Source organism: Cynocephalus volans, chromosome 6 (assembly GCF_027409185.1).
Source record: "Cynocephalus volans isolate mCynVol1 chromosome 6, mCynVol1.pri, whole genome shotgun sequence".
In the NCBI taxonomy this organism is placed as follows: Eukaryota; Metazoa; Chordata; class Mammalia; order Dermoptera; family Cynocephalidae; genus Cynocephalus; species Cynocephalus volans.
In genome coordinates this window covers 157,500,748-157,572,836 of record NC_084465.1, presented here as the reverse complement: position 1 = coordinate 157,572,836, position 72,089 = coordinate 157,500,748, and the positions used below count along the sequence as shown (strand labels likewise).

The 72,089-nt window shown below is 41.4% G+C and overlaps 2 protein-coding genes and 1 pseudogene across 4 annotated transcripts in view; 1 reads left to right on the top strand and 2 right to left on the bottom strand.

Moving 5' to 3' along the window:
• The first annotated feature begins 23,523 nt into the window (after positions 1-23,523).
• Positions 23,524-24,522, top strand: LOC134381103 (large ribosomal subunit protein eL30-like; annotated as a pseudogene).
• A 7,374-nt stretch (positions 24,523-31,896) lies between these two features.
• On the bottom strand, positions 31,897-60,642 carry LOC134381102 (F-box/WD repeat-containing protein 12-like). The gene is made up of 6 exons (XM_063101156.1): positions 60,538-60,642; positions 59,505-59,804; positions 57,087-57,124; positions 49,150-49,313; positions 48,556-48,674; positions 31,897-32,753 (listed from the first exon to the last, which is right to left on the bottom strand). Exons 1-6 carry the CDS (start codon positions 60,640-60,642, stop codon positions 32,541-32,543), a joined length of 939 nt encoding a protein of 312 aa, XP_062957226.1. The 3' UTR covers positions 31,897-32,540.
• Positions 60,643-69,374: 8,732 nt separating this feature from the next.
• Positions 69,375-72,089, bottom strand: part of LOC134379905 (cyclin-dependent kinase 20) — a 6,789-nt gene continuing 4,074 nt past the window's right edge. For all 3 annotated transcript variants that reach the window (XM_063099256.1, XM_063099257.1, XM_063099259.1), the window contains 2 exons: positions 71,734-71,889; positions 69,375-70,094 (listed from right to left, as the gene is read on the bottom strand). In XM_063099256.1, coding sequence (XP_062955326.1) covers positions 69,903-70,094; positions 71,734-71,889 — 348 coding nt within the window. In that variant the 3' untranslated portion in view covers positions 69,375-69,902. The remainder of the gene's footprint in view (positions 70,095-71,733; positions 71,890-72,089) is intronic.

Below are 72,089 nucleotides of genomic sequence, written 5' to 3'. Positions count from 1 at the left end.
GTGGGATCTCTCATTTCTGTTTCTCTACTGCCACTGCATGTGGACAATATAGTATTGGTGAAACTGCCCGAGGTGCCATGACTGATACTCCTCAAGGTTCAATCTATCTTTGGTCCCCCCAGTGACTGTCTTCTGTTGACAAAGTCTCCACCCCAGTTCTACTTGCTCCAGACAGAGGAAAGGGCTTAAAATAAGTCCATAATGATCTTAGACCCTTCTTGTCTGTTACAACATTTAAAATACTATTTAAATTGGTGTTATTGTTCAATATGTAACCTTGTATGTCAGCTAGACTATCTCTGCCCAATAAGAACTAGAAAAGATTGTGTTAGACCTCCAGGTTCATGCTCTGTGGAAGTCCAGTGCCATCCTCAAAATTTTTTGTGAAGCCCTGATGAAGTTAATGGTCTCATGGTCACCTTCAGTTCCAAATCTCACAACATACACACCCCTGACCAAGAGAGTTTTCTTCTCCTACCCAGCTGTTTCCCTGTACTCTGTTGGAAAAGAGCCGGCACAAAAACCCTGAGGTCCTGGCAATGTGGTCTGACTAACCCAGCTGTAACCATGTGGAGGGTTTTTAACCAGGTCAAAGCCTGGGCCCACACCACATGGACTAGCCTGAAGCTAAAGGAGATCGCGGGTCCAGGCTGTGGCTCTGCTCAGCTCAGATCCCAGCCCCTCCCAGTGTCACAAAATAGAGCAATCCTGTAGCTGAGCTGGGTTTGGGCAGGGAAAGGGTGAGGAACCCCAAGGTCTGGACAGACCCCTTCTAGGACAAGCGGATTCTGCTACACACCCAAAAGTTGCTTCACTGATGGAATGTGGGATCTAAAGAATCCTGTCTTTTTAGGTGAGGCAGGATAGTGACTGCAGGAGCCATGTAGGGTTAAATGGTGGAGAAACAAGGCTTCAATTATACCTGTCAAGGACAAACACAGAGGACATTAGTCAAGGAGGTGAAAACAGATTTTATTCAGTAACCACTGACAGTAGGGAGGGATGAGGCATTTCAAAGGGAGGATGAGGGAGTCAGGAGGGGGTGAGTGGAGCTCAGTCAAGTCAGGGAAGCGAAAAATTACAAAGGGTCATCAGGACAGCCGTGTCTGCCAGCTGTCAGTTATTGGAGTTGGGAGCCTGTCCTTCCATAGAGACTGGGAGACAGAGGCTTTGTTACTCCTAATGATTACGCTTCAAAGGAATGGCTCTCAGATCCTTAAGAAAGACACCCCTGAGGTGTGGGAGATACATGTTCACAATTGTAAATATGTACCTTTACTTTTTAGCCTTTTTAGTAAATGCTCTGAGGAAGAGGTCAGGGGCCTATATCAGGTTTTGGCTAGAACAGCCAATTCTCCTGGCAGCCTTGAGCTTTCTCAGCAGGTATTTTAATGGGGATGCGGGTGTGCTGGGGTCATCCTAGGACACGGCCTCAGGCTACTGTAAGTCGTCTCTCAGTGTAGAGGTTTGGAGAGAGTCATAAGGTGCTGTGGGCTTGGCAGCCCTCATATCAACACTTCCTAGCTCAGTTTTGGATGGAGTTGTCCCATTCTCTGAGCCTCAATTTCCTCACATGTAAAATGTGAAAAGAAATCCTTTCCTGCCACTGGGTTGTTGTAAATGATGAAGTAGTGATCTTCATCATCATTTCTGATCTAGAAGAGACCTTAGTGATGACATATTGCAGAATGCCATGGATTTCTTGCTTTGCACACACTTTCTGAAGACCCTTCTGTTTCAGCTTGACACCTCGAGTGACAAGGATGTTATTTTATTAGTGGACACCTCTAGAGGCTGGGAACATCCCTCATCCCCTGAGCTATGATCTGCAGTTTCCACTCACTGATCCTGGCTCTGCTGTCAGGATACACTGTCGGCTCCCTTTCCCACAGGACAGCACTTGAGTGATTTAAGACATTATCTTGTCTTACCCAGATCTTCTCTGCCCAAACATTTATTTCCATACTTCCTGCTAACCTGATCATCTCTGCCAGTGTGTCCTGTCTGTAAAGGCCCCTTTGGACCTCACTTCCAGGTGTGTGGGCCAGAGTCATCTCCTGAGCATGGTCTGACAGGGCCATCAGCTATTATATTCATGAGTAGTTAGTAACAATATGAATAAGTCGTCGCTAAATCTTTTGATGGTTTCCAAAGGCCAAAGTTCAAAGCTGAAAATCAGTAAATTTCTCCTGTCAGAAGAAAAATGTGCCTTCCTATATATTAGGAACATTCCACGTTGCTCAAGTTTTCTGCTCCTGGTTATAGAGGACTGGAAGAATTATACCTGTGTCTGCCCATAATGAGCTTAAAAGAGATAAAATAGTAGAATCTAGGCTTAAGTGAAAATCATAGATAAAACTCAGAGAGCAGGACATGAAACCTGTCTCCTGCATTTTCCAGAAAGAATTTTGAAGCCGGGAATAAACGAGACTCAGTCCACGTTGGGGAGAGTCAGTGTCCCAAGTCTCTACGGCATCTTTGAAGGCCAGAGTTTCCAGTGAGCCATTTCTTCACAAGAATTCATGCTGATTCATAGAACCACAGATTCATAGAGTCATAGAAACATAAATTCAGAGCGGTATCTACCAGTCCAACCCAGCACCACATTATAGCCTCCTCCTTTCTTTATGTGTAGCTCTTTCTCCAACAAAGAGAACCTGGCTCTCATTATCCACAATATTTACTTCTTTGCTTGATTCTAGAATACACATAAAGTAGTTTAGGTGCCACTTCCCCCAACCCTTGTTGAATTTAATTATTTTTGAGCACATGAAAAATGAGCATATTTCTATATGTAAGAACAATTAAAAGGTATACTCAAAGAAGCATCCCATCCCACCACCTTGTCTCTTTTCATCTCTCATAATCTCATCAGTTTTTAGTTTATAGTTCTTGTTTCATTTTTGTGCAAATTAATAGATACATGTTTATTTTCCTGTTTCCTGAGCTTTCTTATATGAATACCAGATACTTCAAGAAAAAGTTCTCATCTAATTTTAGTCTAACCCTAAACCTACACAAATGACACATTTGCAATTATTTAGCAACTTCAAGTGAATACATAAAGGGATGAATGGTTTTTTATTTTATTTTTTATTGATTATTTATATTTGTAGAGTACAGAATCAACTATCAATACATGTGCACACTATGTGGTGATCAAATTAGGATAATTAGTATGCTCATGTTTACAAAACATCGTCAATCATTGTGACCCTTAACTAGCTTCCTGCCAGCCCCCTCTCTCTTCCCCTCCCCCATCTTACCTCTAAAAACCGCAGTTCTGTTCTCTCTTTAATTTTGGGGGGGGGGGAATAGCTTCTAAAACTAAGCCAAATGATTGAATCAACTTTCTAATTTTTTCTCTCCATAAGCATTCTGGTCCTGCTTATGAGCATCCAAAAGCACTTACCATTCAACCTGAGGTGAAGCACGAGATGGCAGTGGACATCCTGACAGCCGTTCTGATTTATCAATACACTCATCTCTATTCCTACACTAAAAATATCTGCAAGTTTGCAACCTTCTTCTGATCAGTAAATATAAGGATTTGGGCTAATTGGATATCTGATGACATTCAACTCCAAGATTCTGTGAGACTCTGTTCCCATGGTGCTGTGGTTCTAATATTCCATAGCACAAGAAAATCAATTTTCAGAGACATTTACAGGCAGTCCCACTGTCCTGTCTTGAACCTCCTCAGCCAAAGACTGAACATGGCTGGAATGGGCTATGTAATGAAGAAGGGCACCTTCAGAGCAGACCCCATGTACCTGCGGAAGGCCCTTGTGTATAACCTCGGAGAGGAAAAGAGGACCAGGCTTCACATTCAAAAACTCCAGAAGGTTTTAAATATCCAGCTCAGGGAGATCGATAGAGAAAACGCAGCCCTGAAGAAATTTTTGGTAAAGCTTCACAAGACAACGGGTTGTTTTCCTCGAGTGCAGTTCTGGTGACCGATGCCTCTGTGGGTGAAGAGTTCATCTAAAAGTTTCATTACAGAACACATCTAAGTCTCCTGTTATCTCTATGTGACCCAAGAAAGCAATATAAGCAACTTCTAGGACAAGCCAAAAAAGAAAAAAGACTGTACAATTGAAGACACAAAGGGAATGTGGAATGTCTACAATAGAATCAACAATTTCCTACAATAGAGAGAATAAGACATGGATTTTTTCCAAATGATCCATTTCTTTACAACTCGAGGTGGTAAAATACAGTGTATACATTGTTTTCTTACAAACTTTCCTTGAGACAAGAACAAGCTTAGCTATTTTAGAGATTTCTGATATTGATCATGAAATACATATTGTACTTGCTTTAATCCTGTTTTTTCTCATCAATAGAAATTTCAATTATTTTTGTATAGTTTTGATAGCACGAATAAATAAAAGTTGATGCTAAATTTAAGATGAAAGTAACACAATAGTGGCAAATGCATAGAATATTGACTCTATAAGAGAACTCAATTCAAATCTAGGTTTTGTCATGTATTACCTGTGTGATCCTGGGATTAGAAACTCTTTTCTTTTACTCAAGATGGAGATAATAATATCTATATTAAAAAATTATTTTAAGGATTAAGTAAGATAATATATATACAGGGCATATTGCAGATACCCCCCAAATGGTAGTAGCTCTTATTGTAATTATTTTTGTTTTCATTACTATTTTTACCACTGTGTAATAAAGCCCAGGTTGTATTCCTAATTCTTCTACGAATATCCTACGATCTCTAGGCAAATCCATTTCCATTCATGGACATCAGTTTTTTCCAAAGCTATAATGTGAGAGCTGGACTAGATAATCTCCAATGGCCCTTCTGACTTTAAGTTCTTCAATGCTAAAACTCCATGCTTCTACTTTGAAATGTGTTTGAAGCACCCTAGAGAAAAGACCTAGCAATTAGCATGCATACCAGCGTGACTTTAGGGGATTGGATGTATGTTCCTACTTAGCCATGACTTATCTCCCACCCTCACATTTAAAGATACTTGACATTCAAATATGATATATTCTTAGCAGCCTCTCATGATAGATATGCTGGCTGACTTACAGAGCAAAGGGAACACACTTCTTGAAAGGCCTTGGAATTAAGTTGCATGTCTTTATGACTTGTTTAGGCTCTGCAGGCAAATAGATCTAGATTCCAAATCAAATCCTGCCAGGTACTGTTGTTTCATATTAGGCAAGTTGCCTAACATTTATATACCTTAAGTTGCTTAGATTTTCCAGCTATAAAATGGGAATATATTAACTCAAAAGACTGTTGTGATGTCTTCCTGTCGTATCACACATAGATCTGTTAGCACAACATCTAACATATCATAGGCACTCATTATACAGTTGCTGTGGTGGTTGTTATTTCCAGAAACAGGCAACAATTGGAGCTTCTGGGCTAATAAATGGCCTTGTGGACACTCAACACTCCTAGTGTGAGTCGTTACTTTTGCATCTCAGATATGAGATCCTGCTTCACTAGATCCCAATCATCCGCAACAGAAACACGTATGTGCAAGAAGGATGGTATAGACACATACAGTCATGTGTCACTTAACAACAGAGACACATTCTAAGAAATGAGTTGTTAGACACTGTTGTCATTGTGTGAACATCGCAGAGTGTTCGTATATAAACCTAGATGGTCCAACCTACTACCAGGCTACATGGCACAGCCTATGGCTTCTGAGCTACAAACCTGCACAGGATGTTACTGTACTGAATACTGTAGGCAATTTTAATACAATGGTAAGTATTTGTGTGTATAAACATAGCTAAACATAGAAAAGGAACAGTAAAAATATGGTATTACCATCTTATGGGAACACTGTCATATATGCAGTCCGCTGTTGGCCAAAACGTTGTTATGCAGTGCATGACTGCACATAAGATATACATATAATGTGATGAGTGTGAGGATTTCAGGCTCCTCGGACTTGATCATTTCATTTGTCCTCTCTTCAAGTTCACTGATTCTTCTGTTTAAATCTGCTGTTGGAACCCTCTAGTGAATTTACTTCAGTTTTGTACCTTACAGTTTTGGAATTTCTTTTTGATCCCTTTACATAATTTGTGTTTATTGATCTTCTCTATTTATTGAGACATTTCTCTCTTGGTTTCCTTTTGCTCTTGAGTACACATATGTCATACATTTAAGAGAGTTGACTTAAAGTCTTTGTCTAGTAAGTCCAATGTCTGTGCTTCCTCAGGAACAATTTCTGCTAATTTCTCCTGTGAATGGGTCATACTTTCTTGTTCTTTGAATGCTTTGTAACTTTTTGTTGAAAACTGAATATTTTAAATACCATAATGTGATAATGCTGGAAAACAGCTTCTTCCCTCTCCCCAGGGTTTGTGGTTTTTATTTCCTGTGGATTGTAGGAGTTTGTTTGTTTAGTGACTTTTTAAAACTCTATTTGCAAAGTGTCTGTTATTTGTTGTATGTGGTTTCTGTAGTCTTTGTTTCGTTAATTTGTAGTCAGCTAGAGTTTTGATAGGGATTTCCTTGAATGTCTGTAAAAGAAAAAAAAAAGGAAAAAGAAAGAAGGGAGGGAGGAAGAAAGAAAGAAAAAAGAAAACAAAAAAGATTAAAAGAGAAAAGAAAAAAAACTTTCCCAGTCTTTGCAGATTAGGTCTGTGTTTGGTCACTTATCACTTATGCCTTTTATGACATGGAAAGAGAAACCAAGAGAATAATGTCTCAACAAATAGAGAGTGTCAGTAGATGAAAATTATTAAAAAGAACAAAATATAAATTCTGGATTTGAAAGGTATCATTACTGAATAAAAAATTCACTAACAGCCAAGGACATTATTGGATCAATAAAAGCTGAGGGAGTATGTCACTGCTAGACATACTCTACAAGAAATGTTAAAAGGAGTCCTTTAGGTTAACATGAAAGGATACTAGACAGTAACTCAAAGCCTATAGAGTAACCAAAAGAGGACTAGGCTGGCTATACTAATCATAAAGGAAATGATAAAATACTTTGAGGCAAATGAAAAGGAAAAACAACATACTAAAACTTATAGGATGCAGCAGAAACAGTGATCAGAGGAAATTTAAACCTGCAAATGCCTACATTGAAAAAGAAGATCTCAAAAGAGTAATTAAATTTTATACCTTAAAGAACTAGAAAAAGAAGAGCATACTAAGCCAAAAGCCAGCAGAAAGAAAGAATAGAGATTAAAGTAGAGATACACGGAATAGGAATAGAAAAATAGAAAAAATCCACGAAACTAAAGGTTGGTTCTCTGAGCAGATGAACAAAATTGGTAAACCTTTCGCTAGATTGACTAAGAAAAAGAGAAACTCAAATTATTAAAATCAGAAATGAAAGTGGGGTCATGATCCTACATTACAGAAATAGAAAGGATTATACAAGAACACTATGAATAACTGTACAGCAATAAATTAGATAACTCAAATGAAATGTACAAATTCCTAGAAACACATAAACTACAAAAACTAACTAAGGAACGCAACACAAAATCAATCAGTATAATACAAGGGTGCTTCAAAACGTTCATGGAAAAATAGAATTAAAAGATAATATGAATCTTCCCATGACCTTTCGGAAGTACCCTCATATACCGCATAAATAGAATAAAAGGGGAAATAAAAGATATGGTCATCCCAACTGATGTTTTTAAAAAAGGATCAAACAAAATCCCATACCTTTCCCTATAAAAACACACTAGCTAGGAATACAGGGACAACCTAAAGTTGATAAAGGGCATTTATGAAAAACCCACAGTTAACATCATACTTGGTGGTGGGAGGCTGAAAGTGTTTCCCCCTAAGATATGGAACATAACAAGGATACCTGCTTTTATCAATTGTTTTTAACATTGTACTGGAATTTCTAGCCAGAGGAATTAGGAAAAGTAAATAAATAAATAAAGGCTTTTTTCCAAATTGGAAAGTAAGAAGTAAAACAACCCTTGTTTTCAGATAACACAATTTCTATATATAAAATCCTAGAGAATTCCCCCAAATCTATTAGAACTAATAAAACAATTCAACAAAGTTGCAAGATACAACATCAACACAAATAAGTCATATTTCTAAGTGCTAGTAATGAGCAATCAAAAGGGAAATTAAGAAAACATTTTGATTTACAAAAACATTCACAAGAATAAAATATCTAGAAATAAATTTAACCAAGGAAGAGAAAAACTTTTACACTGAAAACTATAAAATACTTATGAAAGAAATTCAAGAAGACCTAAACAAATAAACAAATTTTGAGGACTCAGACTTTCCAGTTTCCAAATTTACTACAAAGCTACAGAGATTTTAAAAAGTGTGCTACTGGTAAAGATAAACATATGGACCAACAGAATAGAATGGAGATTTCATAAATAAACATCTATGGCCAATTTATTTTTGACAGTGTGCCTAGCCATAAAAAAGGAAAAACAGTCTTCAACAAATGGTGCTGGACAACTGAATATCTGCACACAAAAGAGTGGAGTTGGACCTCTACATCATGCGGGTATATGGTGTGATGTAGAGAGGTCCAACTCCACTCTTAACTCAAAATGTATCATAGACTTGAATATAAGAGCCCAAACTATAAACTCTTAGAAGAAATCTTTGGAATCTTGGATTCATCAATGTATTCTTAGTTACAGCACCAAAAACATGAGAAACAGAAGACAAAATAAAAGTATTGGACTTCATCAAAATTAAAAACTTTCATGCATCAAAGGACATTATTAAGAAAGTGAAAAGACAACTTACAGAATGGAAGAAAATATTTGAAAATTATATATCTGGTAAATGTTTGATATCCAGAATATAAATAACTCATACAACTCAACATCAAAAAGACAATCCTATTTAAGAATTGAGAAAGGATTTAAACACTTCTCCCAAAATAATATACAAATGGCCAAAAAGCACATGAAAAGATGTTCAACATCAATAGTCATTAGAAAAATGAATCAAAACCACAATGAGATACCACTTCACACCACTGGGATGGCTGGAATAAAACGAACAAACAAAAAAGAAACTAACAAGTATTAGTGAGGATGTGTAGAAATTGGAGCCCTCATACATGGCTGTTGGGAGTGTAAAATGGTCTAGCCACTAGAAATGTAGGTAGGCAGTTCCTTGAAAAATTAAACATAATTGACGACAGGTGTTTAAACCAAAACTTGCATACAAATGTTTACAGCAGCATTATTTACAATAACCAAAAGGTGGAAACAACACAAATGTTCATCAGCAGATGAATAAACAAATTATGGTGTATATACACACAATGAAATATTATTCAGCCATACAAAGGAATGAAGTACTCATAAATGCTGCAATGTATATGAGCCTTAAAAACATTATGCTAAATAAAAGAAGTCAGACACAAAAGATCACATACTATACAGTTACATTATATGAAATATCCAGCATAGGTAAATCCATAGAGACAGAAAGCAAATAGGTGGTGGCCAGGAGCTGGGGAAGGAGAGAATGGGAATGACTGCTTAACGCGGTATGTGGTGTTTCTTGGGTTGATATAGGCGGTGGTTACACAACATTGAGAATGTGCTAAAGGAAATTGAATTGCACACTTTAAAATGGCTAATTTCATGTTATGTGAATTTCATCTCTAAAAAATATTGAAGAAATATAAAGAGGATCTTTCATACTAAATGAAAAGGACATTAAAAAGAGCATCAGGGGCCGGCCCCGTGGCGCACTCGGGAGAGTGCAGCGCTTGGGAGCGCACCGGCGCTCCGGCCGCGGGTTGGGATCCTATATAGGAATGGCCGGTGCACTCACTGGCTGAGAGTGGTGCAGGCGACACCAAGCCAAGGGTTGCAATCCCCTTACCAGTCACAAAAAGACAAAAAAAAAAAAAAGAGCATCAGTAAATATAACTGAAAGAGGTAAATATGAAAGATGGCATAAATGTATTTACTGTTTAATGCTTTTTTTCACCTACATGATTAAAAAGACAAAGCATAAAGCACAAATTATAAATCTGTGTTGTTGGCACAAATGTAAAAAGATCTTATCTGTACAACAACAGCAGACAGGAGGGGACAAAGAAAGGGGTTATATAGAAGCAAGTTTTTGGATACTATTAAAATTAAGTTGGTATTGATTCAAGCTAAACTGTTATTAAGATATTAATAGTAATTCTCAGGGAAACCAGTAAAAAATTGCTAAAACATGTAAAAGAAATGGCTGGAGGGACAACACTGAGATTTGGACACAATCCTCCAATCCAGGATGTGGTATGTGCTCTGCAGCAATGACTCATAAACCTACATGTCACCAGCAGACACTAGTCTAGAGCCAACAGGTGTGGGAGTGGCCCCTTTTATTACACCCAGTGATACACTTGCATATTTTCTGTGTTACATTTGTGCAGCCTTGGGCTCTCAGTGATTAGCAGTCCTAGTTCCTGGAGGTGGGAGTAGAGACAATTCTTTCAGGAGTCACAGCAGGTGCTCTACTTGACTGGAAGCTGAGATTTCCACCTGTTTTTTTTGTTTGTTGGTTTGGTTTGTGTGTGTGTGTGTGTCAGTGGTGTGTGTGTGTGTGTGTGTGTGTCAGTGGTGTGTGTGTGTGTGTGTGTGTGTGTGTGTGTGTGTGTGTGTGTGTGTGTGTGTGTGTCAGGGGCCCAACAGGCAAAGAAAGGAGTGACTATAATGATTGGGGTTGCAACTGATAAACATCAGGGACTGGGGCTATAGTATATAATGGTAGTAGGGAGGAGTGTGTCTGGAACCTAGGTAACTGGGGTATCTTTAAACTTTTTTAAAGAGCAAGGAACACAACCCCAACTAAGGGCTGACACCTTAGGCATGAAGGTCTGGGTTACCCCAACAAGCAAACAACCCAGACTGCACAAAGCACCAGTTTGGATAAGAGGATTCAGCAAAGGGGACTCCCTCTAATTTCACTAACATTCTCACCTGTTACTTCATTTGGGGGGTTGTGTCAACTGCATGTCTTTTAACTTTACGGTGTCCTTTGCTACCAAAGATTTAAATTTTGGTAGACTATTTTGTTGTGGGTTTTACTTTTTTGTTACTTAATTCTTCTTTAAAGGTCTCCCCTAGTATTATTTTTTTCTTATAATTTTAAAATTTTGTTTACATCCTGTATAAAACACAAGAAATTTTTGTGCATGGTATGAGGAAGAAATCTGATTTTATACCATTTGGAGAGCTAGTCCTTCCAGTATCACTTACGAAGCATTACTTTTCTCCTCTGATGTGAAATGTTATCTACGGTGTACATTAAACTTGCAGATATATGTGGCTTTGTTTCTTCATCCTCTATTCTGTTTGTCTACTTGTGACCACCACCACCTTGTTTCAATGACTAAAGTTCATTTTTATCTTTATAACTCACAGAGCCGGTTGCTCTATCCTCTAACCCTCTTGGTTCTGCAAAAATCTTGGCTATTTTTGCACCCTTATAACTCCACATACATTTTAGAATCATTTTTATTCACATTCCATTTTTTAAAAAACTGTAGCAATGTTAATGATATTGCTTTTAATTTGTGACCTCTTTAATAAAAATAGTAGTTCTACCTACGAACATTGAATATCTTATTAATATTCTTTTAATGGAATATCTCTTTATTCCTTTAGAGAAGTCTTTCCTCCATGAATTTTTTTTTTAAAAAGACGATTCCTAGATATAATTTCTGCTGTTACTGTGATTGTCATACTTATTTTTCAGATTTTTCAGATTTTTGGTATGTTGACTTTAATATGCAGATAACCTATTCACCAATCATGCTGAATTTTGCTTACTAATTCTAATGATTTTCTTAGGTTTCTAAAAGAGATAGTACTGTTTAGAAAATGTGGTGAATATACTTCTTCCTTTCTAATCTTTTTAGGACTCAATTGTATTAGGGAAGGGGGGAAAAAAGGTCCTACATGTGTTAGCACCAGAGCAACACTTAATTATGGTGGTGATCACTGTCACCCTCCCCTTCTTTCTGACTTGAGTTAATGGAAGGATTTGAGGAGGGTCCACAGAGACCTGCATGCTTTTGGAGGACTCCACCAGCCTACTGAGGTCCTCACATTACCCCAGTTGCAGCAGTGCCCACTGAATGCCATAAAAGCAGCCTTCAGATTTTGGACTTGGAGAGCGTGAGAGCATGGCATATTTCCCATGTATTTCTTTCTGGGGCCAGGGCACCATACCTCAGTAGACCACGTTGTCCTGATAGGAGCCCGTCTGCCAGATGCAGAATACACCTACAGCAAGAGGGGCTTCCTGTGCTCCCATTAGGACTTCCCTTACGGAACCACCACGTACCCCCACAGCAGGGATCTACAGAGATGCACCATTCCTGGGTAGGGCCACTAGACACAGACATGCCACCACCCTTAATATGCAGAGCTGACCCACAAAGAACGGTGGGACTGCACCTGATTATCCCTTCCCCTAAGAACTTCTCGGACATGCATCTGTTCCTCAGTCTCCATCGGCCCACACCTCTCAGGTAGACCTGGAAACGCAACATCCCCATCTGATCTCCAGTCTCTTGCCTTTACCCCAACCTTTTCCACTGTGTCTTCAGCAATAACCCCTGCATTCTGAACTTAACCTGAATCTTCCTTTCATCTTCTGAATATAACAGCTATTTCCTTTTTTTACTGTGCCATGTGTATTTCTGTCAGCTAATTTCTCTTTTGTCTTGTCTCCCCCACTACTGTCTATGGGACACCTTTGTCCTGGCCATCCTCATCAATTAGTCCACAAGTTTCAGGACATCACACAAAACTGTGATGAAACTAGATGAGGTATGGAGCCCACCCCTGGCACTTTTAAGAACTAATGAAGACCTTGGGGAAGTGACTGCATCTGGTCTTAGTTATACAGGACACAGTGGCTAAGTTATGTAAAATACTGCTGTTAAAGGGCAAACATAGGAAATAGGGAATATTTGGATATTGGGCAACGAAAGTAATAGACTGTTATCAACAGCTTTTTATCCTTACTTTCGATTTTTGAGGAATTTTTTCTTCCTACCTTTGATGAATTTTCCACCCTGTGAGTCTTGTTGGGAGCATGCACATGTACACACGGACACACGCACACACACACACACGCATGCACACACACGCACATGCACACACACGCACGCACACACACGCACACACACACACAGCATTCTGAATCTCATCACCTTCCTCAGGAGTAGCTGGCAAGTTTTTCAGATGGTGGCTGTGGTGCCTGTTCAGCAGCAGTGGCAGCAGTACAGTGGCAGCAAAGGGCTGAGCCTGAGGGAAATGGTGGTGGTGACACAGTGGAGCTGCTGGAGCAGGCCTTGCTTGTCTCCTGCTGCCCAGATGCCCTTGTCTATCCTGTTTCTCCAGCCTTCCCACTGACTTAGTGGGCTATTTCATTTTCTTTCAATAAATCCCTTTTTTGGTTTCAGTCGGTCAGTGTCAACTCCTGTTGCTTGCAATTAAGAACTCTAAATGATACACCCAAAATCTCAGCCAGGGCTTCCACACTGACCAACTCCAGGGGCCACTGTTAGAAAATAAAAAGTGGCAGCCTAGGGTTATGCAATGCGGCACCACAAAACTCATCTATGTGAAAGCAAGAACTGTGTACTAATGTGTCTAAAGCACACAACACAGAATAGGAAGATAAAAAATATTTACTTAATTACATATTTGGACAACAAAAACAACTATGTTATAATCCCAGTACATAAGCATGGGCCTTCTAGAAGCTCCAGACTTGTATTCAACTTTTTTCTACCACTTACTTTCTGAATAATCTTGGGCAGGTTGCTTAGCATCTGGAAAGTGGGGCTAACAATGGGTTAATTACTGTCTTTTTTTTTTTACTGTAACAAAGTTGATAATACATATCTGTGGGGTACAGAGTTGGACATCAGAACCCAAGTGCAATATGTGGTGCTCACATGAGAATAATTATTATATTCAATAATATACATTATCATTGCTATTCATGGTTCTAATAACCCCGGTTGTCCTTTTGAAAGTTCAGTGTATTATTGGGAATGTTGTATCTTTCTTTCTTTTATTTATATGTTTATTATTTTCTCTCCCACTTATGAGTGAGAACATATGGTATTTCAGAGCAGGGAGATGTCCAGTAGGGGAGGCGAAAGCTCCGCAGAGACCACATGCCCTGTGGTGCTGCTGTGTGACCCAGCAGCCCAGCCGAGTGCATGCTGACCAAAGAGGTGGCTCCCAGGAGAGGCCCAAGACCTGAGGCAACCACACATGCAAGGCACTAGTGGCCAACTGAGCATACACTGAGGTAGCCATACCAAATTGGCAACCCCAGCAACATCCCAGCAAGACAATAGTGTCAAACCTGTAGACTGTGAAACCCCCTGCCACAATGACTAAACATCAAAGGAAAAATACCAGAAATATGAAAAGTCAAGAAAATAAACCATCTAAGGGTAATAACTCTCAAGCCCTAGATCCTATAGAACCAGAAGCCCTTGAAATATCTGACGAGGAATTTCTAGTGATAATTCTAATGAAACCGAATGAGATACAAGAAAACTCAGCTAGAAAACATGATGAAATGAGGAAAAGTATACAGGACCTGAAAGAGGAAATCAATGCCCTGAAAAAAAATGTAGCAGAACTTGCCAAACTGAAGAAGTTATTCAGCGAAATAAAAAACACAACAGAGAGTTTAACCAGTAGGCTTGCAGAAGTAGAAGACAGAACTTCTGACCTTGAAGATGGGTTGTTTGAAATAACACAGGCAGACAAAAAAAAGAAAGAAAGAAAGAAAAAAAGAATTAAAGGCATTGAAGAAAATCTGAGAGAGATATCAGAAAACCTTAAGCACTCAAATATCCGAGTCATAGGTATTCCAGAAGGGGAGGAAAAAGGAGATTGCATTGAAAACATTTTAAACAAAATAGTGGCAGAAAATTTCCCAGTTATTGGAAAAGACACAGATCTTTAGATTTAGGAAGCTCAAAGATCCCCAAATGTATTCAACCCAAAAAGGTCTTCTCCAAGACATGTTATAGTCAAATTGGCAAAACTCAAAGACAAAGAGAGAATCTTAAAAGCTGCAAGAGAGAAGTGTCAAATCACCTATAAGGGAGCCCCAATCAGACTAACATCAGACTTTTCATCGTAAACCCTAAAAGCCAGAAAGGAATGGGTGATATATTCAAAACACTAAAACACAGAGATTGCCAGCCAAGAACGCTCTACCCTGCAAGGCTATCCTTCCAAAATGAAGGGCAAATAGTATATTTCTCAGACAAACAAAAACTGGGAGTTCACTACCACATCACCACCCTTACAAGAAATTCTCAAGGGAGTACTGGGATTGGTACCTGAAAAATAACTACCACTGCCATAAAAACCCAAGAAAAATCAAAACCCACTAGTATAATAAAAATGGCATTCATGAAGAGAAAACAAACAAACAGAAAGGCTATCTACAAACCAAGGAACCAACAAATACAGAAAACAAACAGTAAATCAGAAAGCAAGGAACAAAAGACACCTAAGACATCCAAACAATAATCACTAAAATGCTAGGACTAAATCAAAACTTTTCAATAACAACTCAATGTAAAAGGCTTCAATTCCCCAATCAAAAGACACAGACTGGCTGACTGGATTAAAAAGGAGGACCCAACTATATGCTGCCTTCAAGAGACCCACCTCACCCATAAAGACTCACATAGACTAAGAGTGAAAGGATGGAAAAAGATTTACCATGCAAACAGAAATGAAAAATGAGCTGGAATAGCTATTTTTATATCTGATAAAATAGGCTTTAAACTCAAAACCATCAAAAGAGATAATGAAGGCCACTACATAATGATAAAAGGATTGATCCATCAAGAAGACGTAACAATCATAAACCTATATGCACCCAAAGTTGGAGCAGCCAGATTTATAAAGCAAACTCTATTAGACCTAAAGAAGGAAATAGACACTAATACCATAATAGCAGGGGACCTGAACACCCCACTGTCAATATTGGACAGATCATCTAGGCAAAGAATCAGCAGAGAAACACAAGATCTAAACAACATACTAGACCAATTGGACTTGGCAGATATCTACAGAACATTCCATCCAACAACCTCAGAATATTCATTCTTCTCATCAGCACATGGATCATTCTCCAGGATAGATCACATGTTAGGTCACAAATCAAGTCTCAATAAATTCAAAAAAATTGGAATTATCCCATGTATTCTTTCAGACCACATTGGATTAAAATTAGAAATCAATACCAAATGAAATTCTGGAAACTATACAAACACATGGAAATTAAACAGCATTCTACTTAATGACATATGGGTCCAAGAAGAAATTAAACAGGAAATCAAAAATTTATAATGATACATCATACCAAAACCTGTGGGATACTGCAAAAGCAGTACTAAGGGGGAAATTTATCGCATTAAATGCTTACTTCAGAAAAATGGAAAGATGGCAAGTGAACAACCTAACACTTCACCTTAAAGAACTAGAAAAACAAGAAGAATCCAAACCCAAAGTTAGCAGACAGAAAGAAATCATTAAGATCAGAGCAGAACTTAATGAAATTGAAACCCAAAAAACAATACAAAAGATCAACAAATCAAAAGGTTGGTTTTTTGAAAAGATAAACAAAATTGACAAACCATTAGCATGGCTAACAAAAAAAAGAAGAGAGAAGATCCAAATAACAAAAATTAGAAATGAAAAAGGTGATATTACAACTAATACATCTGAAATACAAGGAATCATTCGAGACTACTATAAACAAATATATGCCAACAAATTTGAAAATCTGAAGGAAATGGATAAATTTCTGGACACACACAAGTGACCAAAACTGACACAAGAAGATGTAGAAAATCTGAATAGACCGATAACAATAAAGGAGATTGAAGCTGTTATCAGAAGGCTCCAGACAAAGAAAAGCCCAGGACCAGATGGATTCACAGCAGAATTCTACCAAACATTCTCTACAAACTATTCCAAAAGATTGAAACAGAGGCAAATCTCCCAAACTCATTCTATGAAGCAAACATCATCCTGATACCAAAACCAGGTAAAGATATGACTAAAAAATAAATTACAGGCCAATATCCTTGATGAATATAGATGCAAAAGTCCTGAATAAAATACTAGCTAACAGAATACAGCAACACATACGTAAAATTATTCAGCACGATCAAGTGGGATTCATCCCAGGGATGCAAGGTTGGTTCAACATATGCAAATCAATAAATGTGACACACCATATTAATAAAGTCAAACACAAGGATCATGTGGTCATCTCTGTAGATGCTGAAAAAGCATTTGATAAAATTCTGCATTCATTCATGACAAAGACCCTCTATAAGTTAGGTATAGATGGAAAGTATCTCAACATAATTAAAGCCATATATGATAAACCCACTGCCAATATCATCCTGAATAGGGAAAAACTGAAAGCTTTTCCTTTAAGAACAGGAACTAGACAAGGATGCCCACTCTCACCACTCCTATTCAACATAGTGTTGGAAGTACTAGCCAGAGCAATCAGAGAAGAGAAGGAAGTGAAGGGCATCCAGATTGGAAAAGATGAAGTCAAACTGTCCCTGTTTGCAGATGACATGATCCTATATATCGAACAGCCTAAAGCCTCTACAAAAGAACTCTTGGAGTTGATAAATGATTTCAGCACAGTAGCAGGATACAAAATCAACACACAAAAATCAGTAGCATTTGTTTTCTCCAATAGTGAACATGCAGAAAGAGAAATCAAGAAAGCTTGCCTATTTACAATAGCCACCAAAAAAATAAAATACTTAGGAATTGAGTTAACCAAGGATGTGAAAAATCTCTATAATGAGAACTACAAACCCCTGCTGAGAGAAATTAGAGAGGATTCAAGAAGATGGAAAGATATCCCATGCTCTTGGATTGGAAGAATCAACATAGCGAAAATGTCCATACTACCCAAAGTGATATACAAATTCAATGCAATCCTCATCAAAATTCCAATGACATTTTTCTCAGAAATGGAAAAAACTATCCAAACATTTATATGGAATAACAAAAGACCACACATAGCCAAAGCAATGCTGAGCAAAAAGAAAAAAAAAAAAAAAGCTGGAGGCATAACACTACCTGACTTTAAACTATACTACAAAGCTATAATAACCAAAACAGTATGGTACTGGCATAAAAACAGACACACTGATCAATGGAATAGAATAGAGAATCCAGAATTAATCCACACACCTACAGCCATCTGATCTTTGACAAAGGCACCAAGCCTATACACTGGGGAAGAGACTGCCTCTTCAGCAAATGGTGCTGGGATAACTGGATATCAATATGCAGGAGAATGAAACTAGACCCGTGCCTTTCACCATATACTAAAATCAACTCAAAATGGATTAAAGAATTAAATATACACCCTAAAAAAATAAAACTTCTTAAAGAAAACATAGGAGAAACACTTCACGAAGCAGGACTGGACACAGACTTCATGAATATGACCCCAAAAGCACGGGCAACCAAAGGAAAAATAAACAAATGGGGTTATATCAAACTAAAATCTTCTACACAGCAAAAAAAAACAGAGTTAAAAGACAACCAACAGAGTGGGAGAAAATATTTGCAAAATATACATCTGACAAAGGATTAATATCCAGAATATACAAAGAACTGAAACAACTTTACAAGAAAAAAACAAGCAACACAATTTAAAAATGGGCAAAAGAGCTAAATAGGTATTTCTCAAAGGAAGATATGAATGGCCAAGACACATATGAAAAAATGCTCAACATCACTCAGCATTCAGGAAATGCAAAGCAAAACCACACTGAGATACCATCTCACCCCAGTTATGATGGCTAATATCCAAGACTGTGAATGATAAATGCTGGCAAGGTTGTGGAGAAAAAGGAACTCTCTTACACTGTTGGTGTGGCTGCAAAATGGTGCAGCCTCTATGGAAAATGGTATGGAGGTTTCTCAAACAATTGCAAATAGATCTACCATATGACCCAGCTATCCCACTGCTGGGAATATACCCAGAGGAATGGAAATCATCAAGTCGAAGGTATACCTGTTCCCCAATTTTCATCGCAGCACTCTTTACAATAGCTAAGAGTTGGAAGCAGCCCAAATGTCCATAAGGAGATGAGTGGATACGAAAAATGTGGTACATCTACACAATGGAATATGACTCTGCTATAAAAAAGAATGAAATACTGCCATTTGCAATGACATGGATGGACCTAGAGATAATTATATTAAGTGAAACAAGTCAGGCACAGAAAGAGAAATATCACATGTTCTCACTTATTTGTGGGAGCTAAAAATAAATAAATAAATTCACCCACATACACAAAAAAACCGGGCGGGAGAGGTAAGAAGACATAACAATTACAATTCCTTGAAGTTGATATGACAAGCAAACAGAAAGGACATTGTTGGGAGGGAGCGGGGAGGAGGAGGGAGGGAGGTTTCGGTAATGGGCCACAATAATCAATCACATTGTATATTGACAAAATAAAATAAAATTTGGAAAAAAAAAAAGAACATATGGTATTTCTCTTTCTGTGCCTGGCTTATTTAACTTAGTATAATTTTTTCTAAGTTTGTTCATGTTGCTGCAAATGGCAATATTTCATTCTTTTGTTTACAGCTGAGTAATAGTCGATTGTGTAGATATACCACATTTTTCTTATCCAGTCATCTGATGATGGACATTTAAGTTGGTTCCAACTCTTGACTAAATAGAGCTGCAATAAACATGGGAATACAGGTATCTCTTCAACATGATGCTTTCCATTCCTTTGAGTATATACCCAGCAATGGAATTGCAGGTCATATGGCAGTTCTATCTGAAGTTATTTAAGGAATCTCCATGCCATTTTGCATAATGGCTGCATCAATTTACAGTCCCACCAACAGTGTAGGAGGGTTCCGTTTTCTCCACATTTTTTCACCAGCATTTGTTGTTCTCTGTTTTTGATGACAGCCAGTCTAACTGGGGTGAGATGGTATCTTAATGTGGTTTTGATTTGCATTTTCCTGATGATGAGTGATGTTGAGCATTTTTTCATGTGTCTGTTGGCCATTTGCATATCACCTGTATTTGTCCGTTTGTGTTGCTATAACAGAAATACCCGAGATGTGGTAATTTATAAAGAACAGAGGTTTATTTGGCTTATGATTCTGGGACAGCTGCATCTGGCATAGGCCTCAGGTTGCTTCTACTTATGGCGGAAAGCAGGAGGCAGCTGGCAGGTACAAGCAGATCACATGGTGAGAGGAAGCAAGGAGGGAAGGAAGGTGCCAGGGTCTTTTAAACAACCAGCTCTCATGGGAACTAATAGAGTGGGAACTCACTAATTACTCCCCCCACCTAGGGAGAGCACTAATCAATTCATGAGGGATCCACACCCATGACTCAGTCTCCAACACTGCCACATTGGGGATTAGATTTCCAAATGAGTTTTGGTGGTGACAGAACATCCAAACTCTATCATCACCCTTTAGGAAATGTCTGTTCAGTTCCTTTGCCCATTTTTTAACTGGGTTATTTGTTTTTTACTGTTGTTGTTTGATTTACTTGTACAGTCTGGATATTAATCCTTTGTCAGATGCATAGTTTGCTAATATTTTCTACCACTCTGTAGGTTGTCTTTTTGCTCTGTTTTGTTTCTTTTGCTGTGCAGAAGCTTTGTAATTTGATATCATCCCATTTGTTTATTTTTCCTTTTGTTGCCTGTGCTTTGGGGGTCATATTCATAAAATCTTTGCCCACTCCTACATCCTGAAGTGTTTCCCCTGCATTTTCTTTTAGGAACTTTATCATTTGCAGTCTTATATTTAAGTCTTTAATCCATTTTGAGTTGATTTTGGTGTATGGTGAGAGGTACAGGTCTAATTTCATTTCCCAGCACCATTTATTGAAGAGGCACTGTTTCCCTCAATGTGTGTTCTTCTTGCCTTTGTTGAAGATCAGTTGGCTGTAGGTTTGTGGGCTGATTTCTGGGTTCTCTATTCTGTTCCATTGGTCCAAGTGTCTGTTTTTATGCCAGTACCATGCTGTTTTGGTAACTATAGCTTTGTAGCATAGTCTGAACTCAGGTAGCATTTTATTTATTATTATTATTTTAGTTTAGTTTTTTGCTCCTAGCCAGGGAATCGGGCTCTGCCCCCACCTCTAACCCCACCCCTGCCCTACTTGGCCCCACAGGGCGGCCATGCCACTTGTGGATCCTCCTTTCCAACTATTCATAGACCAGGGGCTTTTCAAGGCTAATCACAGCCCACGTCTGGCCCCGCTGGTAGGCCAGGTGCAGTGAGGTCGGTGTGACGGATGAATCAAATAAACAGCATTTTTCTGGTTTTGAACAGCTTGGTCACTGTTTTGCCGTTGCCTACAAATACACAGCATATTCCTTTCCCATCTCCTTATGCCTCCCCTATGGGCCCTGGCACTGCATTTTCAGAGGGTGACCTCTCTACATATGGCTGCTCTTCCCTGACCACTCGCCTGCCCAGCTACCAGGTCCCGGGGCTCTCTGTCCCTTCCTGCTCTGTGATCAGTTTCTCTCTCTGTCTTCCTTCTTCCAAAAGACCATCACCAGCAGTTTGCCTTATACTCTAGTCTAACTCCTAATTCAGACCTTGGCACTCAACAGGTGCCTCATCCTTAGCAGATGACTGGATGTCCCTGTGCCCACGAGTCATCAGGACTCTCACACAACCCCTATGCAGAAGGCACAGCGAAGCGCTGGGCTTTCCTTTGCCAGGCACCGGATGCCCTCTCCGCGTTGTCAGCATCCCCTCCATGCCTTCCCCTCACTCTCATTCTCACTGACGCTCTGTCCTCAGATCACCAAACAAACGGCTCTTGAAAAACTTCCACTAAGGCCCAAACCCGTTCAAAACTAAACTTTACCCTCCCCAGCCTGGGTGCCAGCCCCTTTCAGCTCACAGGCAACAGAGCAGCCTGGACAGAGCAGAGGCTACAGGGGCAGGAGCCCTGAGGACAGACTCAACAGTGGCCTTGAGCTTCCTGCATAAGGGAGTTAAGTGCCAGCAGAGAGGACACTACTGCTGGGAACAGACCCCGACAAGAACAGGTGTGGCTCATGATGAGCGACACTTGACCTGGGTGCCCTCAACCGGCTGCACGGCTTGGTCCTAACACGCATCCCACAACCTTGGGGTTCCAGACCCTCCGTCTTCCTCACATGCTGGCTCCCTAGGAAAGGGCTCCGCAGACACTGACCTTTGAGCCCAGGTCTGAATCCTGTGTAGAGACAAACACCCACTCTCGGCCAGGAGAGCAGATGAGGGTCATGGAGTTGCTGGGAAACACAGACACCTTGGAGACCACCTGCAGCTGAGGCACTGTCGGTGTGTAGAGGGTCCCTTCAACACAGGCCACCTGCAACAGAAAGCAGCCAAAACAAAGCCGCAGCCTGAGGGGTGCCAGGACACCGGCTAAGTAGGAAGCACCATCCCCTTCTGGGTGGTGTTTCCTCGCCTGAAGGATGGAGACGGTAACTGCTAAACTGCCTCCCTTACAGGGTGCCAGTTAGCTTTAAGTCATGTCTTAGAATATTTTTTTCAAATACACAGGCAAAAATGAATATGCTCAAACAGCATGTAAGTCTTCACAGCAAAAGCCATTATCCCTTTCCTGCAAAAGTCTGGCATGTGACCATCCAGGGCCCTTTCTAGCCATTGGCATATGGCACACTGGGTCACCGCTGGAGAGCCATTCTGCAATCTGCCTTTTATGTTTTATACATAAAATATTCCTTGGAAATCTTTCCACATTCATGGACAGTTTCCTGCGACTTTTTGCTTCCTCTCATACTGATGGAAATTTCAGTTGTTTGCAAATCTTGTTACTATGAAGAGTGACTGCTGCAGTGGGCATCCTGCAGGTGACCCTGTGCACAGATGCCAGCACTTCTTCACAGCAGATCCCTGAGACAGGCATCACTGGGTCAAAGACTATGCATATTTAAAACTTTTAACAGAGAAAAAAAAACTTTCCAAAAAGCTTCAAACTATATTCCTATTTACCGTGTATAAAAATACCTGCTTCTCCTCATCCAAATTACTATAACATTAATCTTTAAAAGTTTGCTCATCTGGTAGGTGAAAAGTCTCATTTCAATGTCACTCTCTTGATGACTAGGTTATGTTTATGGCTTTACATATTATTGGCCATTTGTACTTTTTTCTATGAATTGACTATTCATATCATTACCTATTTTTCTATTGGATTTCTACTCTTTATATGGTCTGACATAAACCCTTGGTTAAATAAGTGTTTTTTCATAACTTTTCATGTGTCTTGATTTTATAAATACTGTCTTTTATGATTCAGATATTTTTAACTTTTTAAGTAAATCAAATCTGCATATATTTTCTTGATCCTGGTTTTGTCTTGCTTAGCAAGGCCTTGTACATCTCAGATTGATTTTTGGCGGGGGGGCTGGCCAGTATGGGGATTCTAACCCTTGACCTTGCTGTTGTTAAAACACGATGCTGTAACCAACTGAGCTAACTATCCAGCCCTTTCAGACTGATTTTTAAAACCACTTGTATATTGTTCAGAAAATTTTATAACATTACCTTTTACATTCAGTTTCTTAATTATTCTAAATTATTTTTGTAAATGGAGTGATATAGAGTAGCTTACTTTTGCTTTCCTAACAGCCAAGTGTCCCATTTCTTGAATAGTTTGCCCTTTACCTACTCTTTTAAAAGACCATCTTAAAACACTCACACAAACAAACACAAAAACAAAAAGATAAATAATTAAATAAAAGACTGCCTTTGCCACAGACATTTACACGTGGAATCCATTCTGGACTTTCTGTTCTATATATGTAGAAACACCTGTTACTACTGTCCAAGACAACACAAATATTTCAAAACACACAGGAAATGGCAGGCAACACTGAAACAAAGTTAAACAGTAAGAAACAAAATATTTTAGCGGATGAAAATATTACTCCAAAGAACAACCAAGAAAACAGATCTGTAGCCACACCCCAATGTGAATTAAGTGCCACAATATTTACATCTACAAAAAGAATTCGCAGATCTGAAAGAACACCCTAAATCAGAAAGTCAACCCTCAGCCTTTCCTGCTCCCCGGCCGTCTTGGCAGCTGCTCTTGGCTGGAGGCCGTCGCACGCCTGAGGCAGGCAGATCACGGCCACAACAGAAACAGAAAGCTCCCTGGAGCTGATCAACTCTAGGCTCCAACTTGTTATAAAAAGTGGAAAGTACCTGCTGGGGTACAGGCAGAGGCTGAAGATGATCCGACAAGGCAAAGCAAAACTGGTCGTCCTTGCCAAGAGCTGCCCGCCTTGAGGAAATACAAAATAGAGCACTACGCCATGTTGGCCACAACGGTGTTCATGACACACTGGAGCGTGCACATGGGCCGTCACTGATCCTGGTGGTTCTGACACCGTTAGAAGCATGCCAGAGGAGACTGGAGAAAGAAAACTACGCAAAATTTTTCTCTACTAAAACTGGCCAGAACTTGTTTTAAAAAGAAAAAGAAAAACATTCAACACTCAGAACTGAAATGGACAAAAAACAAAACAAAAAACTAAGAAGATATGAAATAAGAGTTAAAATTATTTCAGGAAAGATATTAAATAAAGTTATCTTAAAAATGAAGATTAACAAAGGAGGAATTGGTAAAGGGACATGAAAATCAACTACATTATATATTGATAAATTGAAAAGAAAATGAAGATGAACAAGTCTAAGGGAGAATATTACTGAACAGATAAGAAGGACACTAGAGACGGAAATAAAAACAGACAAGAGAACAAAGAGAAATAAAGAGCTGAAAAGAATCAGAGAAAAAAGCGACAGAGCAGACAGGCAAAGAAGATACAGTAAACACAAAGTGAAGTTCCTAAGGAGGAAAAGTTAAACAGTTAAATTACACAATGAAACTAGAAATAAAAGAAGGCCTGAATCTACATACTGAAAGGGTTTATCATGTTCCTGGAAAAACTGACCCAGATGATGACCTTAGACATATTGTAATAAAACTACTAAAGTTTATTTTTTATTTTATATATTTATCTGTTTATTTGCGGCTGGTTGGTAAAGGGATCTGAACGCTTGACCCTGGTGTTACCAGCGCTGTGCTCTAACCAAGGGGCCAACCTGCCAGGCACCGAAGTATTTTTTAAAATTCTTCACTTCCTCAGTTAAAGCATCCAAATGCCTAACAAGGAAAACAAGTCAGGCTGGCATTGGACTTTTCAACAGAAACATACAAACTGAAATAATATTTTCATAAAATTCAAGAAAAGTGTGAGCCGCAGACTTTACGCCCCACCAAGCATCAAGGCTGTAGAAAAGCGGTTTTAAATCTATAAGAACTGACCTCACGAGCCCTTATACTGTCCGCACCGCGCTTCCTCAGGAATCTAGTAGAGGATGATCTTCCTCAAACCAGGAGACGACAAGGAAAAGTTCACCAAAAGAACTAAGTACATTAAACTGTAGACCAAAGAGTTAAAAAAGAAAGTGGGGTGTGGCTGGGGAAGGGAAGAACAGCAAGTAAATGTTTCATGTTCTCACCACAGTAGAAATGATGCATTTTTTAAAATGGGAAGAGAAGCAAGAAAGATCAAAATAGCACAGCTCAGTGACTGTCATGAGAGTAAAAACATACCATTTAAAGCCAACAAATAAAAGAGTACAAGCCTAATAAAAAAAAAAGAAGATTAAGGGTGCTCCAAAAAGTATTAAGATAAAGGGAACCATTACAACAAAAATACAAGGCCTTCCTAATTAATAAAAGGGATCAGCGCTCCTCCCAATGCACACATGAAAAAGGGAAGAAAATAGACACAGAGAAAGGAACTGAGTAAATACGCCACATCATACAGTGAACGTAGCATAAAATTAAATGCAAGGTTGAGATTAGGCACATAAGTAATATCATCTTAATAAGAAAATGGGTTGATTCACTTATTTAAAAGATTTTCAGGTTGGTTAACAAACAAGCAAACAACACAACATCTCTGTACTACATTCAAGAGACCCATCCAAGACAGAAAGGCCAGTGTGGGAGGGGAAGAGGACCAGAAAAACGCAATCAGTGAGAAGACAGGTGTATGATCCTGGACCAGAAAAGGCTGCATTCAGGTCCAAAGCATGAAATGAAATAATAAAGACACTTTACCAAGGTAAAGGCTGTAATTCACCATGAAAAAAATAATAGTTATGTGGAGGAAAATGAAGGAGAACACCTGTTAAAGATGGAGACACTCTTGCTCTCCTGTATTTTGCCCGTCTCAGCAGGATGTGAATACACTGTGTCAGCAAGATTTTGCAAGGCTTAACCACAAGCCACAGATTTCCTACTGAGTTACCTAGGAGGTGGAGAGGTGATGGGAGGGGTTTGCAGCTGGCTGAAAAATATGTAATACCTGCTTTCTCCCAATAAATTTGCTTAGTGCGTGCACTAGGCCCCAGAACTTTGTGTCTGGTCTGTGGCTGGCCCTCTCAGCACCCACAACAAACTCAACAATTTTTAGGACTTTTTGGGTTCTGGGGGCCACACATTCCTCATTTACAAACTTATCTAGGCCTGTTTATGTTACCCACAAATCAGCCTATTCTAAATGCTGCTTTTTATCCCAAAAGCCTCTAGAAACTGTCCAAATTACAACACAGCAGGCATCCTGTTAGTGCCCCAGAGACTCATTCCCCGTGGAGGCTTCAGCAACCTCCTCTCAAGCCTCCTTCAGTCTCTGGAACACCCACGATGGCCGTGAGCTGCTCATGGGCTTCTGGTGCCAAAAATCTGCCCTTCTTGTCCCCACACTCTCCACCATCCGCGTGAACATTGCTGGCCGCAGCTGGGTCCTCCTGGTGAAAGAGACTCTCACAGCTCCTGAGCCTGTGACTCTGCACCCAGCTGCACACTGTGGCTGGGGTCACGCAGAAGCCTCCTCGCTAAACGTAAATGACATCTTCAGGATGACAGCAGACCTGGGCCATCTGGAGTATTCCCTGCATTCCCCTCATAGGGGGAAGCAGCTTCCCGTTGTGCTCAGACCCTCACCAGATACAATGGCACTGGACGAAGCCACCACTCTCCAGGACCCACTGGCTACCCGAGAGGTTCCTTGAGAACACCTGAGTAAACTAGAATGGGCATTCACATGTTTTTTGGATGGCACTGCCACCCCTGCACTGAAGGGCTGCTGCTGTCCATCCCTACGGTGGAATGTCCCTGATAAAGGGTGGGACCCAAAGGTCGGCACAGATGGCTGCACTTTACCGTAGCCCTCAGTGCCCTGGCCCACAGTCCGCCCCATCTGCACATGTTTACAAACCCTTGGGCCACTGCCAAATGTCTGCCTGTGTGGCCGACCAACGGCCAAAAAAGCAATTCCTCACCCAGGGTTTCCCTCCTGGGGGTAATGACCTCAGGGAATCTCTTGCCTCCCAGATACCCAAAATATAAACCAAGGTTACTCATGTCTCTGCACATACTTAAGACACTCCTTATACTCTATATACAATCAGACATTAATGAGAGAGACAAAAGTATTTCACTTCTCAAAATACAAAATGGGCTCTTGAACAAGTCTTTCAATGGGACTTTCACTTCAGTTATCAGCCTTAGAACACAGGCCTCCCAGAGTACCCTAATTGACAGAGTTTGGATGTGTTTTCCCCCCAAAACTCATGCAGAAATCTGATCCCCAATGTGACAGTGTTGGAAGCTGTTTGAGTCATGGGGGCAGATCCCTCATGAGTGGATTGATGCTCTCCCTGGGGGAGGGAGTAATGAGTGAGTTCTCGCTCTATTAGTTCCCTCAAGAGTTGTTTAAAAGACCCTGGCACGTCCTCTGTCTCTTGCTTCCTCTCGCCATGGGATCTGCTTGTACCCACCAGCTGCTGCCGCTTTCCACCGTGAGTAGAAGCAGCCTGAGGCCCGTGCCAGATGCAGCTGTCCCAGAATCATAAGCCAAATAAACCTCTGTTCTTTATACATTACCCAGTCACAGGTATTTCTGTTATAGCAACACAAAATGGACTGATACACTAATGGTTTGCTTCCACAAGTTCAAATTCAGTTACACAAAACATGCACATTTCAGTCATTAAACACTGGGATGAGTATAACAGTCTGGCTCAGTTTTTGATGTTTGCTGACATTTAACCCCACCCGCTCTGTTCCGCTTCTGCTCCATGTCAGGGCAAGCTGATGAGAAAGGAAGTTTCAAACCACATCAACACTGGCCCAGGTGGCCACCCTCACCCCAGCCCCACCCCCTGGCCACCAGAAAAGCCCATGCCGGTCCCTCCTCCTCACACTCTCAAGCCATTTCCAGATCTGCCTTGAAATCCTAAACAAACTTTGCGTTGGGTTAACTGTCCCCATGGGGCACCCATCAGACATATTTGCTGTCCTCTTATGATTTAGAGCTAGCTATATGCTCTTTCACTAATCTTTTGAAGTTAACACTACAGATTATGGTATGCAATCTTAACTTACAATACTATACTATTTTTTTTTTTTGACTGGTAAGGGGATTGCAACCCCCTGACACGGTGTTGTCTGCACCAGGATCAGCCAGTGAGCACAGCGGCCACCCCTATATAAGATCCAAACCCACGGCCTTGGCACTACCTGCGCCACACTCTCCCGAGTGAGCCATGGGGCCGGCCCACAATACTATACTATTAATCGGCACATTTAATCTTTCTAGACAATGCAAGGATCTCATAACCTTCTAACTTAAATGCAAATGCCATGCACTTTATTTCCATATATAGTTTAAAGTCCACAAGACATTGTTAACTGCTGTTTTACAAAGTCAGGATTCACTTAGATTTTCTTTTATTGACCATTGCTGTTGCTCTTCAATCTTTGCTGACTCAATGAAATTTCATCTCTGATCATTTTTTTCCTCCCTGAATAAGTCCCATTAGTTTTGGGGTTTTTGTTTGTTTGTTTAGTGGTAGTGGTTGTTTGGTACAAATTCTCCATTCTTTTCCTGAAAAAAAGTCTTTGTTTTACTATCATCCTTTAAAAACTTTTCTAGTTATGTGGAATATACTAAAAAGCATATGTACTTCACAGGGCCTGGTTTTCCAAAGCCTTGCAGTTTCAAATATTGACCTTGCAAGGACAGGAAATTTTCCTCAGGCTATAAGTCTCTGGTGCAAGATAAGGATTGTGGCACAGCAAGGTTGCTGGCTCAAAGACAGACTAGTTACTGATTGTTTGTAAAGATACTGAGAAATTGCTGTTAAGGAATATTTGCTAAGATCAAACTGTTGTTGATAGGACCATTAATTGCCTTACTGGAATGTCATCTGGCTTGTTTCACTGAAAGTTATCAGCCTATATTGTTAAACTATAATCCCACCTATGTCTCTTCCTGTAACTTCCTGGTTTGGAAAATAAATGCAGGAAGAGAACCCCAATTCAGGGTTAATTTCCTGAGGAAGGGATCCCTCTTGCTTGAGGGTTCCAGTGGGAGATTAACCACTTGGAAGAGATGGGCTTTGAGTAATCCTTTGCATCTCCGTCACCCAGGGGAAGTGGGGTGACAAACCCATGGGGGGCAAAGCAACACAAAGCAACATGGTTATAGAATCCTTGGTTGGCAGTTCTATCTTTTAAGATATTCCATTGTCATTTAGCTTCCACTGTTGCTGTTAAGAAGTCAGTCTTGAAGGTAATTTGATCTCCTCTGGCTTCTATTAGGATTTTTCTTAGTCTTCAGCTATCTCAATCCACTCTGACAGGTTCATATGCAGGTTTATTTTTATTTACTCAGCTTGGGGCTGTAGGTCTTCTTGATTCCATGCATTAATTTCCTTACTCTGCTTTGGAAAAGTATCTGCTAGTATCTCTTCAAAAGTTTCTTCTGCCCCATTCACCCCTTCTCTACCCTTAGGATATCAGTTAAACAAATACTGGAACTTTCTGTGGGTCCTTTATAGCCTTGTGGACCCCAGGCAGCATCAGTATTACCTAGAAGCTTGATAGAGTCAGAATCTCAGGCATCCCCAGGGACCTACTGAATCAGAATCTGCACTTAAACAAGATCTCCAGGTGATCAGATGCCCACTAGCACCTGAGCTCTGGCCTATTTCTCTTACTCTCTCGTCCACATTTAATGTTCTTCGTATCATTCTAGACAGTTTCTTTTGCTTTCTCGTCCAGTTCACTAATTCACTTTTACATTCTTAACTTTTTAATTGATATGTAACACACATATGTAAAACTGCACAAAACAAAGTGTAGAGCTCAATAAATTATTACAAAGCAAGTATTCATGTCACCACCCAAGTTAAGAAATAGCTAAATTGCCAGTAGCTCAAAAGCTCCCCTTGCCCCACACCCAGTCACTGTGTGGTTCAATTGTCTACCCTGCCATTAAATTCACCCATTGAGTTCTTAACCATTGTTACTGAATTTTCCTGTTCTAGAATTTCTACTTGGTTATTTTCTAAATCTATTATGTCATGTTTTATATCCATAAGTTCTCTGCTGAAATTTACCTCCCTGAACACAGCAACCATAGGTGTTTTAATGTCTGTATCTAATATCTATAACGTCTGAAGCCCCTGTGGTTCTCTTTATGTTGTCTACTATTTCTCCTGCCAGTTCTAGCTCATATTATCTTACCTCTTCCTATGCCTAGCTTTAAGTAGAAATACTGTGAGGCATAGAGTGATGTTATCTTTCTCCAAAATGGATTTTTGTTCACTCCTACCAGGTGATCAGGGGTGCTGAGCCACAGCCTATGCAAGGGCTGGTTGACCCACAGCCTACCCTTACCCTTAGGTTGCAACACTTGCTAATCCCACCCAGTGCATGAGGATTCACAGGCTTGCCATACTTGGTGGCCTTGGCTTTGGTCCCCTAGGCTGTCAAAGTTCTGCTCAGTCTCTCAAATGCCTTGGAGTAAATATTCCCAAGGCAAAAATAGCCCCCAGTGATGGGGTCACCACTGTGATCCCATCTCCTAAATCTCGCCCTAGAAGTTGTTCTTTTTTTTTTTTTTTTTTTTTTTTAGCTCTCTCACATTATCAAGTGGATGATACATACACTGTCTGTGTGTGGATACGTTTTCCCTCATTTTTCTTAGTTGTCCCTCACAAACAGTGTGAATTCCATGGCCTGCCATTCCCAAAGGAGAATCGTAGTGGTTTCTTCTTCATCTGTACAATAACATTCTCAAATTTCTCTGGGAGCTATTAATTATACTTATTCTAAAGTCTTTAAACAACTTACAGGAACGCCGACGAGAACTCACTTCATCCTCATGGCCTTCAGAGCTCTGGCTTCAATAGTTACAATCTTTCCCCTGCACAGGTTGCTTGGCAAATGAGAAAGGGAAGGAACAGAATGCTATGCTTGTTTAAGATAAGGGGAATGACGCCAGCAACCCCAGGGATAAGCAAGAGGAGGCTGCGAGGTGCCGGGGAATCTTCTCCTTCTGCAGCCTCTCTCTCTTTGGCATGGCTCCGCTTTTGTCCCTAAGTACCTTATAACCTCCAACTCCTTTCCCCCAAAACTCCCCAGGGTTGTGGAGAAAGCAGCTGCACAGCACTGGGATCGAGAGTCCATCCAATCCATTCCCTGTAAGTAATCACCCGCCAATGATGATAATCAGAATAATAAACTACTTGTAAGCCATAGGGAGCTGCCTGCTTCACTCTGCAGTCTCAGGATACCTTCTCAGTTTGGTGAACATTATACTGTTAGCTCATACTCAGACAACTATAAAGTTGTTTATATTAAATGTCTCATTAGGTCCTACTTTGTTTGCTGAGCTAAGTTCCTCTCCTTTACAGGATTAGTTTTGTTCTGTTTTGTTTTTGAAACATTACACTGTTCCTGGATATCTACTCATCTTTTTATTTAGAAACAGCAGCTTGCCCATAATTCCAAAGACCCTCTTCCCCACAAGTAGATGACACTGTCTTTAGATGAGAGCTACTTCCTAGATCTGTCATCTTAAACACCACCTTCATGGTGTTTCTGCCTGGTCAAATGCTTTCCAATGTCATCTTTAAATTAAATGTCCCAGCAACTCAAGTCCTTCACTGTCTTGGGTAAATGTTCACATTCTGTCAAACAGTCAGCTTTTCCTGAGTTGGGCCTTAGCAAGGACTTGAAAAACAGGAACAAATGGTAAAAATGCAGTAGTAAGAAGAAACTTCAGGTAGAAGAAAGCAGGGGCACATGGACAAAAACCCCGAGGGAGCCCATAGAGGTGGATCTCACTGTGAAAGAAAGGGAGAGGCTACCCAGTTGGGGCCACATATAAAGGCTACTGCTGCATGCTAGGGCTGAAGGCCAGAACAAGGCATCTTCACTCTACGATGCAGGCAAGGAGGAGCTGGGGAACCCAAAGAGGAGAGTGACATGGTCTGCTGTCGAGAGGGCCTGGCTCAAGGCTCATCCATCATAGTAGTCATATTGCCAGTGTCCACAAACCCTAGGAGAAGGCTAGGACCTGCAACGGTGCCTAAGAACCAGTCACTCACCAGCAGGAAGGGACCCTCTGGATGTCACAGGCCTCCATCGCAGATGAGAATGTCGACAGACAGAAGGAGGCCCCCTCCCACCCATTCTCTGTTTTCCACACTTTAATCAATCCCTGCTTGTCCATGGTGACAATCAGCTGCAGCTGAGGGTAAGTCACCAAATTCACCAGAGCAGCAGGCTGTAGAGGGCTTGACCAGATCTCTGTGCCCTGGGCAAAAACAAAATTAACATAACAACTTACACAGTGATCCATTTATTTCATAAACACATATACCTTTATGCATTCAACTGACACACAGTTACCTGTGTCTACTCTGTGCCAGGTTCCACAGTACACACCAAGAACATGCAAGTGAAAAAGACATGACCTCACCCTACAGCGCAGTAGGGAAAACAGAAGAGGAAGAACAGGTGTGTCCTAGATATATGAAGAGTAATAACTCACAAAGCAAAGCTGGAGTGTCTGGAAAGACCTGCTGGAGGCTGGATAGCACTTACCAAGCCTAAGCATAGGGTTACGGCACACACAATGGCCCCATGTATCTGAAGCATTTTCGGCATTACCAAGGGTCCAGTGAAAAGGAAGGCAGGCGCAGGATGGACAGGGAGGCTGGATGCAAGCCTGATGCCATGCTCAAGAGCCAGGGCTGTGCACCGCTGCATCCTGCTCTCAGTCTACAGAGAACTTCCACAGGTACTGTCTCACTCTGTTCGCATGGTAGCCAGTATAACTGACAAGCAAATTCAGGCTTGTGGATGTGAATAAATACTTGACGTTGCACAGACGGTAGCTGCCCTGCTTTGAATACCTCCCCCTTTTCAGGGTGTGCACCAGCAGTGCTGCCATGGGCCAGCCCTGGCCAAAGCCTAGCCCCACACACAGTTCACTGATCCAGGGGAAAACAGCTGCCCCAAGTGGGATCCACTCCACGGTCTCCTGGGATTTATAAAATAGGAATGCAGAGGTAAAGAGCCTAGTGCCACTGAGTCAGGGCCTCGGGTGAACCACTGACTGCTGCTCCCCACTTCCCAGGCCTGCCATGGTTAGGTTGCTTCACAAATGGGGGTTATTATATCTTTTTTTACCATGGTTTATTATTTTTATCATGATCTCTTTTTCTAGTCATATCTTGATATTCCTCTATTAGTTTCTTTTTTTCTCCCTCAGTTGATTTCTGTTGCTCAAACAGTTAACGTGACTAGGACAGACCCCAGCACCAGGGACTGGGCTGATGGCAAGTGACTCTCAGAGAAACACAGAATATTTACAAGTGTTTAGTGGTATTGAAGTGGGCAAAGAGCAATGCAACTCTCCTCCTATGTCAGAATGGAAAAGCAGCAGCCAGTGAAAGAGAATGCTAGAACACACTACTCAAATTCCTGCCTGTAGTACCCAATTCCATGTGCCTCCCAAGGGGAGGGAATCCCACGCAGGTCATGAAACAGGAAAGTGGAGGCTGTAGGCGGAAGGATGTTTCTGCTGGCACCATATGCTGTGACACTAGAAGGAGACAATCTCAAACCTTAGACTTCTCCAGGGATCAGAGAACAAACCATGGCGTGAGAAACCATGTCAGAAATCAATATAGATTCCAGCCAAAATGTGGAGTTGAATATTATAAGTACGCATAAAATTAAGCAAATTTTTTAAAAGAAAGATAATTACTAACTTCTGGGAAACCAAAATGCTATAGGGGTGAAGGGGAAGGAATGGTAAAGATAATTTACTTCATGACTCAGCTGTGAAGTGCATTTACAAAATTATAATAATGTATACAATAAATGTTGACCTCAACAAAATCACAGTATAATTGTTTGGGGACAGGAAGGTTAAACCTGTGTGCGGGAAGAGAAGGAAAGAGCTAAATCACCTGCCAAAGAACTCAACAGATGCCTAATAATGAGATGCCTAATTTCCCTTTGGGAACATTGTTTCCTCTGCAGATACAGGGGCAAGGCATGACTGGTTTTAACATAATCCTAGGGCTGGCCAGTTATCTCAGTTGGTCAGAGCACAGCCTTATAACACCAAGGTCAAGGGTTTTGATCCACATGCCAGCCAGCCGTGCCCCCTCTACCCCCAAAATAAAACAATCCTTTTTGAACTTTGACCTTTAAACTATGCACAACTCTAATATTAGCAGCACCCCAATTTCAATCACCCATCAGGTGACTGCAAAACTTTGCCATGCTTTTAGTTATTTTTTTCAAAAAATATTGTGATGAATTTTACAAATAAGCAAATATTTAAAAAATTTATTCATGAATATAGATCCAAAAAATTTTAAATTAATTATTGGCAAACTCAACACTGCTGGGTATATAAAAAGACTAATGTACTAATGAGATGAGAAAGGACTATACCACAGCCAGAACGATGAGACAATCACAGCCAACCATGGGCAGTTTTAAGGCAACACGTTTGAAAACTCAGAAGGAATGTAATTTTCTAGCAAAATATAAGTGATTCAGCTTGATTCAAGAACAGGCAAAATCCTGGACAGAAAAGGAGTTACAGGAGAGACTGAAAAGGCTGGTAAAGTTTAATCACAATGGAGACAAAAGGTCCAAACATTTCACGAGTGAATTCACTCCATCTTTTAAAAAAGTGTTTCATTCATGCTATGGGTCAAATGTGTCCCCCAAAAGTTCATGTACTGGCAACTTGATCTCCACTGTAACAATATTAAGAGGGTCGGACATCCAATTATGGTATATGAAAGGTGAGGCCTTTGAGAGGTGATTGGATTGTGAGGACTGTGCCCTCACAAATGAATTGATCCACTGAGTAATGGGCATGGTTCCGATGGCTTTATAAGGAGGGCAACTGAGATAGCTCTCTTCTTGTTCAGCAGTTTCTCACCATGTGATACCTTGAGTTGCTGTAGAGAGTCACCACCCAGAAGGCCCACACCAGATGTGTTCCCTGGACTGTGGACTTACCAGCCTCCAAAACGGTAAGAAATAAATTTCATTTCTTTATAAATTACCCAGTTTCAGGTATCCTGTTATAAGTAACAGAAAACAGACTAATGCAGTTCCTATACTGTTCTTATTGTTTCAGATTATACAAAAAGAGCTCTCTCTCTCTCTCTCTACACACACACACACACACACACACACACACACACACACACACACACGATTCCAAAGTTCATATGGAGGAAGGACCATGAAGAACATTTGAAATAACAATTGTAAAGAAGACTTGCCCTACTAGACATCAAACTTTTATAAAGCTATTGTATAAAAAGTGATATAGTACCAGCACAACAGCCATTCATATAAATGAAACAAGAGTTTATAAACACAGGCCCAAATCTAAATAGAAATTTGATATATAAAATAGGAGGCATTATAAGTCAGTGGAGGTTTTATCCAATAGACAATGTTGGAACAGTTGGTGGCCTAGTTAGAAGAAACTACAGTCAGACCCCTATGCTTCCAATCACATATAAAAAGATATTCTTATAAATTAAATATCAAAAACGTAAAAAAAAGTTAGAATAAAATATAGGAAAAGAGGAACTTCAAGGTGGGATAAGGGAGGCCTTCTAAACCAAGACAGGATACCCAGAAATCATAAAAGAAGGAAAAAATTGTGACTGGGTAAAAATTAAACTTCTGTAAAGCAAAATCTAAGAAAGAAAAATATTGAGTTTTCCTTTTTTGTTGTATTCTTGTCTGGTTTTGGTATCAAGGTGATGTTGAACTCATAGAATGAATTCGGGAGAATGGCCTCTGTTTTAATATTTTGAAGTACTTTGAAGAGAACTGTTGTTAATTTTTCTTTACAGGTTTGGTAGAATTCAGCAGTAAAGCCATCCAGTCCTGAGCTTTTCTTTGTTGGGAGACTGCTAATTACTGCTTCAATCTCGTTACTTGTTATTGGTCTGTTCAGGTTTTCTATTTCTTCTTGGTTCAGTCTTGCTAGTTTGTAGTTGTCCAGAAATTTATCCATTTCTCCCAGGTTTTCGAATCTGTTGATGCATAGTTGTTTACAATATATGTGATGTATAGTTGATGTAGAGTTGTTTACAAGTCAATAGATGTGATACACCACATCAATAAAATCAAAGACAAAAACCATATGATTATCTCAACAGATGCAGAAAAAGCATTTGACAAAATTCAGCACTCCTTCATGATAAAGATTCTCATCAAACTCGATATAGAAGGAAAATAAAAGCCATATATGACAAACCCACCACCAATATCATCCTGAATGGGGGAAAGCTTCTACCTTAAGAACAGGAACAAAACAAGGATGCCCACTCCCATCATTTCTATTTAAAATAGTATTGGAAGTATTAGCCAGAGCAATCAGGCAAGAGATAGAAATGAAGGACATCCAGATTGGAAAAGATGAAGTCAAACTGTCCCTGTTTGAAGATGTCATAATCCTATATAGAGAAAAACCTACAGACTCTACAAAAACTCTTACAGCTGATAAACAATTTCAGTAATGTTGCAGGATACAAAAATCAACATGCAAAGATCAGTAGCATTTTTATATTCCAGCAATGAACTAGCAGAAAAAGAAATCCAGAAAGCAAGCCTACTTAAAATAGTCATCAAAAAAAAATAAAACACCTAGGAATCAATTTAACCAAGGACGTTGCCTTGGGTTGAATGTCCCCCCAAAACTGAACCCTCACTGTGACTGTTAAGAGGGTGGGAAATCCTATTATGGTAATTGCAAGGTGGCGGCTTGAAGATGTGTTAGATTCTGAGGATCGTGCTTAATGAATGGATTAAAAATGGTGGTCATGGGTGTGGTTCTAAGGGCTTTAAAAGGAGAGTGTATGAGGAGCTATCTCTCTGCTCTTTCTGCTCTGCCATTTTCTGCCATGTGAGACCCTTGCATTGCTGTAAAGCCACCACTAAAGAAGACACACTAGATGCGTTCCCTGGACTTTGGACTTCCAAGCCTCTGAAACTGTAAGCAATAAATTTCATATTCTTACAAAGTACCCAGTTCTGTGTATTTTGTTATAAGCAACAGAAATAGAACAGAGGTGAAAGATCTCTAAAATGAGAACTACAAATTACTCCTGAAAGAAATTAAAGAGGACATAAAAAGATGGAAAGACATTCCATGCTCTTGGACCAGAAGAATTAACATTACAGATTCAATGCAATTCTCAGCAAGATACCAATGATATTCTTCACAGAAATAGAAAAAAGAAAAATCCTAACATTCATATGGAACATCAAAAGACCCCAAATAGCAAAAGCAATCCTAAGAAATAAATAAATAAATAAATAAATAAATAAAATAAAACCATTGGTGTTACACTACCAGATTTTAAACTATACTATGAAGCTACAGTAACCAAAACAGCATGGTAGTGGCATAAAAACAGACACTCGGACCAATGGAACAGAATAGAGAACCCAGAAATCAACCCACATGCTTACAGCCAACTGATTTTGACAAAGTCACCAAGAACATACATTGGGGAAAAGACTGCCTCTTCAATAAATGGTACTGAGAAAACTGGACATCCATATGTAGGAGAATGAAACTAGACCCGTACCTCTTGTCATTTACCAAAATCAACTCAAAATGGATTAGACTTAAGTATAAGACCTGAAACTATAAAACTTCTAAAAGAAAAGCTACAGGAAACAGTTGAGGAAGTAGGACTGGGCAAAGGCTTTATGAATAAGACCCCAAAAGCACAGGCAACAAAATAAAAAATAAACAAATGGGATTATATCAAACTAAAAAGCTTCCGCACAGCAAAAGAAACAAGTAACAGAACAAAAAGACAACCTCAGAATGGGAGAAAATATTTGCAAAAAAGGTATTACTATCAAGAATGCACAAGGAACTCAAACACCTTAACAGTAAAAAAACAGGTAACCCAATTAAAAAATGGGCATAGGAGATAAACAGCCACTTCTCAAAGGAAGATATACAAATGGCCAACAGATGAAAAACTGCTCAACATCACTAAGCATCTGGGAAATGCAAATCAAAACCATACAGAGATATCATCTCACACCAGTCAGACTGGCTATTATCAAACAGGCAGAGAATGCTGGCAAGGATGCAAAAAGAGAGGGGAACCCCCCTGCACTGCTGGTGGGCTTGTAAATTAGTGCAGCTTTTATGGAAAACAGTGTGGAAGCTCCTCAGACAACTACAGACAGAACTGCCACATGATCCAGCAATCCCACTGCTGGGTATGTACCCAAAGGAATGGAAATTAGCACGTCAGAGGGATACCTGCACTCCCATATTTGTCACAGCTCTATTTGCAATACCCAAGAGTTGGAACCAACCTAAACATCTATCACCAGATGAGAGGGTAAGGAAAATGTGGAATATATACACAATGGAATACTACTTATACATAAAAAAGCATGAAATTCTGCCATTTGCAGCAAAATGGATGAACTTAGAGAAAATTATCTTAAGTAAAATAAGCCAGTCACAAAAAGAGAAATACCGCATGTCCTCACTCATAAGTGGGAGCTAAAAAAATTAAGAAATAAAGATACAATTCCAATAATTCGTTGAACTTTCAAAAGGAGAGAACAGAACTGAGGTCATCAGAGGTGGAAAAGGAGTAGGGGGAGTAGGGGTAGCAAGAAATTGGTAAAGGGCCACAAAAAATGATTATATTGTGTAATGTTAAATATATTAATTATCCTAATTTTATTTTTTATTTTTTTTTTTTATTTTTTTTTTTTAATTTTATTTTGTCGATATACATTGTAGCTGATTAATGCTCCCCATCACCAAAACCTCCCTCCCTTCTCCCTCCCCCCTCCCCCCCAACAATGTCCTTTCTGTTTGCTTGTTGTATCAACTTCAAATAATTGTTGTTGTTATATCTTCTTCCCCCCCCCCCGGTTTGTGTGTGTGTGTGTGTATGTGTGTGTGTGTGAATTTATATATTAATTTTTAGCTCCCTCCAATAAGTGAGAACATGTGGTATTTCTCTTTCTGTGCCTGACTTGTTTCACTTAATATAATTCTCTCAAGGTCCATCCATGTTGTTGCAAATGGCAGTATTTCATTCGTTTTTATAGCTGAGTAGTATTCCATTGTGTAGATGTACCACATTTTCCGTATCCACTCATCTGATGATGGGCATTTGGGCTGGTTCCAACTCTTGGCTATTGTAAAGAGTGCTGCGATGAACATTGGGGAACAGGTATACCTTCGACTTGATGATTTCCATTCCTCTGGGTATATTCCCAGCAGTGGGATGGCTGGGTCGTATGGTAGATCTATTTGCAATTGTTTAAGGAACCTCCATACCATTTTCCATAGAGGCTGCACCATTTTGCAGTCCCACCAACAATGTATGAGAGTTCCTTTTTCTCCGCAGCCTCGCCAGCATTTATCGTTCATAGTCTTTTGGATTTTAGCCATCCTAACTGGGGTTAGATGGTATCTCAATGTGGTTTTTATTTGCATTTCCCGGATGCTGAGTGATGTTGAGCATCTTTTCATATGTCTGTTGGCCATTTGGATATCTTCCTTAGAGAAATGCCTACTTAGCTCTTTTGCCCATTTTTTAATTGGGTTGCTTGTTTTCTTCTTGTAAAGTTGTTTGAGTTCCTTATATATTCTGGATATTAATCCTTTGTCAGATGTATATTTTGCAAATATTTTCTCCCACTCTGTTGGTTGTCTTTTAACTCTTTTAATTGTTTCTTTTGCTGTGCAGAAGCTTTTTAGTTTGATATAATCCCATTTGTTTATTTTTCCTTTGGTTGCCCGTGCTTTTGGGGTCGTATTCATGAAGTCTGTGCCCAGTCCTATTTCCTGAAGTGTTTCCCCTATGTTTTCTTTAAGAAGTTTTATTGTCTCAGGGTGTATATTTAAATCCTTAATCCATTTTGAGTTGATTTTAGTATACGGTGAGAGGTATGGATCTAGTTTCATTCTCCTGCATATCGATATCCAGTTTTCCCAGCACCACTTGCTGAAGAGGCAGTCCCTTCCCCAGTGAATAGGCTTGGTGCCTTTGTCAAAGATCAGATGGCAGTAAGTGTGTGGGTTGATTTCTGGATTCTCTATTCTATTCCATTGGTCAGTGTGTCTGTTTTTATGCCAGTACCATACTGTTTTGGTTATTATAGCTTTGTAGTATAGCTTAAAGTCAGGTAGTGTTATGCCTCCAGCTTTATTTTTTTTGCTGAGCATTGCTTTGGCTATTCGTGGTCTTTTATTGTTCCATATAAATGTCTGAATAGTTTTTTCCATTTCTGAGAAAAATGTCTTTGGAATTTTGATGGGGATTGCATTGAATTTGTATATCACTTTGGGTAGTATGGACATTTTCACTATGTTGATTCTTCCAATCCAAGAGCATGGAATATCTTTCCATCTTCTTGTATCCTCTCTAATTTCTCTCAGCAGTGGTTTGTAGTTCTCATTATAGAGATTTTTCACCTCCTTGGTTAACTCAATTCCTAAGTATTTTATTTTTTTGGTGGCTATTGTAAATGGGCAGGCTTTCTTGATTTCTCCTTCTGCATGTTCACTATTGGAGAAAATAAATGCTACTGATTTTTGTGTGTTGATTTTGTATCCTGCTACTGTGCTGAAATCATTTATCAATTCCAACAGTTTTTTTGTAGAGGTTTTAGGCTGTTCGATATATAGGATCATGTCATCTGCAAACAGGGACAGTTTGACTTCATCTTTTCCAATCTGGATGCCCTTTATTTCCTTCTCTTCTCTGATTGCTCTGGCTAGTACTTCCAACACTATGTTGAATAGGAGTGGTGAGAGTGGGCATCCTTGTCTAGTGCCTGTTCTTAAAGGAAAAGCTTTCAGCTTTTCCCCATTCAGGATGATATTGGCAGTGGGTTTGGCATATATGGCTTTAATTATGTTGAGATACTTTCCCTCTATACCTAACTTATAGAGGGTCTTTGTCATGAATGAGTGCTGAACTTTATCAAATGCTTTTTCAGCGTCTATAGAGATGATCATATGGTCCTTGTGTTTGAGTTTATTAATATGGTGTATCACATTTATTGATTTGCGTATGTTGAACCAACCTTGCATCCCTGGGATGAATCCCACTTGATCGTGATGAATAATTTTTCGTATGTGTTGCTGTATTCTGTTTGCTAGTATTTTAGTGAGGATTTTTGCATCTATATTCATCAAGGATATCGGCCTGTAGTTTTCTTTTTTGGTTATATCTTTACCTGGTTTTGGTATCAGGATGATGTTTGCTTCATAGAATGAGTTTGGGAGATTTGCGTCCGTTTCAATCTTTTGGAATAGTTTGTAAAGAATCGGTGTCAATTCCTCTTTGAATGTTTGGTAAAATTCTGCTGTGAATCCATCTGGTCCTGGGCTTTTCTTTGTTGGGAGCCTTCTGATAACAGCTTCAATCTCCTTTATTGTTATTGGTCTGTTCAAATTTTCTACGTCTTCACGGTTCAGTTTTGGGAGCTTGTGTGTGTCCAGAAATTTATCCATTTCCTCCAGATTTTCAAATTTGTTGGCGTATAGTTGTTTATAGTAGTCTCGAATGATTCCTTGTATTTCAGATGAATCAGTTGTAATATCGCCTTTTTCATTTCTAATTTTTGTTATTTGAGTCTTCTCTCTTCTTTTTTTTGTTAGCCAAGCTAATGGTTTGTCAATTTTATTTATCTTTTCAAAAAATCAACTTTTTGATTCGTTGATCTTTTGAATTGTTTTTTGGTTTTCAATTTTATTCAGTTCTGCTCTGATCTTAATGATTTCTTTCCGTCTGCTAACTTTAGGATTGGATTGTTCTTGTTTTTCTAGTTCTTTAAGGTGAAGTGTTAGGTTGTTCACTTGCCATCTTTCCATTCTTCTGAAGTGAGCATTTAATGCAATAAATTTTCCCCTCAATACTGCTTTTGCAGTATCCCACAGGTTTTGGTATGATGTATCATTGTTTTCATTAGTTTCAATAAACTTTTTGATTTCCTGCTTGATTTCTTCTTGGAGCCATATGTCATTAAGTAGAATGCTGTTTAATTTCCATGTGTTTGTATAGTTTCCAGAGTTTTGTTTGTTATTAATTTCTAGTTTTAATCCATTGTGGTCTGAGAAGATACATGGGATAATTCCAATTTTTTTGAATTTATTGAGACTTGATTTGTGACCTAATATGTGATCTATCCTGGAGAATGATCCATGTGCTGATGAGAAGAATGAATATTCTGAGGTTGTTGGGTGGAATGTTCTGTAGATATCTGCCAATTCCAATTGGTCTAGAGTCTTGTTTAGATCTTGTGTTTCTCTACTGATTCTTTGCCTAGATGATCTGTCTAATATTGACAGTGGAGTGTTCAGGTCCCCTGCTATTATGGTATTAGTGTCTATTTCCTTCTTTAGGTCTAATAGAGTTTGTTTTATAAATCTGGCTGCTCCAACATTGGGTGCGTACATATTTATGATTGTTATGTCTTCTTGATGGATCAGTCCTTTTATCATTAAGTAGTGTCCCTCATTGTCTCTTTTTATGGTTTTTAGTTTAAAGTCTATTTTGTCAGATATAAGAATAGCCACTCCAGCTCGTTTTTCTTTTCTGTTTGCATGGTAAATCTTTTTCCATCCTTTCACTCTTAGTCTGTGTGAATCTTTATGGGTGAGGTGGGTCTCTTGTAGGCAGCATATAGTTGGGTCCTGCTTTTTGATCCAGTCAGCCAGTCTGTGTCTTTTAATTGGGAAATTTAAGCCTTTAACATTAAGAGTTGTTATTGAAAGGTGTTGATTTATTCCTAGCATTTTATTGGTTGTTTGGTTGTCTTAGGTGTCTTTTGTTCCTTGCTTTCTGATTTACTGTTTGGTTTCTTTGTTTGTTGGTTCCTTAGGTTGTAGATAGTGTTTTTGTTAGCTTGTTTTCTCTTCATGAATGCCATTTTTATTGTACTAGCGGGTTTTGATTTTTCTTGGGTTTTTATGGCAGTGGTAGTTATTTTTCAGGAACCAAACCCAGTACTCCCTTCAGGATTTCTTGTAAGGGTGGTCTTGTGGTAGTGAACTCCCGCAGTTTTTGTTTGTCTGAGAAATATACTATTTGCCCCTCATTTCGGAAGGATAGCCTTGCAGGGTAGAGTATTCTTGGCTGGCAATCTTTGTCTTTTAGTATTTTGAAAATATCATCCCATTCCTTTCTAGCTTTTAGGGTTTGTGATGAAAAGTCTGATGTTAACCTGATTGGGGCTCCCTTATAGGTGATTTGACGCTTCTCTCTTGCAGCTTTTAAGATTCTCTCTTTGTCTCTGAGTTTTGCCAATTTGACTATGACATGTCTTGGAGAAGGCCTTTTTGGGTTGAATACGTTTGGAGATCGTTGAGCTTCCTGGATCTGAAGATCAGTGATTTTTCCTATACCTGGGAAGTTTTCTGCCACTATTTTGTTGAATATGTTTTCAATGGAATCTCCATTTTCCTCCCCTTCTGGAATACCCATGACTCGGATATTTGAGCGCTTGAGGTTGTCTGATATCTCTCTCAGATTTTCTTCCATGTCCTTGATTCTCTTCTCTTTCTTTTTGTCTGCTTGTGTTATTTCAAACAGCCCATCTTCAAGTTCAGAGGTTCTCTCTTCAACTTCGACAAGCCTGCTGGTTAAACTCTCCGTTGTGTTTTTTATTTCGCTGAATAATTTCTTCAGTTCAGCAAGTTCTGCTACATTTTTTTTCAGGAAATTGATTTCCTTGTATATTTCCTCTTTCAGATCCTGTATACTTTTCCTCATTTCATCATGATGTCTAGCTGAGTTTTCTTGTATCTCATTCAGTTTCCTTAGAATTATCACTCGAAATTCCTTGTCAGTTATTTCAAGGGCTTCTTGTTCTATAGGATCTAGAGTATGAGATTTATTAACTTTTGGTGGTGTACTTTCTTGATTTTTTGTATTTCTGGTGTCTTTTTTTTGGTGTTTATTCATTGTGGCAGGGGGTTTCACAGTCCACCGGTTTAAGACTAATGACTAACTAGGATGTTGCTGTGGTTGCCAATTTGGTATGGCTCCCGCCGTGACTGCTCAGTTGGCCTCTAGTGTCTTGTGTGTGTGGTTGCCTCGGGTCTTGGGCTTCTCCGGGGAGCCACCTTTCTGGTCAGCTTGTACTCTGCTGGGCTGGTGGATCACGTACCACAGGGTGTGTGATCTCTGTTGAGCTTTCACTTTCTGTACAGGACTTCTCCCCGTTCCGTGTGCTCTGGCCCAGGCTGTTAGATCGTGCAGTGGCGACCCCACCGGGTGTGTGGTTCCTGTCGAGTCTCCGCCTCCCTGGCCGCACGTCTCCCCCCTCTGTGCACACTGTGCTGGGCTGGGGCGTGTGTTCTGCACCCCTCGTCTATCAGCTGGGCCTTCAAGACCCTGCTCAGCACCGCCTCGCCCAGGAAGTCTACCAGGTTTCTGCTAGGCACAGACGACCGGTCTCTCTGGGTGCCTTTGTAGCACTGTGTAGATCTTTTTCGGGTCTTGTTCACCTTTGTATCCCCCCGGTATAAACCGAGTCTAGTGCCCGCCTGCAGCCTGCTCTCCGGCAGGTTCAAGCGGACCTGGGAACTCTCCTACCACACTATTCCCAACCAGAAATTCGTTAGGCTTTTTTCCAAACTGGTGGTCGCAGAGATGGTATCTGCCTCCCAGTAACAGGAAGTTTACCGGGGCGGAGTCCAGGGTGTGGTGGAGTGACAGTCGGCCCGCCCGTACTTCCTAGCCCTCCCAAAACTGGTCGGGACGCCCCACACCCACAGCCCTGCCAGAGAACCGCGGAGGGAGTGGGAGAGGAGGTCGGCCCGCAGGGTCCGGAAAGCCCCGCGCCAGGCCAAGCAAATGGGCTCAGTGATGGCCGAGCAGGGCGGAGCTGCCCGCACCTGGGAAAATGGAGGCAGCACCGGGGCAATGAGTGGCCTGGTGGTGCAGGCGGAAGCCGCGTGGGCATCCACCCCCCCGAACAGAGCTGTGCCAGGGATCACTCACAGTGCTGTGCCAGGTCGGGCGCTCGCTCTGTCTCTGGTTTGTTGCCTTCCGTGTTCTCGGCGCTGCCGCCTCGGGCTGTTCAGTCGCGGCGCCGCTCGGGCGCTCCCAGGAATCTTCTTTAATGCCGGCCTGAAACCTCGAATCCTGAATAGGGCAGTTGGCCGCCTTCAGTGCGGCCCCAGCCTCCGGGATCCTGGCTGCATCCACAGCAGCCCTGGCGCCGTGTTCCCTGTTTCAAGACTCACTTTTGCAGCTAAGAATCAGTTCTTTTCCTGCTCCACACTTCAAAGCTGTTGCCTGTAAATGAGGCAGCCTCTCCTGCCGGGGGCAAAGTGGCGTTGAGCCCCCACGACCGGCCAGCAGCAGCAGTCCTCCCTTAAGAGATGGCCAGAGGAAGGTCCACAAGTTTCCCGGCTGCCTGAGGCCCAGTGGCCACCTTTTCCACCTCAGCTACTCCGCGCCAGCCGCCGCAGCCGCCGCCATCTTGAAACCTCAATTATCCTAATTTTAGATCACATATTCTACACATGTATTGATATTCTATGCTGTCCTCCACATATATAACCAATTATGTTTCAATAAATTAAAAAAAAGAAGAAAAAACAATACTACCAAAAAAATACTAAATAGTAATATTGAGGAGTCTTTGTCACTCCAGCAGGAAACCCCAAGTCATCCCTGGAGACAGCAGGGTGCAGCAGTTAGAGCAGGGGTTCAGAGGCCAGACTGCTGAGGCCTCACCTCTTAACATGTGGCTTCACCTTCTTAAACTATAACACCCCTCCAGGCATAGGATCTGGGAGAATTCAGTGAGTTCATCAGCGATTTTATTGTTATTGGTATCCTCCCATATAAAGAACCACTACACACTGATATGGAAAGGACACACAACCCCCCTGCCAGATGGACCAAGAATATGAAAAGAAAAAGCAAAAGGCCAGTAAGCACTGTAAAACATGTTCAAATTCACAAGTAAACAGAGAAATGACAACTTGAACATTCTGCATGTCAGACTGGCAAAAAATAATTATAAGCAACACTGGTAGGGATGCAGGAAGCCAGTGTTTTCCTATCCTTTTGGTGGAAGTATAAATTATCACAAACCTTTTAACACATATGACAGTGTTTATTAAAATCTAAACTACTCATGAAATTGACAAGCAACCCCATTTACGGAAATTTACACAAAAGAATAAACTCTCTAAGTATACAGGTACAAGGATTACAGTGCTTAGAGCATATATATATGCTATATGTAATAGCAAAAATACCTGAATGTATATAAAATACAAAAATGATACCTGAATGTTCATAGAGAAATGGCTGAATAAATTACGACACAACCATGTTATGCTATATTAAAGGGGTATTAAAGAACAAATGAGAACTACTTGTATACAAGTTGACAAGAAGGAACGTCCATCAACTTACTTACAGAAGTGTGTGCAAGATAATCTTATCTTGTTTAAGAAATTAAAGTAATACTTTCTAACAACCAAGCACCTCTCTACATAATCACACATGAGTGTGCCTGTATGTATTTGCATAATAAAATAGGGTACAGACCAAATAGTTAATACTGGTAACATTAGTGCATAGGATCAGGAGAAAGGGGCAGAGGATATTAATTTTACTTTAAACACATTTATTGTTTAATTTTTTAATTTTTATTGTTTAAATTTTTATGAAAATGTTTACCTTGAATTTGAAATGGCTGAATCTTTTTAAAACTTAATTGACTCTATTTTTAGAGCAGTTTTACGCTGACAGAAAAACTGAGTAGAAAGTATAGGTAGTACCTTAGTGCTCACATACCCCTGCCCCACCTGCAGTTTCCCGTTAGCCTTTTGCATGGGGCTGGTACATTTGTTATAAATGATGAACCAATCCTGATACACCATTATTAACTGAAATCCGGTGTTTATACTGGGGATCACTCTTAGTGTTGTTTATTCTACGGGTTTTGACTAATGCATAATGTCATGTATCCACCATTATAGTATCATGCAAAATAACTTTCAGGAGACCTGACACCACAAGGAGTGAGGGTGCAGCGGAGACCTGAACTCCACCTGGTCTCCTGACACCCTGGTGGGCGGCCCCTCCTCCCCCCCTGCTGCTGCTGTCTTGTGTTAGTTAACTTGAGAGGAACCTGCTACTTTTTAGAGGCAGCATCCACTTGCAGCACCTGATGAACAGTGAGAGGTGAGCACTCACTTCCCAAGAGACTGTTTATTTACATAATAAAATAAGACAGTAAAGGTACCTTTGCCTGTCTAGGACATTCAAACATGTGAAATAATTGACAGTTTTCCAGGAAAATATCCGTTTTAGGAGGTCGTGTTCCATCTATGTGGCCCCAGGCAGAACTCCTGGATTTGCAGGGCGACCACATGGTTCAAGACTAAGGACACTTTCCCTGTCTCAGTCCCAATGTATCCTTCTATAAAATTAGGATGATAATAACGAATACCCTGCTTGGCTGCTGTAATGAGAAAATGGCTATGAAAACTTCTTAACCATAAGCACCAACAAAGTTTGAAGTATTAATTTAGTTATCCAGGTTTTCACACGTGGGCATAAATGAAAGTTGTAATTATCTAGGCAAAACCACCCAGTGGCCAGCATCGGTCCCCATGTGGAGAATCACATGACAGCGTGGCTTCAGATCAAAGTCCGATGACGCTCACATGAAGGTGCGAGGGACAGCATGGCAGCAGCCATCCCAAGCAGGCGCCAACACGGCCCCCAGCAGGCGCTGTTGGTAAAGTCAGTGCAGCAAGAAGCCAAAAATGTGTCACTTGAGACTAGTCAGACTCAAGTTTCAAACACGGGTCCACTCGTGCTTGTTACCAGTGTGACCTGGCACACTAATTGATCCTCTTGCAAGCTCAGATTTCTCATCTGCAAAATAAGGTTCCCACTCCTCACCTCAGTAGTTTTCCATGATGATTAAATGAGATCATAAAGATAAAGGGCCTGAGACCCTTTGACCAAGGACACAGTAAGGATTCAATCAATGTCATCCTCACCTTCCCTTCCTGGGGGCCTGCTCACCTCATGCAAATCCCAGGCACGCACAGTGCAGTCTGAGGACACGGTGCAAACCACAGACTTCTCCCTCCTGTCAAACCGGTACTCACTAGTTGTGACGTAAGCCAGCTCCTCTATCTGTCCTGTAAGAGAACACAGACAGGGCTGTGATGTGAACACTCAACTTGGTAAAAGGGCAAGCAAGAAAACCATTTCTCCTTCTCTGTCTCAGGAGCACAATGGATGCTCGTTTAGGGGACAGTGTGGATGGCAAAAGAACTAGGGCTTCAGAGTTACAATTGGATTCTGCTCCCAGGACTGCCCATCACCCTCCAGCCATGTAACCTTAATCTACCCCCTGCACTTTTACTTTCTGTTTCTTCCTCCTCTGAAACAGACATAATGAGCCGTTCCTCACAAGGTTATTGCAAGGATCAAATGACATAACACAAATGATATAGAACACAGCAAGACATGCACTCATCAAGTGATGCTTTCCAAGTCACTGGCTGAAATGCCATGACTGCACCAGAAGGAGACTTGACTTGACCAGAGACATGTCCAGAAAGAGAGTGAGCAGTGGGAGTGAGCACAGCTACCACATTCCCCACCTCATACCTGCATGCCCAGCAATGGCTCTGCAGATGAAGTCCTTCCCTGGCTGCCCAGATTCCATTCGGAACTCCAGCTCAGACCAGCAGAGATAGTACTGTTTCCATGTCTGTGTGCCCAGGACAACCTCAGAGGCTTTGCAGGAGGACCAGTGTCTCAGACACAGCTGCCTGAAAAACAGAAATTCCAGGCGGTATATAACAGTCATGGCTTTTGGAGCCACTAGGCCTAGCTTTGAATCCTGGCTTTGCCTTTTATTGGCCATGAAACCTTGGGCAATTCACTTTACCTACCTAGGCCTCAGTTTTCTCTCCTGTAAAATGGGGATAAGGATGACATAACACTGAATGAGTGCTCACTATACATTAGGCACAAAGTGCTTCTTATAACAACCCTATTAAATAAGATCACATCCCCATTCTACACCCAAGGACGTGGAGGCAGAGAGTGGTTAGACAACTTACTCAAAGTTATGCAGCTGGGATGCAAGAACCCACATTTTTTGAAGTCACCAACTCTAACTGTTGAATTGCCTATTTCTCCCTTCAATTCTGTCAGCCCTTCATGTATTTGTTGCTCTGTTGTTAGGGGCATATATATTTATAATTGCTGTATGTTCTTGATGGATTGACCTGCTTATTATTATCAAACATCCTTCTTTGTCCCTAATAACATCTTTTATTTTAAAGTCTATTTTGTCTGATATTAGTATAGCCACACCAGCTCTTTTAGTTATTTTTTTGCATGGTACCTTTTCCCATTCTTCTATTTTCAAACTATCTGTGTCTTTGAACCTAAAGTAAGTCTCCTGCAGACAGCATAAAATTGGATCATTTTTAAAACTCATTCTGCCAATCTCTGCCTTTTTACTGGAATGTGTAATCCATACACATTTAATGGAATTACTGATAAGACAGAATATATGTATGTCATTTTGCTATTTATTTCCTAGGTCTTATGCCTTTTCTCCCTCTACCTTTTTTTTTTTTTTTTTTTTTTTTGTCGTTTTTTCGTGACCGGCACTCAGCCAGTGAGTGCACCGGTCATTCCATTATTACTGTCTTCTTTTGTGTTAAATATTTTCTAGGGTGCTATTTTAATTCCCTTGTCATCTCTTCTACCATATTTTAGTGGTTGTCTTGGAGATTACTATTTAATGTATAACAATCTAGTTTTGATTAATACCAACTTAATTTCCATAATATATAAAACCTTTACTCCTATATAGCTCCATTTCCTCCCTGCCTCCTTTGTGCTGTGATTGTCACACATATTTCATCTTTATACACTGTGTGCCTGTCAACAGAGATTTGTACTTACTGCTTTATATAGTAGTCTTTTAAATCAGATAAGAAAAAGAAGTTACAAACAAAAAATACATTTATATTACCTTTTATATATGCCTATTAAGTTACCTTTACTGGTACTCTTTTTTTATGTGGATTCAAATTACTATCTAGTGTCCTTTCACTTCCCTTTAGTATTTCTTGCAGACTCCCTTTAGTACTTCTTACAGAGCCAATATATCTCCAATGTGGCAATACTAAGAGGTGAGGCCTTTAGGAGGTGAGTGGATTTTAAGGGCTCTGCCCCCTCATGAATGGATTAGTCCATTCATTATTAATGGAATAATGGGTTACCATGAGAGTGGCACTAGTGGCTTTTTCTTTAACAAGAGAAAGAGACTTATTGAGCATTCTAGCATGCTTTGCCCTCTTGCCATGTGATGCTTTGTACCACCTTAGGATTATGCAGAGTCTCTACCAGTAAGAAGGCCTCAACAGGTACACTCCTTCAATTTTGGACTTCCCAGCCCCCAAAACTGTAAGAAATAAATTTCTTTTCTTGGGCTGGCTGGTTAGCTCAGTTGGTTAGAGCACAGCCTTATAACACCAAGATCACAGATTCAGATCCTTGTACAGGCCAGCCACCCCCCCCAAAATAAATAAATAATAGATAAAAATGTATTTTCTTTATAAATTACCAATTTTAGGTATTCTGTTATAAGCAACAGAAAACTAAGACACAACACGAGTCAGCTGTTGATTCCCTTTACTGAATTTTTCATTTCAGTACTTTTTAATTTCAAAATTTCTAGTTATTTTTTATCATTTCTTTATTGGTATTCTGTATTGGGTGAGACAAGCTGTCTCATACTTCCCTTTAGTTCTTTACATGTGGTTTCCTTCAGTCCTTTCAACATATTTTAATTAGCTGACATAAAATTTTTGTCTAGTTAAGTCCAATGTCTAGGCTTCCTCAAGGACACTTTCTTTTTTTTTTTTTAACATTTTTTTTTAAAAAATTTTATTATGTCGATATACATTGTAGCTGATTATTGCTCCCCATCACCAAAACCTCCCTCCCTTCTCCCTCCCCCCCTCCCCTCCAACAATGTCCTTTCTGTTTGCTTGTTGTATCAACTTCAAATAATTGTGGTTGTTATATCTTCTTCCCCCCCCCCCCGGTTTGTGTGTGTGTGTGTGTATGTGTGTGTGTGAATTTATATATTAATTTTTAGCTCCCTCCAATAAGTGAGAACATGTGGTATTTCTCTTTCTGTGCCTGACTTGTTTCACTTAATATAATTCTCTCAAGGTCCATCCATGTTGTTGCAAATGGCAGTATTTCATTCGTTTTTATAGCTGAGTAGTATTCCATTGTGTAGATGTACCACATTTTCCGTATCCACTCATCTGATGATGGGCATTTGGGCTGGTTCCAACTCTTGGCTATTGTAAAGAGTGCTGCGATGAACATTGGGGAACAGGTATACCTTCGACTTGATGATTTCCATTCCTCTGGGTATATTCCCAACAGTGGGATGGCTGGGTCGTATGGTAGATCTATTTGCAATTGTTTAAGGAACCTCCATACCATTTTCCATAGAGGCTGCACCATTTTGCAGTCCCACCAACAATGTATGAGAGTTCCTTTTTCTCCGCAGCCTCGCCAGCATTTATCGTTCATAGTCTTTTGGATTTTAGCCATCCTAACTGGGGTGAGATGGTATCTCAATGTGGTTTTGATTTGCATTTCCCGGATGCTGAGTGATGTTGAGCATTTTTTCATATGTCTGTTGGCCATTTGGATATCTTCCTTAGAGAAATGCCTACTTAGCTCTTTTGCCCATTTTTTAATTGGGTTGCTTGTTTTCTTCTTGTAAAGTTGTTTGAGTTCCTTATATATTCTGGATATTAATCCTTTGTCAGATGTATATTTTGCAAATATTTTCTACCACTCTGTTGGTTGTCTTTTAACTCTTTTAATTGTTTCTTTTGCTGTGCAGAAGCTTTTTAGTTTGATATAATCCCATTTGTTTATTTTTCCTTTGGTTGCCCGTGCTTTTGGGGTCTCAAGGACACTTTCTGTTGGTTGCTTTGTTTCCTGTGCATTGACCATTCTTTCATGTTTCTTTGTATGTCTCATAACTTTTGTTGAAAACTGAACATTTTAAATAATATTATGTGTAACTCTGGAAATCAGATCATTTCTGGGTTTTTTTTTTTTTTTTTTTTTTGCTGTTTTATGTTACTGTTTGGTCAGTGATGTTTCTGAACTACTTCTGAAAAGTCTGTATTCTTTATTATGGGTAGCCACTGAAATCTCAGCTCAGTTAGATTACTGCTTACTAATAACTTGACAGAGATTTCCTTAGTCTGGAACCAGTAAGTTTCCCAGTCTTTGCCAAGGGGTTCTGTATGTAGATTGGGGCCCATCTTTAACATTCAGCAGGGAATTTGACAACTCTACCTTAGCCTTCACTTCCTGCTAATGCAGTCTCAGGGTCAGTAGGAGTTTAGAGTTTTCTTAGGTTTTTTTTCTGAGCTTGCACACAGCCCTGGGCATGCATGTCACCCTCTAGATTCTTAGGAACATGTTAGAGTTTTCAAAGTCTTTAAGGACATCTCATTCCCCAGCTTTTCTTTTTAAGCTTTTTGGTCAGTCTATTGTTTGCCCAACTGTCAGCCAGGCACAAAGTTAACCAGATGTCTGTAATTGTTTCAACAAATGTCCCAAAGTAAATTTTTTTTGAACTCCACATCAGGTCAAATAAAGATAGCCTTACAAATAGGGTCTTCTAAGAAGCACCAGACAGGTCAAGTAATGACAGTTCTCTGGGAATGAGCCTTTTAAGGATCTCCAATCCCATTCTTCACTCTCCAGTGACTGCCAGAATCCAGTTTTCACTGTTATTGTGAGCTGTTGATATCCAAGTCTAATATAGAGCTAGAGGGGTGTTAGAGGAATAGGAATATTCTTACTGAGATTCAGTCATTTTTCTTGAATAAACACTTCCCAGATTGCTGCGAGCCTTTGGTTATTTCCAGAGTTCTGAAAAAGTTGGTTTTGACCATTTTTGCCAATTTTCTCATAGTTTTTATGAAGACAACTTTTGGAGGTTGTTACTCTGCCATCTTCCAAGAGCCTACATTCGTAATGTATATGTGACCACTGTTAATCCTATGATAGTACCTTTCTCATAGATTGTTGAGAATAAAATGTTAGCTCATCCATGCTGCAAACAATTACTAAACACCTGCCTAATCTGTGGGCCCTGGAGTGAATTAGACATGACTCTTGCCCTAGAGGCACTCTCAGCTGGTGGTTAGTTAGAGGATAAGCAAAAATAAAATTCAGGGAAGAATTGCTAAGTTCTAGAAGGAAGAAGCAGCTTATGGTGCTATGGGATTTGAGCACAAGGAGAGTGGATATCTGGCTGGAAAGTGAGGGAGGCTTTATGGACAGAGGCTTTCAGCACTTATGGTACATCAGAGCTGATGTGGCATCCTCTGGCTCCAGTCCAGTACTCATACCTCAAGAGGTGGAGAATGAAGTCAGATGAAAAATAACTCGTTCATATCCCCACAGTCTGAACAAGTACAACACAAAGTCTCTATCATCCTAACTTGCACACTCATTGAACACTTATGTGTCAGGTTTTGTTCTAGGCACTGAAGAGCTTCCAAAACACTGAGAAGAGTTTTAGTGCTCATGTGGGGTGAAGGTTTACTGTGTTTGCTGAATCTCTGGCCTTTTACCAGAAATACCATATTGACAGCCTATGGGCAGAACAGGCCCCCAGATTATTTTGTTTGGCCCGCATAGGAATGGCCCACATGAACTAGCTGCCAACACTTAAAAATCAGGAGATTTTACATAAAAATCAGATAAAAGCAGGAGGTCTAGCAATACTGAACCCAAATTCCCACCTGGCAAAATTTGCCTGGAGCCACACGGCTGTACCCTTTAGATGACAATGATTCACCACGGTCTTCATCATTCCCTTTATCTCCCTGACTCTGAGGCTGAATGTCACTTTCCTTATGTCATCACTCTTATTCTGTTGATCTTATTTTAGTTGAAATAAAAGGAAAGTAAAGTATTTCTTGTACACATAGTTCAATCTAAACAAGCGGATTGAATTATGTCCCCCCAAAACTCACTGAAGCTTGAATTGTGTCCCCCAAATTTTATGTATTAGAAACTTAGCCCCCGCTGTGACTGTTAAGAGGGTGGGAAATCCTGTGGTAGTTGAAAGGTGGAGCATTGAAGAGGTGATTGGATTGTAGGACCGTGCAGTAGTGAATGGATTAATAATGGTGGTCAGGGGCGTGGTGTGAAGGGCTTCAAAAGAACAGAGAGGAGAGTCTGTCTCTCTCTTGCTTTCTCTCTGCTCTTTCTGCTTCCACTATCTTGCAATGTGAGGGGTCACTGCCTGCCACCACCAGATGTGTTCCTTGGACTGTGGATTTCCCAGCCTCAAAAACTGTAAGCAATAAATTTTGTTTTCTTTATAAATCACACAGTTGCCGGTATTTTGTTATAAGCAACAGAAATGGACTAACACAAGTATAAACATAAAAGCTAGACCAAGAAGATAATGTGGTTTTAAAAAAGCAGGAGATGGCACATTTCTCTGTGGAAGTGAAATCTATTCCTACATGTTTAAGTCCATCATATATCAAACCATAGTGAGAACTACAACCAATATTTAGAAAAGAGATAATAAAACCAAACGATTTAACCAAAAAAGGAAAAAAGGTGAACATCAATAAAGTATAAATATGAATAAAGTAAGTGTTATACCTCTAAAATACAAGGATGTATCAAGTGAAAAAAATACTTTGGCACCAAAACCTTTCACAGATAGCAATTAATAACAAAAAAGAAGCTATTGTCCACAACAGAAATTACATACCTTAAATGGAAGCAATTATTTGCAATTTTACTTCTAACCAAAAAGCTAATGCTTAATGTGTTGAAGAAATTACAGGATTTCAAAGGTCACAAAGCATTTAAAATAGTAATCTGTAGCATTTTCAATTGAAATTATACAGTACAAATTAAAAATATATCACATGGTCAACCATGTTTATTCACTGTGTCCATGAGAATTTCAATGGGCCTGGAGAGCTTTTGGACATGGCACCCATGCAAGGCACAGCATCAGGAAATGACACATGCATGTGTCCACAGGTCATGATGCCTTCGGAATGCTGTTGTCTGAGCTTAAGAAACATAAACCCAGTGTTTTTATAAGGACAGTAGTCAAGGATACAAACACAAGGGATGACACCAAAACTATAAAATAGTAATGAACTGAAAACCTATTCATGATTTGGCCTGCAGACAACTGAACAATTTGCATGAGGAACCTGGAGGCACAGGATGGTAACATATGAACACTACCTGGAAGTTAGGTGATGTGCTGAAGAGAATATTCTTGAACTGCTCAAAGAAATACATTTCACTCAGAAAATTCCTACCCTGGCTTATGAGGAAAGATAACAAAGACTAGGGTTGGGATTGGCATCACACCTCTTTAAACATGTAAATATTCTTGGGCCAGGACCTCCACAAAGTTACAATACGTGAGTCAATTCATTTATTCCTAGTGAAACAATTTTTTTGAGAAACGCATTTGCTAAGACATAATCTTGTCCACTTTCTTATAGAAAAGTCACTTTCTGGAACTGAATGTTATATCTAGACTACATTCCCCCAATTGTACAGATAAAGACCGAATTCTCATAAAAGTTCTCTTACTTCAAAACTGGCTAGAGATTAGTACTGTTTTTCTAGTTAATATTAGTAATAAAAACTTAATAAAAACCAACAAATGGAATAGAGCTAAATGATACTGCAAACTAAATATGGCAAGACTGGCATTCCAGATGTCCCCAATATCTCAAGGCACAGTCATCCTAAAAATAAAGTCTTTCCATGTTTCAAAGACAATGTGTGAACAGCTGTTCTCCATCATGAGTGGCTACAATTATAGTTCCTAGTTGGCAGTTAGAGCAGCACTGTATTCTGCAACAAGGAGATCTGACAGGTTTTTTTTTTGGCAGCTGGCTGATACAGGAATCGAACCCTGGACCTTGGTGTTATCAGCACCACGTTCTAACCAACTGAGCTAACCGGCCAGCCAGTGACAGTTATACCTTGGTACAAAAGAAAAGATGTCAGGTTCCAAAGAAATGAATTAGTAAAAAAAAAAAAAAAAAATTCATAACTTGACAATTAAAATGTCTTTTATTTTCAACTTTATTTTTTTCATTTGATCTTTATAACTTCTAATACCATACATGTTTGTGTTGCTATGTTGTTACACCAAAGCTGAATTAAAATAAAGGCAGCTTGATCATATTTCTGTTGATCTGTCTTCTATCAGCCAGCTGCATTCATTTGCTGTATATTTCTGCCCCTGAGTTTGATGGCCCTACCTTATTTCCCATTTGACTAATATAATCTTTCATATTTCAATATTCTAGAAAAACAGTTACATCCCTAACCAGGGAGGATTCTCCTACTGGTAGGGATCGTGGATAATCCTTTCTTATGCACTCAGCAGAGCCAGAAATTCAGATGCTCAGAAGCCTTAACCAGTGCACCCACCGCTCCTCTGCAGGACCACATATGGCTCTTCTTTCACTCACCTCCACAGTTCCTTGGTCCTTGAAACCTCATTCCAGACCTAGAACGAGGAGGAGAGAAGTGTGTGGTCAGACAACAGGCAGTGAGCACCTAGCCTGCCAGGCCCTGTGGAGGGGACAAGAAGCTGAATCAAACTCAGTCCCTGCACTCAAGAAAACGCACCCTGAGGTAGAGCTAGAGACATATTTGAATAATCAAAAACAATCAAATAAGGGCAGAATGAGCAACTCAATGGGGGTAAAGGGTGGGGTGCCAAGGGACTCAGAGAAGGGATGACTGATCAAGTCTCAAAGAATGAGTAGCGGTTCTTTACGTGGCTGCAGCATTGCTGAGACACAACAGCTGGGCGAATATTCCTAAGGGTGAAAAAGATGAATGAGTAATTTGTCTTAATTAGAACATAGGATTCTGGGTGGAGAAGAATGGGAAAAGGAGCTGAAGGTTGGCTTAGACCAACTCCCAAAAGTCGTAATGGCAAAAACAGTGAGATGCTACTTGAGAATTTTGAAGAGGAGAGTGGTAGGGTCAAACTGCATCTCAGAAAATCACTTTGGCTACTGTGAGAAGGAAGGTTTGGAGCTGAAAGCAGAGAAGTATGCCTGGTAAGAAGGCTGCTGCAATGAAGTAAATTAAGGCACGGGCCAAGGGGATATCCCAGAAATGCTGGACGGCAGAATGAGGGCAGCCTCCAGCCTCCCAGGCTGTCCTGTATCCTCTACACAGACTATCCTCCCACGACTGCTTTCTGCAGTAGTGTTTACCAGGAGGCTCAGGATAGTTTCACGGAATAGGGAACAGAGTGCCAGACCTTTCCCCCCCGTCAGGCCCAGGCCTGCCTCATGGAACTTCCTACCCTCTCCAGCTAAGACGTCCAGAATTCTGGAGCCTACACAGCTTCAGTGGGCAACTCTCTAGAGCCTTCGGTGGGCCAGAACCTCTGAGGGTCCCATCCCAGACATGTGGCTTTCCAAGCCCCGGCAGAAGCAATGACCACCCTCTCTGAGCCCAAGCGACCCCTTCAACAGCCCTCATTCACCTGCCAACTCAAAGTTCCTACGCCTTTAAGAAGTCTTTTTGGCTGGTAGAAGTGTAAAGTTTATGTTCTGCAAAATCAAACCAGGCAAGGTGATCTGTGCATTTTCTCTGTATATCCTTTCTCTCTCTCTCCTTTCTATAGTTCCTAGTTCAAAACGCAACTGAGATCTTCTTTCCCAGACAGAGAATTGTAATACACAATACACCCTGCAAAATAAATGCTACCCACCTTTAAAGGATCCTTCTGTTAGCTCCTGGCCTTCACAATGACACCGTGAGGCAGGGATTACTGACCTCATTTTACCTATGAGGAAACTATGACCTGGGGAAACTGGTGCTACCATAGGGTATTGGGCACCTCCCTTTCAAACTTGTCCCCTAAGTTACCCCTAGCCTACTGCCATGGAAACAGCTAGGGATCCAATTCCAGCTCTGTGCATAACTCCATGGGTGACCTTGGGCAAATCACTGTGTGATATTCAGTATCCTGATCAGTAAATATGAGGGCGAAAGCCCAATATTTCACTTGATACACTTAAAAGTATAATAACGGTATTCTAGCAAGGATCTGCTTATTAACCTTTTTGTAAAACGATATAATATGTATTTTAAGTTCCTTAAAGAAATTCATTTACTCAACAAATATTTACTGAGAGAACTTAACCGTCAAGGCACACACTGGGTGACAGAGACAGTGATGAAAAGTACAAACTCCCTCTCTTAAGAACGGATTTAGCAGGGAAAACCCGATACTAAACAAATACACCATACAAATAATCACGAGATTACAGTTCTGCGGAGTCCTCGGGGGAAGAAGACAGCGTGCGTGTAACACAGGGCGGTGCACAGCGGGGAACCCACGGGACAAGCTCACTCCACCAGTGTTTATTTCGTGAGCACCGGCATGAAGGAAACGACGGACGGGGGGTGCGAGTGGCTGGGGACGGACACCTCTGAGCCGGCAGGATGCGGAGCCATCAGCATCACCATCACGGGGAGAACCGGGAGTGTGGCCGTCCGGGCACAGGGAACGGGTAAAAGAAAAGCTCCCAGGAAGGAAGTTCCAGAACATTCCAGAAAAGGCGAGAATGCAAAGAAAAACGGTCTCTAAGCCAATTTTAGGGGTGAACCCTGATGGCAGGGAGCCTGCGTCTGGTTCACAGGCGCCCAGCGCAGGAGAAGGGACGGTCGCTAGAGCCTCCCGAGGACGCCGAGGTCTCCGCCCGGGACCACGAGCGACTCCCGCCGCTTCACGGATTCAGAGCAGACCGACAGCCTCCGCCACGGACAGGGAGACCGAGGGTCCAGAGGAGAAGCCCCGGCCGCGGACGCGCCGGCGACCACAAGCCCAGGCCCTGCCTCTCGCCCTGCACAGAGCGCGTCACCTTGTCCACCTGCGAGGCGCTGAGAAGGTCTGGGGCCTCCAAGAAGGAGAAGACGCGAAGCAGCTCGTCCGGACCCAGCAGCGCGTCCATCCCGCCGGCTCCGCCCAGCCCGGCAGCCTTCGCCGCGCTCCCGCCCCCACCCCCCTCCGGCCCCTGCTCCCGCCCCGCCGGCTCCGCCCAGCCGGACGTGCCCGGACAGCCACGCCCAGCCCACTCCGCTAACTCTCTTAAGTGCCGGCCGGCTCCTCTTTCCCTGACTGCCAACTTGCCTCTGCCCTCGCGCTCGTCCTGATCCTCGCACTGAACCAACCCTGTTTTAAACCCTTGTCCTGGCCCTCGGTCTGACCTGCTCCCTTGCACTGGACCTTGCACTGGACGCCGAGCCTGCCCCTGGACCTTGCTCTCGCTTTCTCGACCTCACCTTTGACCCGGGCCTGACCCTGGTCTTTTTTTTTTTTTTTTTTTTTAATTTTATTTTGTCGATATACATTGTAGCTGATTAATGCTCCCCATCACCAAAACCTCCCTCCCTTCTCCCTCCCCCCCAACAATGTCCTTTCTGTTTGTTTGTTGTATCAACTTCAAATAATTGTGGTTGTTATATCTTCTTCCTCCCCGCCCCCCGGTTTGTGTGTGTATGTGTGTATGTGTGTGTGTGAATTTATATATTAATTTTTAGCTCCCTCCAATAAGTGAGAACATGTGGTATTTCTCTTTCTGTGCCTGACTTGTTTCACTTAATATAATTCTCTCAAGGTCCATCCATGTTGTTGCAAATGGCAGTATTTCATTCGTTTTTATAGCTGAGTAGTATTCCATTGTGTAGATGTACCACATTTTCCGTATCCACTCATCTGATGATGGACATTTTGTTCACCCTGGGCCTTCACCCTGACCCTGCTCCTCATCCTGACTCTGACCGGCGCTGGCCAGCATCTGCCATCTACCCCTACACTTGTTGCTACCCTCACCTCAGCCCTCAAGACCCTGACATTCACTGTGTCCCTGGCCTTCACTGTTGCTTCACCACTACCTGAACCTCCCAGAGGGCAGGGTCCTGGCCCTGGCCATCGTACTGACCCTCACTATCCCTTTCCCTACCATTGGTTTTCTCCCTAATGCTGGTCTTGGCCCTCATCCTTGCCCTGGTCCTGGTCACAGCCTCTGGTCACAGGGGTCCTGACTGTCACCTGTGCCCTCGCCTACATCTGTCCCACGCCTGGCCTCAACTCTGACCCTCGCCCTGGCCTTTGTCTTGGCTTTGGCACTGGCCCTGGCCCTCACCCTGGTCATTGCCCTGGCCTAGGTCCTTGCACTTACTTGCTCTCACCTTTGCCCTCCCCTCGCCCTTGCCATATGACTCTCATCCTCGCTCTGGACCCCTTCTTTGCCTTCACTTGGGCCCTGAACTTTGTACTTGCACTAGCCCTGGCAGTTCACCTGACCTTCCCCTGGCCTGGCTTTGCCATCTCCCTTATCCTTGACCTCAACTGAACCCTTGCCCTCAAGCTGGTCTTTGCCCTGGCTCTTACATTTGCCCTCATTCTCTTTGACTCTCACCCTCACTATGAAATTGAGCCTGAGCCCTGTTCCTCACCCTTGCCTGGTTTTTCCCTCATGTTGGTGCTTGTCCTCACCTAACATTCACCCTCACCCTGACCTTCGCAGTCACCCTCACAATGACCCTCAGCCTCCCTCTCACCTTGGCGCTGTCCCTTGTGCAAGCTCTGCCCTGACCCTCACCTTGGCTTTTATGCTAGCCTTGATACCAGCTGTGGACCTCATGTGGTCTTGGTCCTGGCCTATACAGGTTCAGATCAGATTTAATGTAAAAGTGAAGGGCAGAGTGAAGGTCAAGATCAAGTTCAAGGTCAGGGATAGGTTTGGTCAGGGTGAGGACATGGTCATTGACAGAGTGAGGTGAGGTAAAATTGACAGTCACATTCAGGTTGACAGTGAATGTCCAGTTCTGGATAGGATTCAAGGTCAATTCCAGAGTCAAGGTGAGTGTGAGGTTGATGTTCAGGATTAGGGTCCCTGAACTTGACCTTGACCATGAACTGACCCTGACCCTCTAATGTATCCTTATCCTGACCTTCACACTCATCTTGACCTTGGGCTTGATTTTGAACCCAACCCTAACCCTAAAACTTCCCTCACACTAATTTTGACCTTGAACTAAATTCTGACACTGACCATAGCCCTGACCTCTCCTTTACTTTGATCCTTAATTCGACACAGTCCTTTACTCTGAAGATCAATGTGAGGATAATGTTAGGGTCAGGGTGAAGTTTAAGTCAGGTTCCAGGTCAGGGTGAGCGTGAGGTTCATTGTCAAGTTCAAGGTCAATTCAAAGTCAAGGTGGGTATATTAGTTTTCTATTGTTGCCTTAAAACAACATAGTAAACATAGTGCCTTAAAACATATGCTTATTATCTTTTAGTTCTGTAGGTCAGAAGTCTAGTCTGAGTCTTGGGCCAAAATGAAGGTGTCAGCTGGGCTGTATTCCACACTGGAGGCTCTGGGAGAGAATTTGTTTCTTTGCTCATTAAAGTTTTTGTCACAATTCAGCTTTTTGTGGTTTTATGAATGAGATTTCCATTTCCTTGCTGGGTGTCTGCTGAGATCCCTTCCCAGCTCCTGAGACCACCTACATTCCTTGGCTTGTGGCCCTCTAACTCCATCATCAAAGCCAGCAATAGCAGGTCAAGTCCCTCTCCTCTTTCTTCCACTTAATCTCTCTCTCTCTGCCTGCAGCCAGGAAAAGCTGTCCACGTGTGATTAGATTGGGCCTGACCTGCATAATCCAGGATGCTCTTTCATCTCATGATCTGTACATCTGCAAAGTCCCTTTTGCCATGTAAGGCAACATCTTCATAGGTTAGAGCATGGACATCTTTAGGAGGGGCCATTATCCTGCCTGCCACTGTGGATCAGGGTCCGGTTTGTGGTCAAGGTCAAGTTCAAAGTGAAGTTCAATGTGAGGATGGATCCGGATTAGGGTGATTATCAGGCTCAGGATGACGGTTAGCATAATGGTAAGGGCCAGTGTAGAGGAGAAGTTCAATTTCAGGGTCAGGGACCAGATTCAAAATCAAGCCAAGGTCTTGATGGGATCAAGGCAGGTTGAGGATGAGGGTCAAGTGAAAGTCAGGTTCTGCCTCAAGATCAGTGTTAGAGTGCAGAAGAGGCTGTAACCTAGGCTCCATGGTCTCCTAAACGCCCAGGCCCTCACTACCACTAACAGGTCCAAGACAGGAAGTGAACCGGTCATAACCCTTTGTTCTGAGTTTCTGTTCTCGCAGGAAGGGGCAAGAAATCTTAAACCATACTAGACTTCCCTCAAAATATATTGGCTGAAACTGAAATATGGGCCACAGAGATGAACTTTGGTGAATCTCTCCCCAAGGAGAACCCAGGATCTCCACACCTACCTGCCCCAATTTTATGTCATGAGTCAGCCACAATGAGAAGTCTCAACTATACGAGCTGAGAGCTCAAGGTTTAACCCTTGTGACAACATCCTGAGGTCCTGCTGTTGCCCAAAGGCCACATTCCTTCCCGGGTCCAAATGCAAATTTGGCATTAGAACTGACCACTGAACTATGTCTCATAGTCAACTAATCCAAATTGAACAAGCTTGTATCCGTCATTTACATGACATGGCCTAAATAAGAATGTGGGCAGGAAGTTAGGCAGGAACCTTGGCTATATGACAACTTCTTTCCCTTGTTTGGGGAAACACTGCTTTGGTAGTGATCCCCAGTGTTCTCCTTACTTGCAAGTAATAGAGCCTTTTCATTTTACCCTGGTATTAGCGGTTTTGTGCTCTCTGAGGGACAGACCCTGTAGTCTGGTAACAAGGCCATGACCAGGGTCAGTGTTATTTGAGTGTCACTGGCAGGATCAGGGTCAGTGTCAGGGTAAAGGCCTGGTTCAGGTTCAGTGTCAAGCTGACAAGGTCAATCCAAGGCCATGCTCAAGGTCAGAATGGAACTGAGGCCTGGATCAAGGTTAAGGTCAATGTCGGGATCAGGGTCTCAATCAGGGTCAGGATGCAGATTAGCTTCAGTTTCAGCGTACAGGTGTAATTCAGTCAGGTACAAGTCAAGTGCAAGGTCAGAGTGGGTCAGGACAATGCTTTCAAGGTGAGGATTGAGTCTAGAGACAGAATGAGATAGTGGGTCAAAGTCAGACTGAGGGTGAGTGTCCCATTAAGGATAAATGTTCTGGGGTGGTATCAAGTTCAGGGTCATGATCAGTGTGAGAGCTATGTCATTGTCAGGGCCAAGGTCAGGGTGAATGTTAGGGTCATGTTAATCGTCAGGGTCAGGATCAGTGTCATGGTGAGCATCAGAGTAAGATGAGAGTCAGTGTGAAGGTGAGGATCAAGTTCATGGTCAAGGTTAAGTTCCAGGTCAAGTGCAGTCACAGTCAGGGTGATGGTCAGGATAAAGGTCAGAAATGGGCTAGGGTTAGGGAGAGAGTCAATATGAGAATAAGTTTCAGGGTCATGGGCAGATTTAAAGTTAAGTTCAAAGGCAGGTGGGGGTAAGGGTAGTGTATCAGAGTCTGCCAAAGAATTGGATGAGGGTGAGAGTGAGTGTGTAGGTCAGGGTCAGAGTCAGGATCAGGGTCAAGGTCAAATTAAGGTCAGGGTGATGATCAAGTTAAGCGTGAGGATAAGGTTAATTGTCAGATTCAGGTTGTCGGGTTCAGTGTAAGGCTGAAGGTCAAGAGTCAGGTTTAGGGTCAAGTACAAGGTTAGGGTGGGTCAGGGTTAGTGTCTTATGTAGATGGGATTGGTTGAGGGTCCAGGGTCAGTGTGGGTCAGTATCTGGACTAGCATCAATGTCAGGTGAAGTTCAGTAATAGGGACAGGTTCTGTCTAGATCCAGAGCAGGGTCAGATTGATGATCATGTACAGTGTTAAGAACCAGGGTTATAAAAAGGTTGAGTGTCAGAGCGAGGGTCAGGTTCAAGGTCAGATTCAAATTCAGAGTGGGTAAATGTGATGACAATTGTCAGGATAACATTTATTTTTAGGGACAAAGTAAGGTTGAGGTTCAGAATTAGTTTGAGCGTGAGTGTCTGGTTTGGTCTCAGATTCAGGATCAAGGTGAAGGTGAGGCATGATTTTTGACATCAGGATCACGGTCAGGAAGATGTTCAAGGCAATGTAGTGTCAGAACATGGTTAACCAAAGGTCAGAGTAAGGTCAGGGTGAGTGTAGGGTCAGTATCAAGTTCAAGGACATGGTGAGGATCAAGATGGGGGATCTAGGTCAGGTTTATCATTAAGGTCAGTTTCAAGCCCAAGTTAAAGATCAGGATGGGTCAGAGTCAGTATCAGAGTAAAGTTCAGACCAAATTGCAGTTTCAAGGTCAGAATAAGGACAATATATTTTTATTTTTGGTTTTTCTTATTTTCTTTATATTTTTAATGTTTTTACATAATGAAGTTTTCTTTGTGGGAAGCTTAATTGTAATTTCTATTTCCTTAATAGATATAGGGCTACTCAGGTTATCAATATCTTCTTGAGTGAGCTTTGGTAATTTCTGTCGTTCAAGGAATTAGCCCATTTTATCTAAGTTGACTTTTATCAGCACAAAATTCATAATACTCTCTGATGATACTTTTAAATATCTGTGTAATGATAACATCTTTCCCATTCCCAGTATTGGTATTCTGTGTCTTTTCTTCTTTTTCCCTTTGATCAGTATGGCTAGATGTTTATCAATTTTATAGATCTCAGCGAATCAGCTTTCAGTTTCACTTATTTTTTTTTTCTTTTTCTTTTTCCTGTTTGTTCTATCTGATCTGTATTATTTCTTTTCTTCTGCATATTTTGGACTTAATTTTCTCGTTTTTGTCAAGTTTCTTAAAGTAAAAACTGAGGTGATTCACTAAATACCTTTCTTCTTTTCTAATATATGCAGCTAGTGCTATAACTTTCCACATGAGTACTGCTTTTATACATCATGTTTTCATTTTCACTCAGTTCAGTACTTTAAAAAAAGAAATTCCCTTGAGATTTTCCCTTTGACTCATATACTATTTGGGTTGTTTAATACATATCTTGTCTCACTATGTCATGTCTCATTATGTTCTTCTTGACTGCAACAATTTCTGAGACTTTCCTGACTTTTGATGAACTTTACAAGCCCAGATGGTTTCACTGGAGAATCCGACCAAATATTTAAATAGTAAGAGAAAACAGCAATATTTGCCCAAGTAGTTACCATTCCTGGTGCTCTTGATTTTTTGAGTAGATACAGATTTCCATCTGGTATCACTTTCCTTCTGCCGTCTTCTAGAGTGAATCAGCTAGAAACGAATTCTTTCCAGCTTTTACATGTCTGAAAAAGGTTTTATTTTTTCTTTATTATCATTATTACTATTTTTTGGCGGCTGGCCAGTAAGGGTATCCAAACCCTTCATCTGGGTGTTATCAGCACCACACTCTGAGTGAGCTGACCAGCCAGCCTTATTTTTCCTTTACTTTTGAAAGATATTTTTGCTGGGTAAAAATTCTGTTAACAGATATTCTTTCATTACTTCAAACAACTACTACCAAGCCATGATGTGTTTTCATACTCATGAGTAAGAGTAATCATGCAATTTTCTTTTCTGTAATGTCCTTGTTGAATCTTAGAATCAAGACTATCGCTGATGTTACAAAATAAGCTTCTGTTCTCTGGTATCTTGGCACTTTCTCTTAAATGAATGGTAGAAATTAGCAGTGAAGCTATCCGAGCCTGGTGGTTGCATCATGAAAATAATCTGATTTGGAGGTTCAGTTTAATAGTTTTAAGACACTTTGGCATTTTTGTTTTTGCCTGTTGTAAGTTAGATTTTTCTATGAATTTGTCTATTTTACCAAAATTTCAAATTTATAAACATGAAGTTATTCCTAATATTATTCTTCTGAATCCTTTTTCATTTCGGATATTGATAGTTTGTGCCTTCTCTTTCTTGATCAGCATCACCCACTTTGACATTATTAATCTCTTGAAAGAATAAATTTTTTGGCTTTGTTCTTCCACATCATACCTTTTTTGTTTTGTTAATTTCTCTTCCTGTTTATTTCCTTCTACCTATTTAGATGTAACTGCTCTTCTTTATTAAACTTGTGATGGATGCACGGCTTAGTCACAGCCTTTTTGATATTATATCCATATCATCAGGATTATAAATTAACCTTTAAGCACTGCTGTGACTGTATCTCACAAGAATTGCTATGTTGTAACGTTAGTATCAACCAGTTCATAACATTTTCCATCTTCCATTGTTGCTTCTTCTTTGATCCATGGGTTATTTTAGAAGTGTATTTCTTAATTTTCAGACATATTTGTAATTATGTTATCTTCCAGGTTTCTAGCTTAATTACATTTCAGTAAAAAAAAATACACACCTTGGATCATTTTGATCCTTTGAAATTTGTTGAGACTTGTTATGGCCCAGTCTATGATTGATTTATTGTGTTTTGTCTTTTTTTTTTTTTTTTTTTAAAGATGACCGGTAAGGGGATCTTAACCCTTGACTTGGTGTTGTCAGCACCACACTCTCCCGAGTGAGCCACAGGCTGGCCCGATTTATTGTGTTCTGCATGTGCCTGAGAAGAATGTGTATCCTGTGTTGTTTGGTTTTGTGTTGTTGACCAAGTGCTCACTATTGCCTGTTACTTACCCACTGACTTGAGTTGACCAACCTTTAGTCAGGATTCTCTCCCCGCCTTAGGCCCCTAACCTTTGGCTCGCCCCTAAGCTCAAACAAGCACTAAGATGTAGACATGCTCCCGTAACAGCTCATTCCAAGAACCTGGTGAGCAACGAAATAAACACGTCCTGTTAAACCACGTTGATTACGCTGCCTGCTCTCCCCACTGCTGCCCTGCTCACCTCTCTATGGAAGCAAAGCCCTTTGTTGATTTGGAGATGCTTGCAGATCCTGAGGTTGGAGTGCTCTCTGTACTGCAGCAGGCTTTTCAAATAGCCTCTCAAGTCTGGATTTGTTTTTATTTAAAATATACAAGTATTAGGTCAATATGTTCATCCTCTTAGGCAAACTACATTCCGAATTGTTCTGTCTTTTCCTGTTTGTTTGGGTTAGTCAAGTGAAGCAGCAGAAACGGAAAAGGAACAAGGAAATCTGCAACTGGTTGTGACTGATTAGTTGTTGTGAACACAACTACACTTGGACTGGCCTCCTGTTTCTTGGAGAGCTATTCTAAATCTAACGCTTTGGAAGTGGATTTGTCTTTCTGGTTTTTAGTTCTGTTACTGTTTGATTTATATTCATCTTAAATTTTGAGACCATATTATGTGAATACTAATTTAGAAAATTTTGCCAATAGATTTAATATCATTAGCATTGAATGTGTTTATCTCTAGCAATGCTCTTTGCCTTAAAATCTTTGTCTGATATTAACCGTTCTTTGCCTTAAAATCTATTGTTTGATATCAAATAACTATACCAGATTTTTGGTTTGTGTGTACATGGTAAATGTTTTATTCTCTTACTTGCAAATTTTTGGTATCTACATTTTGGACTTCTCTTGGAAATACCACATAATTTCATTCTCCTTCTAATTGAGATAACAATCTTTGTTTCAGCTGGAGCATTTATTCTTTCTTATATTACTAATATTTTTTAGTTTAAAACTATCATCTATGTGCTACATATTTGTACCTGTGTTGTAGCAAGTATTTTTTATTATTCCATTATTCCTTGTAGTTTTAGAAATTGTATATGCTTCATTCTAGATTTGATATTACCCTAGAAATTTAGTAAATTACTTAGCATCCTGGACAGAGTACAGCTGTTACACAGTGTTATGTCTGGTGAGTCCACTACTATACCTAGTCTGTTTTCTGTTTGTGCTGCTTATTTACGTTCTTGTCTCCTCATGTGCCTGGTTATCACTGTACAATGTACGCTGCTTGAAAAGCTTTTGTAGAAAAAAACCTAAGGCCTCAACTGACAATCTCCAAATGAGCTTTTCATCAGTTGACCACATCTTATTTAAACTGTTTCCAAACACATCAAGCCTAAGTGCAGGCTCCCATTTATGCAGAGGTGAGAACTACCAGAAATTAACTAAGGCTGACTGGAGCTTAGAGTCTGCAGATGTGGCTGGAGAAATAAACAGAGGTCAGATCATGAAGACATCAGACTTTCCTGAGAGCAGCAACTGGGGTTTACCGTGTTGTGTCTTCCCACTAAGTGCTTGGAGGCCGGCAGCTGCAGCAGTGTTAGTCACTTTGGTATCCTCAGTGCTCCCAGAAGCATGTATCCACATGAAGCATAAAGCAAACATCTTAAGAATAAAAGATTGCTGAAAATAAGTTTCTCTCGTCTGTCCATTTTTACCTATCCCCAAATCAATACCACACTGTCTTAATTATTACATAACCTTATAAAAAGTGTTGATATCTGACAGAGCAAGTCCTTTCATCGTTTCCTCTTCTTCTGCTTCTGATTCTTCCTCTTGGCCCTTTGCATTTCCATATATCTTTTAGAATCATCTTTATCAAATTATTATGACATAAGCTGGCTGGGATTAGACTGGGGTTTACTGAATTCATAAATTAACTGCAGGAGTGCCTATTTCCTTATTCACACAGCTGCTCTGGCTCCCCCTCATCCTCAGGGAGCAGACGGTAGTAACCCAGCCTAATGTGCGTGGGTCGCCTGCTGGATCTTGAGCCATCCTTGGGTCGAGACTTCCGTCCACCCCACTTCCAAATGAGCGCTCAGTTATATGAGGCACCCAGGAAGCCCTAGGGTGAGAGTGGCCATGACTAGAGCTATGATCTCAGTGACCCACGAAAAATTAGGACCATGAGATGAATAGAGGAGGAGCAGACATAGGCAGAGCCACTTGGGGCTTTTATAATAAATCTCAAATACTGAACTAGAACAAAATTAAACCAAAATCCTCCTTCCCACTTGAGTTTCCACCATGAGGACATCTTACTCTCTACCCTTCTCCCAGATGTTTCTAACAGGGATGTCCTTGACCAGGACGCAGGGCCTTGAGAATCAGCACAGGCCGGCATGGCCACTATCCAAGGGTGGTCCCTGGACGGCAGCAGAGATCTGTTTCTGACTTATAAGTCACTAGTGTACAGATGTGAGGCCAACTGAGTACAAGCCGCGGGCCTCCTCTGCTGGACTGGACATCCTCATGTGCTGGGAACATGACCTCTGCCTCCTTGAGACCAGCCCTCACGAGGGCTGAAGAGTAGGACACGGTAGGAGCAGGGCGAGGTGTGGAGTGGGCCCAGTATGGCTGTGGGGAGGCCGTGGAAAGTCAAGTCAGGCAGGAGGCAGAGGAACAAGCAGCCCGGTGGCCCTGGCAGGGAGGCAGTCAGGGCCTCGGCCAGCATTTCCCTGCTACAGGATGAAGGGCCGAATCAGCTCCGGATTCAACAGCGACTCCTCAAGAGGCCGGTCCACATCGAAGTCATGGATGTGTGGAGGCCCTGGGGGGGCCTTGGGGGCGGGTCCCCCTGTGCGCTGGGGAATCGGCAGCTCAGACGGGTGGGCAGGCAGGGGAGCTGTGAAGAAGTACTGATGCAGAAGGGCCTGGGGGTGGTGAGTAAGGGACAGCAGAAGGAAACCTGTCACCTCCCTGTCCCCAGCCTCAGGCTGAGGGTGACTGTTAACTTCTTCCTTCACCCACTCATGCCTCCAGCTGACTTGGAAGCTTTCCTGGGTGCCCACTGTGTCTGAAGCTCTGTTCCGGAGGCTGGGGACACAGCGGTTACCAAAGCAAACAAAAGCTCTGCCTTTTTGACATAGGCGGAGAAGTAGGGGGAAGATAATAAACAAGAAAATGGAGTAAAATATACAGTATGTCAGATAACAATTGGTGCTGTTGAAAAGAGAAAGCAAGAGAGGGGCATGAGGAATACTGGAGAAAGGCTGCAGATTTGAAGAGTGGTGAGGGAAGGCCACCTGACGGGGGTACATTTGAGCAATGACCTGCAAGAGGTGAGCAGGCGCCAGGATACCTGGAGAAGAGCGTTCCACCCCAGAGAGTGTCCCAGTGTGTTCCAGGACATGGACGAGGCTGTGGGGCTGGAGAGGAATGGGCAAGGGGGACACCAGCAGGCAGGGTCAAGAAGTGATGGTGCCCAAGGACACCATACCTGTAGGCCATCAGAAGGGCCTTGGCTTTTCCTGAGTTAGAGGGAGCCACAGGCCCTGGCAGAGGAGGGTTGTGACCAGCTTTGCTGGGACAAGGCCACTGTCTCTGCCAGGTGGAGAGAAGATCAATTGGAGGAGGAGGGATGCAGGTGCTGGGGGCGATCTGGGGGAGAAGTGGGCAGACGGCTGGGTGCACTGTGCAGGCAGAGCCCACAGGAGCTGCTGACTGAGACTGAAAGGGGAGCTGAGTGGGGACTGAGAGGACATGTGTGGTGCCGAGTGTGGCTGGGAATGGTGGCCATCAGGCTGGAGGGACAGGTATGCTTGAGAGAGGTCCTGACACCATCAGCCTGTGGCTCCTGCCATCCTCACTGTCCTTCCCTGCCTTCCAGCCACACCAAACTTCCTGGGCCTCCTCTCCAGGCCATTGCTCACCATTTCTCTCTTCGGTGCACACCTCCTCAAACACCTTTTCATGCTTAAACCCGCCTTTCCTCCAGGAAGCCTTGCTAGACCCCACAGTTGGCCCCGCATCCCTCTTGGGCTCCCACAGATAAGGGGCAGACCCTCTTGTGACCCTCTGGGTCTGAAGCTGCCTCGACACGGGGAAGAGGCCGGTCTGCTCTTCTCTGTCTATTCTAGGGCCCAGGACAATGCCCAGCACATGCCAGATGCTCAATAAATATTTGCTGCAGAAATAAAGGAGCAAGTCCCCTACAACTCTCTTGCTGTATCTGCCACATGGTCTGAGACAGACCAGGACCCACCCACCTGGACCTGTGCTCTCCTGAGAGATGGGCATGCCCCTTTAACAGGTCATCGCTGCTCTCCTGCAGCCTTTCAGGGAACACTGGGGATGTCCAGTGGAGTCTGCTCATGAGAGGCACAGCTGCTGAGGCCCCTGGGGGTCCTGGGTACAGTGCAGGTGTCCGGGATGCCTGGTTCTCATCCCCACCCATCAGAGGTTCTGAGGGTTGCTGACACGATGGGGTCACACAGCTATCAAGTACAGAGTACTGGGGCAATGGCGGGGATGAGAAAAGGTAAAGAAGCAGAGACCATGGCCTTACTCTACCTGGGAGGCTGGGATGCGCTGGCGAGGAGGGTAGAGGAGGAACTGGCCCAGCAGGTCCAAGGCCTGAGCAGAGGCGTCGGGCAGCACCTCTTCCAGGGGCACCGGTGCCCTGTCCTTAAAGGAGATCTTGTTGTAGTCGGGCAGCTCAGTGATCTCCTGGGCCACGGAAGAGGAGGGGGGAACATGAGAGCAGGCACCACCCTTGCCACTCCCCTAGAGGCCAGCTCCTGTCCCTAACACAAGCTCACTCACAGCTCCCCATCCATGTGTCCCCATTATCACTCATTCACTCATCCCTCTTCCATTCCTTCCTCCAACCCCTCACCCTCTTAGATACCAGCTTGGTACCCAGCTTG

Coding starts and splice junctions, on each gene's coding strand:
- LOC134381102 (XM_063101156.1), bottom strand. CDS start 60,642: ATGAGGGCCAAGACCAGCATTAGGGAGAAAACCAATGGTAGGGAAAGG. Junction 59,805..60,537: donor CTGCCCTCTGGGAGGTTCAG/GTAGTGGTGAAG, acceptor GGGTTGGTTCAG/TGCGAGGATCAGGACGAGCG. Junction 49,314..57,086: donor AGGACCAAGGAACTGTGGAG/GTGAGTGAAAGA, acceptor TCTGTTTTTCAG/GCAGCTGTGTCTGAGACACT.